This window comes from Myotis brandtii, unplaced genomic scaffold, assembly GCF_000412655.1.
Source record: "Myotis brandtii unplaced genomic scaffold, ASM41265v1 scaffold37, whole genome shotgun sequence".
Lineage (NCBI taxonomy): Eukaryota > Metazoa > Chordata > Mammalia > Chiroptera > Vespertilionidae > Myotis > Myotis brandtii.
Window position 1 is genome coordinate 3571076 of NW_005364225.1, and position 72089 is coordinate 3643164.

At 39.0% G+C, this 72089-nt stretch overlaps 2 protein-coding genes across 2 annotated transcripts in view; both read right to left on the bottom strand.

Annotated features, from left to right (window-relative positions):
• Nucleotides 1–10145: 10145 nt before the first annotated feature.
• On the bottom strand, nucleotides 10146–19426 carry MMP7 (matrix metallopeptidase 7). The gene is made up of 6 exons (XM_005872215.2): nucleotides 19257–19426; nucleotides 15633–15859; nucleotides 15402–15550; nucleotides 14128–14256; nucleotides 12234–12395; nucleotides 10146–10439 (listed from the first exon to the last, which is right to left on the bottom strand). The coding sequence occupies exons 1-6, from the start codon at nucleotides 19362–19364 to the stop codon at nucleotides 10423–10425; spliced, it is 792 nt and encodes a 263-aa protein (XP_005872277.1). The 5' UTR covers nucleotides 19365–19426; the 3' UTR covers nucleotides 10146–10422.
• Nucleotides 19427–53768: 34342 nt separating this feature from the next.
• Nucleotides 53769–72089, bottom strand: part of MMP20 (matrix metallopeptidase 20) — a 38406-nt gene continuing 20085 nt past the window's right edge. The window contains exons 7-10 of the mRNA XM_005872216.2: nucleotides 68231–68367; nucleotides 67463–67619; nucleotides 55705–55808; nucleotides 53769–54692 (exon numbers count right to left, since the gene is read on the bottom strand). Of these exons, the coding sequence (XP_005872278.1) occupies nucleotides 54592–54692; nucleotides 55705–55808; nucleotides 67463–67619; nucleotides 68231–68367 (499 nt within the window). The 3' untranslated portion in view covers nucleotides 53769–54591. The remainder of the gene's footprint in view (nucleotides 54693–55704; nucleotides 55809–67462; nucleotides 67620–68230; nucleotides 68368–72089) is intronic.

Genomic DNA, 72089 nt, shown 5'->3' on the forward strand with positions numbered 1-72089 from the left:
CTGAGATAGGGACTGAGTGGCAGGGTAAAGGGCAGGGGTGGCATGTACTAATGGGCTGGGCTCTATTTTTAGCATCTTTAACTTGAGTTCTATGTAGGGTACCCCAGGGCAGGTCCAGTGGTTGTCACACATACAAACTATTATTCTGTAGTGAGGACAAGGCTGGAGAGATTTGGGAGTCACCGCGGACAGAAGGCCAACTGAAGAAATTTGGAAAGTAAAATTGAAGAAGAGAAACTCCTTCCAGCCTACAAATGTCTTTTCCCTGAGATAAACCACGTCAAGATGAGGAGGAAGAGAAGATACTGAAGCCTCGCCCTGGACACCTGGCCCAGCTTCTGGGGCTGACCATAGATGGTGAGGCTGGTGAGCAGTGTGGGGTTAGAATGTGGCAAAAATGAGTCTGGAAGTCCCCAGATTACCCTCACTTTTTGTCAAACTGTGACCTCGGGATGGTCAACAGAGAGATCTTTCCTCCAGGGGATAGTCCTTCAGCTATTGGGTTTACGCCCCCCCCTCCCCCCCACCAAGTCGGGAATCTACTGCATCGTAACAGGTTTGAATTTAAGACCAGAAGCTCATGGATCCTTGTGATCCATGAATCAGCCTGATTTTGACTCCAGGCTGCTATTCCACTGGGCTGGTAGGAAGGTGACGGTGAATCATTCTAGCAGCCTGGTGTCCCCACCCAACCATGCTTCCTCACTGCGCCAGTTCCAGAGCCTTTCTGAGTCCTGAATCATCTCTCCACTCCAGTTACTGCTTATCTTCCCCTTGCCTGTGTCAGCACAATCCTGTCAGGTCTGGCCGCTTCTGGCAGTTTCCCTGACACATTGAAGACACTAGAATCTTCGACAAAGCTTTGAAACCCAGTGCCTAGGGCCCTGCTCCTCCAGATGAACCCGTATCTCCTGTCTGGAGTCTTGCTGCTTCTTAGGGTGCTGACTCGGAGCAAAGTCTGTTCCCCCCGGCTTCTAGACCTGCAGACCACCTCCAAGTCATCTCTGGTCTGGGTGGAAGTTCTTTCCTCTTGTCCTCTCACCATAGACTTATGTTTTTTAAATCCATCACCTGAAAAACATGTTTCTCTTTGCTTTGGGGAAGGGAGGGCTTACTTTGCCAAAGATGAGGAAAGATATTTGCATTTAACTTTCTAGTGTCTCAAAGGAAAGGAAGAAAAACAAAACCAGGTAAGACTATGCATTTAAATAGTGTGAACATTTACATCCTGCCACATGTTGGGGGAGAGAAGATTGGCAAGTTTGAGGAAGAATCCAGTCCTCTGAGTGACTGGATGAATGAGACAATTTGTGGGGCAGGTGATGCGGATGATGTCCAGAAAGGGTGACAGAGTAGGGGCGCTGGGCACTGGTGGTTGTGTAGGTAAAACACCTAATCTCCCTCCTGTGTTTCTGCTTTACTTTCACACTGACACCACACTCACAACACTTCTGGTGCCAGACGTGTGTGTGGGATTTTTCCACAACAAGCAAATCTCTGCAACACCTGCTGGGTATCCTACAATTTAACTCAATTATGACACTATCTACTTGGAAATAGTATCAGATCTCACATTAAGGGCTCAGTTCCAGGAGACTTTAGATGCCAATCACAAATAGGTTACCCACACTTTTTGTCAAACTTGACTACAAATCAGAAGTTCCCATGATCCTCCTCCTTGGATTAGGTCATTTGCTTGAGCAGCTCACAGAACTCAGGGAAACACATTCACCAGTTTATTAAAGGATATGATAAAGGATACAGATGAACAGCCAAATAAAGGGGTATGTAGGGTGAGGTCTGGGAGGATCTGAGTGCAGCAGCTTCTATCCCTGTGGAGTTGGGGTGCATTTCCACCTGCCACATAGATGCGTTCAATCTAGAACCTCTCCAAACCCTTACTTTAGGGATTTTTAGGGATGCTTTATCAAGTAGGCATGATTGACGGTTAACTTTATTTCTGGCCCCTCTCCCTTTTCTTTCTTTCTTTTTTTTCTTAAAGTATATTTTTATTGACTTTACAGAGAGGGAGAGGGATAGAGAGTTAGAAACATCTATGAGAGAGACATCGATCAGCTTCTTCCTGCACGCCCCCTACTGGGGATTGAGCCTGCAACCAAGGTACATGGCCTTGACGGGAATCGAACCTGGGACCCTCCAGTCTACAGGCTGACGCTCTATCCACTGAGCCAAACAGGCTAGGGCCCTTCTCCCGATCCCTGCAGGCCAGGCTGACATGCACCGGGCCTCTAGTATTCTACATAATATTGGAGATTCAGGCCAATGTAATAAGATAGGGAAGAACACTAAGAAATAGCAGAATTGGTTGTAAACAGATTACATTTTCATTTGTAAGTGTTATGACTTAAATAGATTAAAGAAAATCAACAGTCTTAGAATAAGAAAATTCAAGAGTTTGCTAATTATAAAATCAATATACAAATTCAAGAATTTGCTGATTATAAAATCAATATCCAAGAATTAGTAGCATTTCTCAATACCAGCAATAATAAAATCAAAAAGATAATAGGTAATAAGATACCTTCCAACAAAACCAACAAATCTATAGAATATCAAGGATTTAATAGGCAAAATTTCATAAGACCATTACAGAAGAACATTTTAAAACTGTGCCAAAAACAGAGAAAGCTGAATTAATAGTGAGATAAATCATCTTTGAACAAGAATGCAATATTTAAAGATAACAATTCCCCCTCAATTTAATGCAATTTTAAGCAAAGTCACAGCCACCTTTGGGGAAATCCTGCCTCCCTCATACTTTGTATGAACCCTCCATTGAGTGAGTCTTGGTAGAAGGCAGGGCCCTACCTCCATCTGTGGGAGTGGAAGAAGGGCCAGATGCTCCTTCTTGATCAAGTTAGCACATGAGTATATGATCTTAACTTGGACATAAAGTTCTCTTTCCCGTGACTCTGAATCTTGAATGAGTAGTCATACAGCGATGCCGGGAGAATTCAGAAGGCTTTTCACTGTGGCAGCATTCATGGTGGCATTCTACCAGGGGATACCTGCAATATAACCTTGCCTTTCATTCTGCTATTAGGACTTCCTTGGTTTTTGCCCATTTTTTGAGCCTGTTTCTTTAGGATCCTTCAAGAGAGCTCCTATGAGTGCTCTATCTTCTCCAATAAATTTACTTCTGCATTAAATTAGAAATAACTAGTTCCTGTTGCTTGCAATCCAGAACTTGGAATTGGGAACCTTGCCAAAATGATTCTCAAATTTATGTGGAAGAATACAAGTCTATGAGTAATAAAGACCAGGACTCAGCCAACTTTTTCTGTAAAAGGCCAGTTCCTAAGCATTTTAGGCTTTGGTGGCTGGCTACAACTACTCAACTCTGCTGTTATATTGCTCAAAAGCAGCCATAGATAGTATGTAAGCAAATGGGCATGGTTGTGTTCCAATAAAACTTTATTTACAAAAATAGTCAGAGGGCAGGGTTTGGCCTATGGGCTGTAGTTCCCTGGTCCCTGATTAAGACAATCATGAGTAAGAACATTAAAGAGGAGACAGACTTAATCTAGATATCCAGACATATCACTTAGGCATATTAGGTAAAACAATGTGGTACTGTTATAGGAATATACAATGGGCCATGGAACAGAATAGAACCCAGAAAGAGGCATATGAGCATTTGGGTTATTGAAACATTTTGTAGGAAAAATAGATTCATTACATGGAAAAAAATAAATTAGATTCCTACCTCAGGCAAAATTCAAAAACAAACCCCCAAATATAAAAATAAGTAAAGAGCTACTGGTAAATATTAAAGTTTAAATTTCTAGAAGAAAATATGGAATATCTGTAGGACTTTGGGGAGGGAAGAATTTTGGTTGTTAGGCTGATATTAAACTATTTTGCATTCTCAGAGGACACACCAGCAAAGTGATTGTGTTATAAAAAAAAAGCAAGTTAGCCTGGAGCTGAAATCTCTGTGCAGAGTATCATTCAAAGAACCAAGGACTGTCCATGTCCTGGTGGCTGAACAATTGTCAGGGCTGTGAAAAGAAAGGAAGGCCAAGCTGGGCAGGGAATGGGTGGTTTTTGTGTTGACAACAATGATGGGAACACTGAAGGGTCAGAATGTGGAGCCAAAAAGCAGTCTGAGGCTCTGCCTGGCGTTTCTGTAAACAATATCACTGTCAAGGACGAAACGAAGCAAGTGACCAAGTCTTGACACGGAGTTGTATATTCTGTGTTTTTATTTTGTAGATAACCTTGATGTTACCTTATTGTGGAGGCATTGTAAAAGACTGGAAACATGAGCATGACTTCAAATCCTACTGCCCTCACATACAAGCTGTGAGAATCTCCTCTTTAATGAAACAGACAAAATAATGCGCACGTTTCAGGACTGTGCTAATGATTAGAATGCAAGTATTTAGGGTGGGCTGACAATGGTTACTAATTTTTCTCATGTTATCCCATAAGACGAGGGGTTTATTTTCCTTCACTTTGAATCTGGCTGACTGGCACGGTGTCTACTTTAATCAACAGAGCTTGGAAGAAGTGATACTTCTGCTTCTTCCTTCTTGGAAACGGTAGGTCTGGGGATTCAGCCACAGTGTAAAGAAGAGAACATTTAAAGAGAGAGAGGGGGCGGGGGGGTCCCAGCTCTCCAGTCATCCACGCCAAGGCACCAGACATATGAGTCAAGTCAACCTGACATTCCAGCCCAGCCACCAGCTGACTGAAGGCTTATGAGAGACCCCAAACAAGACCAACAGAAGAAGAGGGACACATATGTAATACCCTTTGTAATACTTTAAGAATGAAAACAATAAAAAAAGGTATTACTTTAGCAGTTCAGTATTGACAAAATTCAATAACTTTTCTGTATTAATTGCCTCCATGTTTTCCCTTAAAAAAAGAAAACCTTTACTAAAGGCATGCATGACCACTCCAGGACCACCTGCTCTGTAAAGGCAGTCACTTAACTTTCATCTGTTCACCGCAATAATTCTCTGTAATGTGTTTTGTTCTTTTTATTATGTCTTTGCCAATTTTGACTTAGTACATTGGATTTTCTGTAGAGATGCTCATATCATTTATAAATAAAGACATTTTTTATTTGTAAAAAAAAAAAAAAAAAAAAAAGACCAACAGAAGAACCACCGAGCCAGCCCACAGAACTGAGTGATGAGAATGGTTGCAGTAGTTTTGTGTTTATTTGCTGTGTAGCCATAGGCAACCAAAGAGTGCATGAAGCAACCACCAGAGTGCTTGGAATATAGAGTATTCTAAGCAATTATTCCAAACATTTTATGTTAGCAATTATTATCCCAGTGAGCCCAGCATATGGAAAAATCACTCAGGAAAAAGTCAATCTCTAGTCAATGCTTTTCCAGGCTACTAATTTATACATCAGTTAGTTAATTCCTTTATTCTGCAAATATTAAATGGGTGCCTACTCTATGTTACATAATCTTCTAGGTACAAAACAGCTAAATGCCCTGTCTAGAAATAATTAAGATTATGCCTCCTAGTCTTTGTTATTGAGATAACCAGAATATTAGGGTTTAACTAAAAAGGCCTAATGGTTTGCTATGAACATAAAAGGAAATCTGTTCTAAGCAAGTTATAATTAACATCTTTCTAAGTATTAATCCTAAATAAGCTGAATAGAAACCACTTAGCTATTTGAAATTTAAATTAGCCTCTATCTTACCTATTATTCCTGATTTATACCATCATCTTCTAGAGTATATCTGAAACAAAAATTCTAATTGAGCAAGTGAACTCCAATATTTATTCATTCAATAATTCAACAAATGTTTATTAGGCATCTTTTATGTGCCAGTGACTGTGCTAATCATTGTGTCTAACTTTGAACAATTCAGACATAGACTTTGCATTTGCTGTTAAGAACTCTACTTTTTATAACAATATCACAGCAGAGGAGAAGCTTTTTTAAAAAAGTATTAGATCAATCATGTTTTCTATACCAGAATGATTCCTTCAATTAAGAGGTTGCAATCTACTTACTCTGAGGTAGATTCTTCCCTGAATATGATCTACTTATAGATGACTGAGAAAATATAATAGGTATTAAGTTTGAACAGAATTTCAATTCATTATTTAAGGTTCCCAAACTTTTCTAATATAGTTGTTTGTTTTTATTCAGGGCTAGGTGAATTTACTAATTTGAGAGGCAAGAAAAGAAGACTCTCAAATGCATTTGTATGATGTCAAGGTAGTTCACAAGTTTTCTTTTTAAGTAAATGTTTAGCCCATACATGCACACCCACAAGAACTTGACAATCACCAAGGAGATGAGTCCACCCTTACTTTGTAATCAAGGAGAATCACAGGTTCTTGGGCCTACAGTCTGTAACCCTAGGAAAATTCTCAGCAAAAGATAATAGATAAAAGAAAGTCTTGTTCCTTCAAGTTTAATGCACTACCCTTTGGTAATCATAAGGCTGAGTTTCTTCCTCACCAACGAAAGTTGCAACAGCCGATCACAGCTGTGCCTTAGCTGGAAGTCAGGCCAAAGTGCAATTTCCCATCCCCTTTATCCTCACTGGTAATCGAGTTACTCTTTCACACACTAGAATGATCAATGAATAAGATGGCAGGGCTCATGATGCATGACAGCTTTCTATTCTTGCAGAAATTATAAAATTTACTCCCAAAATAACAGCTGTGGTCACCAGGGTCACGGTCTGTAACTCCACCTGTCACCCGAACAGTAAAGCACTAACCCTGAATTCCCGTTTTGTTGGTTGGGGCGTTGACTTCTGGGCTTGTGATGGCAAAGAGGGTGCAAACTAGAACTTATTTTTGTTGAGCCAAACAACATTTTTATTATAGCGACTATATGTTCAGTTAGAATGAACGTATGTCCTCTAGTTTAAATGGAGATTCTTTTTTTAAGAGAAAGGGTGACCCCCCGTGGCAGTTTTAAAGCATGACTGGGAAATCTTGGGCACTTCTTGTATCCAGGTGATTGCATATCCCCTCATCTTTACTCTGGGTGGCTTGTGATTACTCTGACAGTAGGGTACAGCACAAGGGATGCTCTGTGACTTCTGAGGCCAGATGAAAAAGGCTATACTGCGTCTCCTTGCATGTGGTAACACTCGCTCTTGCAGCCCTGAGTCACCATGTGTGAAGTCTGATCACCGTAGTAAGATCTTCGTGCTGGAGGGGCCACATGCAGGCAGTACGGTTGACAGTTCCAGCTGAGCCTAGGTTGCCAGCCACCTACACCAGGTGGCAGACGGGAGTGAAGCCACCTTGGACCCTCCAAACCAGTTATCTGCCACATGAAACAAAAGCCTTGCCTGAATTCTGACCCACAAAATAATGATATTTAATAAAATGATGATTATTTTAAGCCACTATTTAGGGTAGTTTCTAATGCATTGATAGATAATTGGAACACACCTTGCATTAGCAGATGCCACGACGAGATTAGCCATAGGAGAAATTTAGTCCTAAGGACCCTTCACTATACCTAGAAGGCTATAGGGGAAGGAGTAGAGCAGGTGGGGAGAGCCTTGAGACCACGGTGCAGATCTGGAGACTGTGAAACCTTGGGATACATCACAGTTTTAAGAAAGTTTTGAACAGGCAGATAGGTGTCTCAAGCCTGTTAGAGAGTCCTTACTCCTCCAGAATACTTAACTATCAAACTGGAGTTTTGGACTCGTGTGTTATATGTGGTATTCTAGAATTTGTGGAATGTAGTCCAGAAACTCATGAAAATAACTTAGAATCCCAATATTAGAGCTTTCTCCCCCTCACATTGCATAATTTTTTATTATGGCAATTAAAATGTTGTATTATAATAATTTCTTGAGTATCTGCTTTATTTATCAGACTTTGAGGTTCTTGAAGGAGAATTCTATGTACTTTTCACCTTTGCATTCTTCACTCCCCAAGTTCCTGATTCAATGACTGTTTGTAGAATGGCTAACGGAGAAAAGTGGTTAGATTATGTTTTCTGTATAGTTCTCAGAATAAATTGTAATTATCTGATTTATTTACAAAGATTCATTGTTGATGACATATCTGAATGGTTATTAACTTTAAAAAATATGTTGCAAATCCACGTCTAGATAATCGTGGTAAAGAAAAACCCATGTAACCTCGGAATTTTTCTTTTTGTACTTTGCTATTCCTACCTTGTTAAGTTGGTCAATATTTTTTATAATCTTGTCAACTAGTACTGGCCTCCGGCCCTTTTCTGAAGGATTATGCATGGGAGAATTCATAAGACTGACATTTTAATTGACTTCCTAGAAAAAAAAAATCTCATCTTGAGTGTTCCTTACCCTTCCCCGTCTTTGTAGTCTATTGCAGTGGTTTCCAGACGTTGGGATTTCAGGGATTAGTGTCATCTACAACATTGGGGCACTGACATTTATCTGGCATATCTGAAGATGTCTCTGGTTGCCACAACTAAGGATGTTCTACTGGTATCTAGTGGGGAGATGCCAAGGATACTGCTTAGTACTCAAAGATGCACAGGACAGCCTCTAGTAAATAATTATCCAGTTGATCATGCCAACAGTGTTATGCAGAAGAACCTTTACTTATGCATAACAATGTGCACATACTTAACACTACTGTACTGTATGTTAAAATGGTTAAGATGGTAAATTTTATGATATGTGTATTTTAGCACATTTTTTAAAAAAAGAACATGGGTCATGATAGTCTAGGGAAAAGTTCTACTTACAAGTCAACTTTATACTATTTTGATATAAATAAAAATGTAACGTCTTTGCTTCAGTTAGAGCTCACCTTATTGTTAAGATTGGAGTTTGGGGTGAGATATATCACAGAGCTCATATCTCAGATACCATAGGAGAGCCAGTCCAGCTATTATGTTAGGGATTTGTGAACAATGGACATAAACGAATGCTGGCTAACTTAAAAAGAGAAAAAATGTATTAGAAGGTAATGCAGTCCATTGCAAAATCTGGAAGAGATACTTTATTGAAATAATTTAACCTCTCTTCAACTGTTTTGTCATCTATAAAATGAGGAACTTGAATTCAATAACTTTTAACTTCCTTTTCATTCTGCCGTTATAGACTTACTATCTTAGGTTGTCAAAGGGTCTTTGAATTCCTATTTATATATACTTTATATTTTGCCTAAATTATAGACTTGCCCTCTCATTGGATCTATCCCTAGAATAGTTTTCTAATGGCTTTGGTGGTAGTGTGTGTGTGTGTGTGTGTGTGTGTGTGTGTGTGTAATTTATATTAATAGAAAGTAAATTCCAATTCTTTATCCCTCTATTTATAGAGAAAACCATGCATGGATGTGGGGAATGTAGAAGAGGAAGAAAGGCTGAAATGGCAAAACCTTTGTCAGCTATGTGTCCTGCTAAAGAGTTTAGCCCTGCATAGAGAGAGATTCTTCCAGAGAAACACATTAGTGAGTCTCTGTGTATGGAAAAGGATGCTGGAGCTGAGTGGACCTTAGAAAAACGAGTTTGTGGAGGAAGTCAGAATGAATGGAGACTAGAGACTTGAGGACTGGGGAGAGATGTGGTAGGACTTTGGAGCCTGCAGAGGTAAGTGGCCAGTGAGAGATTTCCGATGCTGGGATAGAGAAGGGATTTGAAGGATGGGGATCATATCTGGTTTTATTTTCATTAAGTTAATTGTACTTGTGCAATATAAAGTATCACTGCTGATGCAAATCTTCAACAATGCCAGTAGTCTCACAAAGCCTGTGGGACTCATTTAGAGAAAGTTAAAGAGAAGAGGGTGAAACTGATATCTTGGTTGGTATGAGGCAGAGGAAAGGGAACACAGAGCAGCTGTGGCAGGAGAGAGGCCATGAAATCAGGAGGTCAGGGGTAGGAACATGGAGCCAGAAGTGACTGTGGGAATGTAAAACCTTGGAAATTCACATACATTTTGTGGGAAGAATTAGCTTTCCCAGAATACTCGGAGTGAGAGCTTGGGCCCAAGGATAAGGGGCTCTGTGTGTACCTTTGGGCTACACTAATGAACAATAAAGGGTTGGAGCTCTCTCCTTATCTACCTGGTGCAGCTGAAGGCCCAAAATAATGTGGTGGGATATTTTTTAAGTCTTATTCTTTGATTTCATTGCATAGCATGTCTTCTCTTGACATAAAAACAGTGCTCCCAAATATAAATCATTTTACTATGAAATGAAAATTGTATTTATTTGTTCCTTTAACATTCATTGACATCTTCTAAGTATAAGTTGCTTAGATAAGATACAATTGTGCTATAAAAGAGCTTATCTCCAGAGGGAGAGAGACATGCAAAAGTCAACCACAATACAAGGAAAGATGAAATAAGTGCTAAATGGAGTGCAGGAACAGTGGTCCTTGATTCTAGTGAAGGAACAATGATATAGAATCCAATGAATGAATGTGTGTTCTCCCTGAAGTTTCTAATTCTTTCTTCAGTCACTTCTCTGTCCTGTTAAGAGAGAAAATAAAAATATTTTTGACATGGTATAAAATACATAAAACCATCCTAAGACCATAAAAACTCAAGAAATGTCATAATTGTGTATAATTTATCATTCACCCAACCCAGTTTTCTGTGCCTGGGACAAAGGTTTTGAAGAACAACCCCCCAAGGCTAAAAAGGCAATTTTGTATAGGATATAGGCCTGAGGGTCAGGTATCTCTGCCATTTTGCCAGTTGTATAATTTTGGACAAATCACTATTTAGCCTCCTTTAATGCTAGATTACCAATCTGTAAAATGAGGATTATAACAACTCATTGAATTGTTGGATTAAATGAGTTCATGCACATGAGTGCTTGGTACACTGTAAATACTCAGTGCATTTTAGCTATTATTTTCACTATTCTCAGGAAAGCATTGGATAATTTCACATTTATGAGTTTAATCACATTCTTTTGAATTTATATTTTCTGTTTGTATCACTTTTTGGATTAATGAATTCCCCAAATTTAAAACCTATATAATTAAATATTACTTTCATTTGTCCAGAAGTTACATCTTTTCTTTTTTAAAATTTATCTTTATTATTGAAAGTATTACAGATGTCCCCCTTTTCCCCCATTGACCCCCTCTACCCTGCATCTGTCTCCCGCCAAGTTACCTCTTCTCGACTTTGCCTAGGGGCAGGCACCTCATTGTCTCTAATACTTAAGGATTTAATGCACTAGTCTGTTTTCTTCTAATTAGTCTGTCTCAGAATATTTTTTAAGTCCCTTTCTAATTTTCTTTGGGTTCTAAAACAGTTATACATGCCATAGAGTATTCCATGAGTTCCACAGTTTTATGTAAGGGGAGGTACTTTATTCTGTTTTGTTGACGATAACCTTACCAACAACTGTCAGTGTTTTGTGAACTTTTTAGAGAGCGGCAGCTCTTTGAGTCACAACGTTAAGGTACAGTTACATGGTATTTTTCAAAATATGTTCTCTGAAATGCTATTCTGTGAGAGCACAATGGGTATTCCATAAAAGAAGATTATAATTTAGGAAACATTGAATTAAGCAAGAGTTTGTTAGGTACTCTTTTAATATCCTATGCACCTTAAATACAGTAGGTAGTGTTTTTAAATTTGTTTCTCCATAGCATTTTTTTAAAAAAAATTGTCTTGTAGACTAGCATTCTAGGAAAAAAAAATTGGGAAATGCTGATTGGTAGTAAGTTCTAGTTTCAACGGACAGCTTACTCCATTATCTTATTGGAATAATTTTCCCCTAAGGACATTCCTATGTGGAAGCACATTCATGGCTCTTCTGATCATTCAGAGATACTTAGGTGAACTCTTTGCACTGTATTCTTATCATCTTGATATTTTTCTGGGAAGGTTTGATTATATCTGTGGACTTAAAAATAAAAATATCATTCTGTATTCTTTCCAAATTGCTTTTGGAAACATACTAAGTAGCTCTGGCCAGGTAAATCATTTGGTTGCTGGTTTCATCCCTGGTCAGGGCACATACAAGAAACCACCAATGAATGAATGCATAAATAAGTGGAAGAATAAATTGTTGTTTCTCTCTCTCAAAACAATATTACTGAAAACTTAAAAATCAATATCCTCAGAGTATAAATTAGCCTGGTTAAATTTTGAATATCTAAGGTCTCAAATTTCTTTCCTCAATGGGCTTTTAGTGTAAGTTCCAGTGTGTTTTACCAAGTAAATACCCATTTCCCAGTCTTTCTCACTCAAGCCTACTCTAAGGAGACAATGTGAAATCCTCCTTTTTGAAATCATAGATATTACCATATAATTTCTGAATTCCTTCGATATCATCCTGTGAAAGTTTGAAATCCTTGGCATCTCTAGCTTCATAGGTTGGATACATCACGGCGTCAGGATCAGACGAATGACCCAGGCCCAAAGAATGGCCAAGTTCATGAGTGACAGCAAACAGGAAGTTAATTCCTACAACCAAAGAGCAATAAACAGTAATTATGAAAATAACTAGGTATATAATGTAATATGTAATAATAAATAAGGCAGTTATAAAAATACCTACCTCCATAGTTTACTTATTTGTTTCAAGGCTTTCATAAGGAGGGGGAGGGTTTAGAAGGAGAATAGAGCAGTAGTGTTTTAATCTCATCGCTACTTCTGTTTTTTTTTTTTAGTAATGTTTTTCTGTCTATTTGCTTCTTATATCATTACTCAAATAGCAGTATTCTATAGAGCAGTGGTTCTCAACCTTCCTAATGCTGCGACCCTTTAATACAGTTCCTCATGTTGTGGTGACCCCCAACCATAAAATTATTTTCGTTGCTACTTCATAACTGTAATGTTGCTACTGTTATGAATCGTAATGTAAATATCTGATATGCAGGATGGTCTTAGGCGACCCCTGTGAAAGGGTCGTTCGACCTCCAAAGGGGTCGCGACCCACAGGTTGAGAACCGTTGCTATAGAGGAAAGCAAGGGCTTTAGAAGCATTAAGATTTGGATTTGAAATCCAGCTCTGCTACTTATTAGCAGGATGACCCTGGACACATTAATTGATATTACCGAATCTCACTTCCTCATTTTTTGACCAGAGATAATAATTCCTGCCTTGTAGATTTATCAAAATAATTAGAGTTTCCCAGTATCTAATAGCAGGAGAAAGAAAGTTGGCTTTGCAAAAGCGAGACTGGAAGTCAGGATCTCTAGGAAATGCTGGGTTTTGCTTTTTATTTATTAAATTGTGTTATAAATAGGCTTTTCTCTCTCTCAGACTCATAGAAAGGCTTTTCAAATAAGGGGGAGTGTATGAGCCTGAGAGTTTGAGTGGCCAGAGTTCCACCTGTGGTGCATTAGATTGAAGAAAGCTGCCTTTAGCTTACCTTGAGTGGAAAGAAAGGAGAATGAAAAAGATATGCAAGATGTGAGGTGAAGACAGTCATAATTTTACATAGGTTAGATTTTCACAGCAAAGCATCAGTGAAGTGGTGAATTCCCCCTGCCAAACACAAGTAGTGATTTCCCTTTCAGAGCCATTAGTAGCCTTTTTAAAAAATTGTTTCCAGTTAGAATTGTTTATGCCAGAGCTGCTCTCCATTAGTTTTCTGATATGTCTATGATGGCCTATTTTGTAAGATGATGAATATGATAGGCTGGGTTATGGTGTGGGTTCTCTAAACAATAGCAAATACTCAGAATTGTATATAATTCTTAAATATCATAGTCACTGCTCCTCTTTTTCCTTCAATTAAAAAACTTAAATTTGGAGGGAACATAAAGAAAGAGCTATAATTTATTGAATTGTTAACATTACCCAAGCACTGTATAAGCATGATCTCATTTAATTCAAATAACAATTCTGTGAGATGGGAATTATTTATTCTCATTTCATAGATGAGGACACAGGCTCAGAGAATGAATAACTTACCAAAAGACACGAGAGAGTCATTGGTAGAGGTACAGCCAAATGAACTCAATGTTGCTTGACTCATAGCCTGAGCTTCTATCTTCAGTATATGTAACATTAATAAAATGTAACGGGCTCAATAAATAAAATTACACATTTAAATCACATAGTACAGTGGCTGGCATTTATCAAGGGCTCAAGAATTATTACTAATCAAAGCAAATATTAAATTAAAGTTAGTATAAGATGTTCTGGATTTTAAAAAGGATGTAGTAGAAGAGAGATGAAATGCTGTACCTATACTGGTACCATCAGTCCAGCGTTCATCCTCATCAAAGTGGGCATCTCCTCCTAGGCCTGGTCCAGGTGCGAAGGCATGAGCCAGTGTGTTTCCTGGTCCATCAAATGGGAAGGAGTCCCCGTGAGCTGAAAGAAAATAGAGTGATTGCCCTTAGTGACTGAATATATCTCCACTCATTTTATTTATTTATTTATAATCCTCACCCAAGGATATTTTCCCACCGATTTTTTAGAGAGAGTGGAAGGGAGGGAGGAAAGAGGGAGGTAGAAGAGAGAGAGAGAGAGAGAGAGAGAGAAACATCAATGTGAGAGAAACACATTGGGTTGTTCCCTTCTCCCCAAAATATTTCTCTTTTCATTCTGTTCTAATATTGAAATGCCTGGCTTCTGTAAATTTAGCTGAAATTGAACATCAAACACAATATTGATAACACTGAAGAGAATGTGCAGAAAGCACTGATCATGGCATTCCATGTTTTTTAAGAATAGATAAACTGGATATTGCCTGATACCAATTTGAAAATAAATACATCTGCATCACATTCAAATCCAGTTAAGACACCTTGAGCATGGTTCTCCAGGAAATGGTCTACACAAAGATTAAGCTGGGTTTTAAAGAAAAGTTACACTAAAAGGTACACAAGTTGCTTGTTGAATATAGTTCTCACACTCATTTGTCATCCTGCTACTATCTGGCCAAACAAAGTGAAAAAACTTAGAAGCAACCATAAATTAGATGTGAATGTATTTAAATGCCCATTTCCAGTAAGCTTTCAATATGTTTTAAACTGTTCCATAAATGTGTGTGTGTGTGTGTGTGTGTGTGTGTGTGTGTGTGTGTGTGATGAATAATGCTACAAAATTGGGTTGGTAAACTTGTTCTGTGATGGTTAGACAATCAGTAATTTAGGATTTGTTGGATTGATGGTCTCTGTCACAATTACTAAACTTTGCCATGATAGCCCCAAAGCAGTCATAGACAATAGGTAAACGAAGGATTATGGCTGAGTTGTAATAAAAATTTATTTACAAAAATAGGTTGTGGGCTGGATTTGGCTCATGGCCCAGAATTTACCATCCTCTGCCATAACAAGTGGCTCTAAATGTACTAAAGAGCTGTACTAGCATCTCTCTCTCTCTCTCTCTCTCTCTCTCTCTCTCTCTCTTTATATATATATGTATATATATTCTTATTTATTTAAAGATTTTAAATTCTGAACAGAGGAGGGCACTGGTATAAGTAATAGATTTGCTACAGGAATCTTTCTTACCTCCTCTTGCAAAGCCAATCATGATATCAGCAATTCCCACTCTAATTCTCTTAAATTGCAGAGGGATCTCTTTGCTCCACATTGCAAAGGCCTTGTCCACTAACTGATTCACTTTGAAATGGGATAAGTCTCGAGTATATGATATGACCCTGGTAGCAAACAAGAAAACAATGTTTGACTTCTTAGGAAGGGCTTTACTGTTTTCATTTAAACGACCAAAGCAATACTAACTTGTAGGTGACTACTTTGGAAGTCCATTTTGGCCTATCTGGGAACAGTGAGTATTCTGCAACATCTGGCACTCCACATCTGGGCTTCTGAATGATTTTTATGATGTCAGAGCTTAACATTCCAGTTATAGGCAGGCGAAAGAATTGCTGCATCTCCTTGAGTTTGGCTCGTAAACTGTTGACATCCCTCGATTTTGAGTCGTATGGATAAAATTTCTTGAGATAGCGCTGTTGGAAAGAGAGTAATTGATTTGTAATTCTTGTTTATTGTCTTTTATCTTAGAAGTCTGCATGTCTTTGCCTTGATACCTATGGACTCAAACAGTGGTTTGAAAACACAATAGCTACAGAGTCACCAAGGAAAATAACTGCGCATTAATGAAAAGAAAAATTAATATCAATAACGAAGCATTGTCATTCTATTTCATGAGCAAAAGGAAAAAGTACCTCCATTTTTCTTTCATCCCATAAACTGCTCTGAAGGGAAGCCCTCTGTACACTTTATAGAACAGAGATTCATCTGTAATAGCCAATCAGGGAGAGTGACTATGTCCTCAAGGGGCACAACTGAGACCTTCCCTGGCATCAGAGACCAAGCCAACCACCCCCCTTCTAAGATTCTCTGGAGATCTGGTCCCAACTATGTTAAAGGGTGTTAAAGTTTTAGTCCTGGGAAAGGACATTGTAAAATATTTAGTTTAATGTACATATTCTCCAGGTGAAGAAAGCAAAGCTCATAGCAACTAAATGACTTGCTCAGGGTCACATATTGAATTAGTAGCAGAATAAAAACAACAACCACTAGTAGCAGAACTGGCACTGAGTTTCCTGACTGCTAGTCCTGTGTTCTTTCCACTGTTAAAACTCTGGTAAGACCCACGGTGAGGCTGCAGGATAGAGCAGGTCTCCCGGTGTATTCCACACACAGTTGGTCTCTGGGCTTTCTTAAGGAACCTTAGTGTCTGGATATGAGGACAGCTGCTGGACTAAATAGGAAGAAATAAAAAAGTGAATGAAATAACAGCAGCGGCAGCTGTGGCCTCACAAGAACGTCTATTAAGCACTTGCCGGTTGCAGGACTACCCTAGGAGCTTTACATACTTATCTCATTTAAGACCCTAGTGTCTGGATATGAGGACAGCTGCTGGACTAAGTAGGAAGAAATAAAAAAGTGAATGAAATAACAACAGCGGTAGCTGTGGCCTCACAAGAACATCTATTAAGCACTTGCCGGTTGCAGGGACTACCCTAGGAGCTTTACATACTTATCTCATTTAAACCTCATCACCACCCTGTGAAGTAGGCACCACATTGTTATTCCTAATTTACGTGAAGAATCATGGCTCAGAGAAGCAAGTTCACCCCTTGTGTAACTGAAGGAGCCAGTATTTGAACTTGTGTTCTGATACGAAGCCCACTTCCTTAGAAAAATGCATTGGGCTTTCTAATGCATCAACGTAACTGAAGGAGCCAGTATTTGAACTTGTGTTCCTTAGAAAAATGCATTGGGCTTTCTAATGCATCAAAGTATTGTTGAAACGATTTAAACATTGGCTCACTCATTGACAGTCTAATTTGGAGTAGGTGAAATGGTTACTTGTCTCAGAACCTCTCAGGAGTATCCACTTTATGTGAGTAACCTTAGTAATATTGTGTGCACTCTTTCTGTTACCCATGATTGCATTTCACTCAATATTGTATTCTCTCTTCCTGTTCCCAATGATTGCATTTCATTCAATATTGTGCTCTCTCTTCCTGTTACCAATGATTGCATGTTCACCCATGACAGTTAGGATTTAATCTCATTTAAAAACAAACAACTTATTTTATCCATTCCAGAACTACAGGCTTTGCCAAGACACCCTCTGAAGGAAATTTCTCTGCATCCTTGACGTGAATTTTTCTGCCTCCTGTTAAAGCTAGCCAACCCCACTCTGGTTTATTGGTAACCTACACACTAAATAAAGCCTAGGGATTCAATACACTTGCAAGTGTACACCTTCTGAATAGTCCACTGGGTGAAATCATATGAAATGGCTCTTTTGGAAGTAAAAAAACACAATAAAATATCAGTAATTTCTTATGGTTCAATCTACCATATTAGAGGGACTTCTAAAAGTCAAAGTTAATGTGAAATAAAACCTAACTTTTCTTATGCTTAAGGCTTAAATTTGTAAATAGTACTTAAGAGTAAACATCCCATTATTTTACCAAATAATAATTATTTACACTTATGAGGCTGCTTATGAAGTAGTAGTATATTGGAGAGAACATGATTTTGAACCAGAAAAACTTGTTCTTGACTCCTATCAAAACTAATCTTTGATTCTCCACCAGTATTCACCAAGTATGTGAATCAACTTAATGTTGGCTCCTTACTTTTCCCAGGATTGAGCTAAGGATTAAATGACATAACATATATGAAGTACTTTGTAATTGTTACATGATAGTTGGTACCGTTATTACTTCATTTATTCATTATAATAATCCTGTGAGCTGTAAAGCACATAGTATGATTATTCATAGTACGATTACTTCTATTAGACACATGAGAAAACAAAGTCAAAAGTTCATATCTTGCCCATCATCATGCTTGAATGTGTGAGGGCTCTCATTTCTACCCATGTTTTCTGATTTCAAGTCTTTCCATTACAAGTAGTCCTCATTGTAAGAGGCAGGTCTCTGGTCTTTATGAAAAGAATTTCAAGTTACAATAAAGAATTACTTCAATTTCTTGACTAGGGACTGTGCTAAGTGTGTCACGAAACCCCCATTTGGTTGATAGCACTATTAACATCCGATTAGTAAACTGAAGCTCAGAGGAATTTAATAACATTCCTATGCTAATAATATTCCTCTACAATGTACAGCGGCTCTCAACCTGTGGGTCGAGACCCCTTTGGGGGTCGAACGACCCTTTCACAGGGGTCGCCTAAATACATCCTGCATATCAGATATTTACATTACGATTCATAACAGTAGCAAAATTACAGTTATGAAGTAGCAACGAAAATAATTTTATGGTTGGGGGTCACCACAACATGAGGAACTGTATTAAAGGGCCGCGGCATTAGGAATGTTGAGAACCACTGTCTAACAGGCTCTCCAGGTGTTTCTGATGCGGCCAGAGTTTGAGAACAACAGCTTCGTGCCAGCAGTTCTCAGACGCTGGGCTCAGAGCCCCTACCTGGGCTCCAAAGAGCGTTTCTGTAAGTGGGTAATACTTACCTGTATTTACCGCATTGAAAGTTAAAACTAAGAGATTTAAAAAACATTTTATCAGTTTATTTAAAATAACAGTAATGAGTCCATAATTTTATGAAAAACAACTAGATTTTCAAAATTAGGGGAAAAAATAGTAAGTTATGAAGTAGCAACAAAAATAACTTTATGGTTGGGGGTCACCACAACATGAGGAACTGTATTAAAGGGTCGCGGCATTAGGAAGGTTGAGAACCACTGCTCTACATAGTGAGTGAAGGTGGAACTTGAACCCAGCTTGGGGAGGCACTAAAGCCTGCTCATATAGCTACTTGATTAAAACATATATTGCCTTTACAATAGAATCATTACTCAGATTGAAAAGCAAGACCGTGGAGCCCCAGGTGAGTGGCCAGTGACATACCTGCGCCTGTTCCCACTGTGGCTCGCTCATGCCTCCTGCCTCGGGGGGAAGCGGCAGAGCCAGGCCGCCGGGCAGCAGACACACAGCGCACAGCACGGCCAGCTGCATAGCTGGGTCCAGGGATAGTTTTCAGGCCTATGCTTGGTTTGGTGTTTTCTTTCAAAGGCTGGAGAGATTTATATAGCTTCTCAGCCCTGAATGTGAAAATAGGTGACTCATTTGAGTGTTTTTTTTTCTTTTTGGTGACTACAGAACTTTGAAGTGTGTGCTATTTTTCATTAATGACAACGAGGAAGTATTATATTTTTATTGGCAGGAAGCACACAATGGATTTGCCCTTGGATCCCCCCCCCCTTTCTGCTGTATAAATTTAATCCATGAGAAAACACATTTTATTTGCCAGAATCAATTGTGACTCAGGCATACCTTCTTTTTTTTTTCTTTATCCTCACTTGAGGATTTATTTATTTATTTATTCTTTATTGATTAAGGCAGTGATTCTCAACCTTCTGGCCCTTTAAAACAGTTCCTCATGTTGTTACCCCCAACCATAAAATTATTTTCGTTGCTACTTCATAACTGTAATTTTGCTACTGTTATGAATTGTAATGTAAATATCTGATATGCAGGATGGTCTTAGGCGACCCCTGTGAAAGGGTCGTTCGACCGCCAAAGGGGTTGCGACCCACAGGTTGAGAACTGCTGGATTAAGGTATTACACGGCATATCTTCTTAATTTAAAAATTTGGGGAATATCCTTCAGGATATTACCACATATCTTAAAAGAATTAAAAACATTGAAATGCACAGAACAGAATGTAAAACATGCAAATAATCAAGTAATTATTAAGTGAACATTCTGTAACAGTCACCGAAGTCAAGAAATATAACACACCCCAGGCCTTCATGGGGTGGGGAGCGGGGGGTGGGCTGGAGGAGGCCAATGGGGGAGAAAAGGGACATATATAATACTTGCAACAATAAAGATTAAAAAAATTATAAAAAAGGGAAAAGAATAAAAGAAAGAAATAGAATCCTGTGGTTCTGTACACAAGGAGCGGTGGCAGGCATGGCGGATGGAGATGTGTGCATGACTGGGCCAGTGGCCACCATGGAACCCGTGCTCCATTCCTGCACCTTCCAGGGACCCCAGTGAAGCACTGAGAATTCCCTTCTTTAAGTTTCCTTTTAATCATATTATTTCTTTTCTTAGTGCTCAACATTACCCAGAATTTCTCTTCAATTACATGAAAAAATATCAAATAAACAAATCTTTATTCAAGGGCTTGACTGTTTATATACTACTAGAGGCCCAGTGCACGAATTCATGCACAGGTGGGGTCCAGCCGGCCCCGCCCCTGACTGGGGTGGGGGTGGGGGGGCTTATTTGGGATGGGGCAGGCCAGGGGGAGGGGCCACAGGAAGTGGGCCGGCAGGCCTCGTTCCCTGGTAGAACTCCCAGTTGAACTCCCGGTGGAACTCCCGGTTGAGGGGACAATTTGCATATTAGCCTTTTATTATATAGGATACTTATTATGCTTTACATTCTATAGAAGCAAGTTTATCCTAAGCTAAACCTTCAACCTGGAAATCACTTTATACACTTTCTCTTCCAATCACCCTGACTCTAGCTCCTAACCAGCCACTGGGAGGGCTGGTTTGGTCTTTGATACATATAATGGCTATTAAGCAATTAAGGATCCATGACCTGGAGATTCTAGTCCAACTACTTCATTTTTTCCATAGATAAAATTGAAGCTAAGATGACAGATTAATTGATTCCCCCAAGGTCACACAGCTAGTTAATATTGGTCCTGACTCCCATCCAGTGCTTTTTCTATCGTATCACACTGCCTGTTCATTTTGTCATTATATTATACATTTTTGGGGTAAGAGCACCATGGCTCGTGGCTATAACGCATCATGGAAAACACAACCTATATGCTGGAGCTGCAAAACTTAATTACTCAGACATCTTTGAAACCATCTGGTGATGGGTGCTGTGTGTTAGCAAAGGTACATTTTCTAGATCAATTAATTAAATTTGCTTTCTTTACGTAGTTGCTTTAATTCTGCCTAGTCACAGTTCAACTATACTTGAAGACTTGTTACCTGTAGTCAGTGTCTGGTATGTAACAGATGCACAGTAAGTGTTTACAGAATAAATGAATATTTATGAACTTAGATCAGTTAATTTGGAAGTTATATGAGGTTTTCCATGATCTTTGCATTGAGTTAAAGTTAGAAGGAATTCTCAGATTTTATATTTTTTGTTTATTTTTAGTAGTTCAAAGAGCATTCAGCATTACAAATATTTTGAATACTTTTTTTTGTTAATCCTCACCTGAAGATATTCTTTCTTTTTCTTTTTAAAAATTCTTTATTGTTGAAAGTGAAGATATTTTTTCCATTGATTTTTTAGAAAAAGTAAAAGGGAGGGAGAGAGGTAGGGAGGGATGGAAGGAAGAAAAGAGAGAGAGAGAAAGAGAGGAGAGAGAGAGAGACCTCAATGTGAGAGAGGTGCATTAATTGGTTGCCTCTGGCACTGGCATCAAACCTGTAATCCAGGTATATGTCCTTGATTGGGAATTGAACCTGAGACCCTTCAGTGCATGGGCCGACACTCTAACCATTGACCTACACCTGCCAGAGCTTAAATAAATTAGTAACTCTCTTGAAGTTGTCTCTTGTTGATCTAAATTATAATAAGTCAAAAAAACAACAACAACCAATAAACAAACAAAGAAACAAACCCACAAAAACAAACCAGAGGGAGCAAGCCTCAGTCTCTGCCTTTAGAAATGGATGCTCTGGGGTGGGCATATAGGGACGTAAATGCTCTTAAAACAATGTGGCAAATGCTTATAATATGCAATGCTACCAAGCAGAAGGGAACAGCTAATCCTTCCAATGGGAACTGAGGAATGATGTATATAGGAGGTGGCATTTTAGCTGGATTTTGGAGGGTAACTAGGAATTCCCTTGGGATAAGCAATTATAGCAAGAGTGCATGGGAAGATAGGAGCATGGGTAGGGAAGAGTGAGCAGTCATTGTTGCTGCGGGTATGTGTGAATGTCTGGAAAAGCAGGTATGGTCAAGTTGTGAAAAGTCAGCTTTGTTTGTTAGGGAGTTTGGACTTTATCCTAAAGAGTTATCAAGGAGCCCTAACCGGTTTGGCTCAGCGGATAGAGCGTCGGCCTGGGGACTGGGGGGTCCCAGGCTTGATTCCGGTCAAGGGCATGTACCCGGGTTGCGGGCACATCCCCAGTGGGGGGCATGAAGGAGGCAGCTGAATCGATGTTTCTAACTCTCTATCTCTCTCCCTCTCCCTTCCTCTCTGTAAAAAATCAATAAAATATATTTTTTTAAAAAAGAGTTATCAAGGAATGTGTTAAAGGAAGACATAGCTTTATCAGATTTGAAATATTATAAGGACATTTTGGTGGCTATTTCAGAGATGGATTGTGGAAGTAGAGATGACTCTCTGTAGAGGGACATTAGAGAGGCAGCAGATCAAGAAAAAGTTATTACTATAACCCAGCTAAGGCTGACTGGAGGGATAGAAAAGAGGAAGGAAACTCAAGATCTATGTAGAAGTTACGATTGATAAAAACAAAACAAAAACTTAAGAGCTGATTGGTTGCAGGAGTGAGGAAGAGAGAATTAAAGAAGATCTAAATGTAATGGACTTAGTGCAGTTATTACAGAGACAAGGCTTATAGAAGAAGGAACAAGAAGTAAAATTTTGAGGGAAACAGGGACTTGGTTTTGGTTAAGCAATAACATCAATTTTGAATATTGCATTTGTACATTTTCAGCTGGAAAATCAGAGCTGGAGCTCAAAAGAGTGATTTGATTTGTAGATATAGGTTGTGAGGAACTTATTTCTAAAGAAGAAAAAACCATGCTTTTTTATTGTGGTAAAATATGTATAATATAAAACTCCCCATTTTAATCATTTTAAGTGTACAATTCAGTTGCATTAAGTACATTCACAATGTTGTGCAATCATCACTAATACCTATTTTCAGAACTATTTCATCATCCCAAACAGAAACTCTGTACTCATCTATTTATATAAAAGCCTAAGCGACCCTTACGACCAAATGACCAGAACGACCAGAACGACAGGAATGAGAGGTTCACCAGTCGCTATAACGTGCACTGACCACCAAGGGGCAGATGCTCAATGCAGGAGCTGCCCCCTGGTGGTCAGTGCGCTCCCACAGCCAACCTCCCTCGGCCCCTCTCCCCAGTCGGCTGGTCCCCAAGAGGGGCCTCAATCACCGAGCAGGCCGAGGGACCCCACCTGTGTACAAATTTGTGCACTGGGCCTCTAGTTAAAAAATAACTCTTTCCTTCCTCTCTCCTCTAACCCAGTGGTTCTCAACCTTCCTAATGCTGCGACCCTTTAATACAGTTCCTCATGTTGTGGTGACCCCCAACCATAAAATTATTTTCGTTGCTACTTCATAACTGTCATTTTGCTACCGTTATGAATCATAATGTAAAGATCTGATATGTAGGATGTATTTTCATTGTTACAAATTGAACATAATTAAAGCATAGTGATTAATCACAAAAACAATATGTAATTATATATGCAATATGTGTTTTCTGATGGTCTTAGGCAACCCCTGTGAAGGGGTCGTTCGACCCCCCCCCAAAGGGGTCGCGACCCACAGGTTGAGAACCACTGCTCTAACCCCTGGTAATCTCTATTCTACATCCTGTCTCCATGAATTTGACTATTCTAGGCACTTCACATAAGTGTATTCATAGAATAGTTGTTCTTTGGTATATGAAGTATTTCACTTAGCATAATGGTTTCAAAATTCATCCATATTGTAGCATGTATCAGAACATCATTCTTTTTTTATGGCTGAATAATATTCTATGAAATAAAATATACCATATTTGTTTATCTACTTATCAGTCAATGACACTTGGGTTGTTTTCACTTTTTGGCTATTGTGAATAATTGTGCAGCAATTATCAGTATACAAATATCTGTTGAATTCCCATTTTCAATTATTTTGGGTGTATGCCTATGAGTAGGTTTGCTGGGTCATATTAACTGTAGATTTAACTTCTTTGAAAACTACCAAACTTTCACAAAGCTTGTACCATTTTGCATTTCCACTAGCAATGTCTGAAGGTTTAAATTTCTCCACATCCCTCCACATCCTTGTCAACATTTGCTATTTTCTATGTTTAAAAAATGTTTTTATAACCATTCTAGTAGGTGTGAAGGGGTATTTTGTTATGGTTTTGATTTGTATTTCTAATGACTAATGTATGATGCTGAGCATTTGTAAGTCTTCTTTGGAGAAATGGCTATTCAAGTCTTTAGTTCATATTTTTAATTGGGTTGTTTGCTTTTTGTTGTTGAGTTGTAGGAGTTCCTTATATATTCTGAATGTTAAACCCTTATCAGATATATGATATATAAATATATTCTCCCTTTCTCTAGGTTGTCTTTTTCACTTTCTTGATAGTGTCCTTTGAAATACAGAAGTTTCTAAATTTGATGAAGTTCAATTTCTTTCTTTCTTTCTTTTTCTTTTTTTTGGTTGTTTATGCTTTTGGTGTCATACTAAGAATTCACTGCCAAATCAAAGTCTTCAAGATTTATGCCTGTTTTCTTTTAAGAATTTTATATTTTTAGCTCTTATATTTAAGAACTAAATATGCTTTATTTTTGATAGCTTTCCTTTTCTATTTTTGACTCTCCCCCCCCCTTAACTTGTTATCATGTTAAATTCAGCCCTGGTCAGTCACCTTCTGTGTCATAGAGAAAATACTTAACCTCTCTGTGCTTCAGATTCCTTACCTGAAAAAATGGAGATACTACCTTTCTCTTTGGGTTGAAGTGAGAATTAAATGAGAGGATTAAGTGTAACAAAGGTTTATCATTGTTTTTAGAGCATGGGAAGAGTTCTATTAATGCTAGTTTGTATCATTGTCATTATATGCTAGGAGTTTTCATGTATTATAATGCCTTTTTCTGTCACCTATATGAATCTAGCATGGTGATCAGATAATCCTATCTAATAATAGACAAAGCTGGTAATTGACTGTACCTTCGCTACGACTCCCATTGGCTAATCAGCACGATATGCAAATTAGCCGCCGACAAAGATGGCCGCTACTTTACGTACTGCAGGCATCTGGGCCCCGTGTGCAGCCCTGGGCGGCTATTACGCCGCCTAAGCCCCGCCTCCAGCCGGGACCCCTGTGTGCTGCCTAAGCCCTGTCCCTAGCCAGGACACCATGGCGATTAGAGAGCAGGTAAGTGCCGCCCACAGGGAGCACCCAGCAGGGCCTGATCCCGGGTGCCCTGGCGATCCAGCGATCGGTGAGCAGGAAAGTGCGGCCTGTAGGCAGCACGCAGCAAGGCCTGCTCCTGGGTCACCTTGGCGATCCGTGAGCAGGAAAGGGCGGCCTGCAGGCAGCACCCCACCCTGGCCACAGCTCAAGGGACAGTACAACACGCAGTGGAGACCAGGAGCCTGAGAGATAAACAGAGAGGGGCGCCTGCTCCAAGCCTCCATGGTGTGGCTGGGGGCAGGCCCCCAGCAGACACACACACACACACACACACACACACACACAGAGCCTACTCTGAGCCTCCAATGTGGCCGGGGGCAGACCCCCAGCGGGGACACACACACACACACACACACACACACACACACACACACACACACACACACAGTCTGAGCCTCTGCTGCCAGCCTGTGGCCATCAGTAGGACATCCACTGAGGGCTCCCGGACTGAGAGGCAGGCTGGGCTGAGGGAACCCCACCCCCCAGTGCACGAATTTCGTGCACCGGGCCTCTAGTTAAGTATAAAAGAAAATAGGAGGTTTAAGTGGTTTTGTTCCAATAATATTATTGTATCGATAATGCCAATGTTTTCTGAAAAACAAGGAAGTAACTCTCTTAAATATTACAATGTAGTGTGTTATAATAATCAACCAAGGAAATCTTATCATAGGCACCCTGACCTTTGAACAAAGAAAGCATTTGTAATACTTATCAATGCAATCTTTGGGTGGATAGTATGAGCAACAGAACAAATCCACAGAAGAAAAGGTCACCCAAAACTGAAGTCAAGTAAATCAGATGTTAGGACAACTTTAATTCTAAATGCATGGGAACATTTCACATTCAGGAGATGGGCTTGCACCGAGGAAAGAGAAGGCAGCGGGTGTAGCTGATGCTCTGAGCAGCCCTCCCTCTGCATCTGGGTGAGAGGCTGTTGGACAGGGTGACATCTCAGCCAGTGCAGCAGGGTTGCCTCTCAGTGCAGCCCACACTTTCCTGAAGCCCACGCGCCAGCTAATGGGAGGAGAGCTGTAGGCCTGGGAAAGTGGAGGAGGAAGGAGGACACAGAGGGAAGGTGAGTGAGAAGCAAGTGAGAGAGGATGAGCCGAGTGACTACAGCCTCTGCTCAGGTCCCGTGTTTCTTTAAGTGTTTTTCCTCCACCACCAAAGGGAGAAAGCAAAACCAGCACCATTTACTCTTCCTTTTTGTCTATCCCTTACTTCCCCTTCAATCCCTAACTGGTAAGGGCTGGACCTTGCTTAAGCAAGCCCGTCTGTTCCACTTACAAGAGGAAGGGCAGGGGTTGCTTAGACAGAGCTAGGTATTATTTCCACCAGTGCCAATTTTTGCAAGTCATACATCAGAAAGAAAGGGCAGTGGCTGTCCTCGTCCCCGTCTAAAACTGGAGCAGGAGAGAGCTTGGCATGGTTGACTCCCCTGGGTGGACTCATACGGGTAGCACTGTACAATAGATTTGACTGGAGAATAGAGGTAGTGGAGGAAGACTTACAGCCCAGCACTGTACTGCAGATAATTTAAAATTTAGTGCTAGTCTTCCCAGTTCTGAATAAAACTCTCTCAACAACTGGATCTTCTGCTTCCTGCCCTGCTGCTGGGCTTGTCCTACTTCTACTGGCTTCTAACCCCAAACTTTCATTTTATTATTATTTTTTTAATTAGGTGCCTCTTCATCATCTCAAGCTTGTCTCCTTACAATCCAAGCTCTCAGGGCCTCCCTCTCCATTATTAAGAGGCTCAAGGTATTTTTCTAAATAAAGACAGTAATTTCTCTAGAGGAACCAGGTAAAACAAGAACCTACCTCCTCAACTACATCATAAATAACATTAACTGCACTTAGAGTTTCTGTAGACATAATTGATATTTAGGATTATATTGATTTTTTTGTGATTAAAAAATAGAGAGAAGCCAAGAATTTACCTCAGATTGCTTTTATAACTGCAATGTCATAAATTACTCTAAATATAATTTTTGGTGGGAACATTTTTGGTTTTCAATCAATTACTCTGGGAATATTTTCCCTGCTCGAACCCTCTTCGCCATGTTAATTAATTAGATTGACGCTTAGGGCCTGAACAGTTATTGGGATATGCTACTAAACAACATGCATTGTTTTATATCCGTAGCTTCAAGCAGTTTGCAAACATAAATCAGCAATAATTTTTGAAGAAAGCCAAGCATCTTAGGGCTTAGAATGACCCCAGCAAGAGGAGGGATGGCGACACCCACCTCTCTGAGTCAGCTTGCCTTGGCTACTCTGTCCATTGGGCAGCACCTGGGTTCTGGCTGGACCACACCTTCTAATGATTTTGAGGTCCAATCGGTGGCTCTCCAAGGGTGGCGTCTTCCCTCAGTTTTCTCTTGTAGTTAGGGCTAAAGAAATTTGTTGTTTTAAATCTCCATTCAGATTAGAGCCGGTTCCATGATCACCTGGGGGTTTAGCTCTTCTTTCAGCCCCTTCCCTCCAGTTCATTGCTGCCACCCCCATTCTCTTCAACCTCAGAGCTCCCTACCACTTTTTCCTTCATCAACTTTTAGGATTTTATATATGTCATTAGTGTGACCTTTAACCTCCATCAGCAGCCCCAAGGTTACTGGCCTTTTAATCCCATGTCTATAACTGAGAACAGTCATTTCCCTTTTCAAGAAATTGCAGACATCTTAATCAGTGATTAAGTAAGTGCCATTTTTTGAGGGAAGGGAGCCTTTCCTGGCTGACCCTGCCTTCATCACACATTTCCTACTTTGTCAATGTCTGTTTCTGGGCCTTTATCACTGGAAAGAGTTTTGTCACTAGTTTCTGATGGCTTATAACTGTGCTTCTCAAACCTCTCTTTTCAGGTACTCTTCAGGATTCTAAAGGTGTGGTCCAAAGCAGCTCACCATGGGTGTGGAATTTTCTCTGGTCCCTTATGCTTTATTTTATGCCTGATTATTTGGTTACATACTTGCCAGGCTTCCACAGCTTTCTACCAGACTTAAAACCTTATCTGTAAGTATTTTCCAAGAACATAAAGATGCAAGACACGAAGGGATGTTATATTGGAAACACAATATGACAAAACAATTTTGGGGGAAAAATGTGTTCAGTTTTGTCTCTTGCAGGAAGTCTTAGCACTTTCAATATGCAAATATATATTCAGCTTCTGTGATTTCAGATTTTTTTCTTTTGTGTTTCCCAAACTTATTTGGCCAAGGACACCCTTTTAGTATTTAGGCATATCCAGAACACTACGGTCCGCTGAAGACAGTTTGGGGAAGTGTGAACACTTCCTGCTGACCAAGGCTATTTCTTTTTCTCAGTTTTCACAAGGTGAACCTCCACTGGGGGTAGAGTGTCACTCAGCCCGCTTTACTTTACTTGGTCAGCATGTTTCCTTAACTTTTTCTTTCTTCTTGCCATGTGCGGTCATCAAGACTTCTCGAAAATTTCCCCATTGTTTTGCCATTTGGGATTTCACTAGTTATTTTTTTTTTAACTAATGTCCTTTTCTGGCCCAGGGTCCAATCCTATATACCAAATTGTATTTAGTGTCCTTTTAAAAAATTTAAAAGAAATCAGCAAATAAGCAAAAGAGGAAAACTAACTATATGAGCCAATTTGATAATAATATCAAAGTTCTCAGGGACTATTTTTATAAGATATAATAGCCTAATTCTAAAAATTTAGAGTTTGTAACATCCAGATTCTCCTCTTTAGTTTTAAAAAAAATTTTTAAAACTTATTTCTATTGATTTTTAGAGAGAGGGAGGGAGAGAGAAAGAGAGATAGAAACATCAATGATGAGAGCGAATCATGGGTTGGCTGCCTCCTACACAACCCCTACTGGGGATTGAGATTGCAATCCAGGCATGTGCCTTGACTGGGAATCAATCTAGTGACCTCTTGCTTCATGGGTTGACACTCAACCACTGAGCAACACTGGCCGGGCTCTCCTCTAGTGTTTAGTGATACCAGTGTAATTTTCTGTTCTTTAAATTAGGGTAGTATTACACACAAAATCCAACATTTAAAAAGAAATAGTTGTTGTCTTTTTGTTAATCCTCACATGAGGATATTTTCCATTGATGTTTAGGGAGAATGGAAGAGAGGGGGAAAGACAGAGAGAAACATCAACTTATATATGTAATATTGATGTGACTTATACATGTAATATCGATGTGAGAGAAACACATCAATTGGTTGCCTCCTGCATGAGGCCTGACCGAGGCTAGGGCTGGGGAGGAGCCTGCAACCAAGGCACCTATCCTTGACCAGAATCAAACCTGGGACCCTTTGGTCCACAGGCTGATGCTCTATTCACTGAGCCAAACTGGCTGAGGCAGAAATAGTTGTTCTTTAATTTGAGTGAATAAAAATCTAATTGAATGTGCAATTCTTATAAGTACATTGAACTCCACCCCCCTTAAAAGCTGTGTTAGTAATAATAGCTACTATTTGTTGCATGCCTGTTACTGTTTAGTAAGTGCTTTATATGTGATTTTATAGTTATTCATCACATCAATGCTGAAAGGTAGTTACAGTGCAAGTCTCTTACTTTTTTGTTTGCTTGGCAATTTTTCCCTTTATGAACCATCCCTCTCCAACTTCAGTAATTCTTCATGTGCTTTCACTGGCCCCCACACACCTCACCAGGGTTTGGATACAGTGATTAGTCCAGGAGTGGGCGGGCGACTCCAGAAGTACCAGTCAGAAGCCTTTTCTGGGTTTGATGTAACCGTTGTTGAGAGAGGGTCTTGTTCATTTTTTGGAACATGAGTTATAAGAACCATGCGAGCTTGGAGCATCTAGTGGCCATCTTGCTACCACATGGAGAAAGGTTGTCTGAGAATAAAACTAAGCAGAGGTCTTCAGATTTCCAATCATATCATTTGCTTCTTGGATTCCACCAGAGCTGAAGGGATTCTAAGTACTTGGATTTTCCCATTAAGCAAGCCAACAGAATTCCCCAAATATTTGTTTGTTTGCTTGTTTTTTATTGTAATTGGGCTGATTTCCTCACCCTGTCAACTTAATAATTCACAAAGGTACTATTATCTCTATTTTAGCCTTCAAAGTTATCTAGGTAATAAGTGGTTGAGCTGGGATTTGAATCTAGGCCTGCCTGTCTGTTAAGCCCATAGTCCTTTCAATATTCCATGCTACCTCTCATTTATTAACTCAGACATTTAAAATGTTTATTGATGTTAGAGAGAGAGGACAGGAGAGGGATAGAGAGATAGAAACATGGATGAGAGAGAAACATCCATCAGCTGCCTCCTGCATGCCCTGTACTGGGGATTGAGCCCACAACCTGGGCATGTGCCCTGACCGGGAATCAAACCAGTGACCTCTTAGTTTATGCTCAACACTGAGCCACACCGACTGGACTAATTCAGACATTTAGTCATTCATTCTACAGACACATATGCTAGATGCCAGGGCTTTAGAGACATGTGACTGACTTATAATACTAGGTTTTTGTGTCATTGTGATAATCAAGGTTATTAATAATGAAAAGATAATAAAAAGGTTTCACCAACTGAATTACTGTCTAGTCTGATTCTTCCTTTACCCTGATCCCAGTATGGTTATAAAAGGCTACCTAATTGTGGTGTGGTGACTGTGAGAGGGGCATGCATTCGGAGACAAAGGACGGAGAGTCTCCAAACCCACTGCCACTGTCCTAGCTATGGCTCTTCATAGCCCTCAGTTGGTTGTTTGCATGAGTTCTTTACCTTCCATTTACTTACCAAATATTTAAGCATATGGTATGTGGTCTAGCCCTGTGGTAGGGCTAGGGAACTCATGAAGAATAACGCCTAGAATCTGCCCTCAAGAAGTTGGCAGCTTGATTGACATAGACATACCAAATTAGAGCGCAACATGGTCTGTGCAACGATAAAGGTGTTTGCTGAGAGATGGAGGACTATAGAGGAGGGCAGTTTAGCACAGCCTGGTGGTGCAGGCTGATGCACTGATGGCAGGGAAGACAGACTTATAGATGTAATATCTGATTTAATCAACTTTTCATAAGTGATTAGTTGATCCCTTTGAGGAATGGTACCATATTGAGAACTCAGAATCAATCCTTAATACTGACAAGTCAGACCTGCAGCAGCAGCAGCAGCAGCTAGATCAGCTGCAGTTGGGCTCATGAATAGCCGTCATGGCCATTACCATGCCATGTTGTTCATGGGCCCATTATGTTCACGAGGTAGGTGAGGACAGAGACTGGCTGACCACCATTGGATGTGCATCACCCCATCCACACAGGCGTTCAGTGCTGCCTCCTCAGCAGATGTTTTCTTTTGGGAATTGACCTGAGACACAAAAGTCCACACAGTTTGTGCTTACTTGCACAAGTTTATTCGGGTGCTACTTCCCCTGACCTCATAATCTTTCTATCTTGTTCCCTCCAGACCCAGATGAACCAGTCAAGTGACTTGTGATTACCCAGGGATTTATGCATATCCTTACTTAAGGTCACTTCCCCCTCTAGACTGAGCTGATGACTGCTTGCCATCATCCCCATCATCATGAAATGCACTATTCGATGTTTGATGTTCTCCTTACCGGAAGCATTACCTCTCTCTACTGTCTTCACTGGATGCATTACCCTCGGTGAGGCTACAGTTCAGAGGCAGTGAGCGAGGCATGCATGTTCCCTCTTTATCAGTGGGAAGGAGCGGAATATGCCACTTTTACGTAAAGAGTATTTTGAGCTGAAGGCAATTGAGGAGAAAGAGAGACAAGAAAAGCTCTCTGCCCTCTCCCTGTTTGCCTAAAAACAGGACATAAATTTGCAAAGGTGTTTTTCTTCCTCTCTCTACCAGGAAGGACAGAAGTTCATGATCAGAGACAACTCTAGACCTGTATTAGCCCAGAGATACCACCAGAGGAATTTATATACAAAGGTTTACTAACTAGTCTTTAACTTCCATTAGTTCCCCAATATATTTTCCTTCCTTAGAAATTTAAAGTCCTTTTCCTTTGTCTTGTCACCTGTCTAAAAAATTATTGTTCTTTTGTTCAGATCCTATATAAGCCCAACTTCTAACTATCTGTGTAGGATATTGAGATAGTAACAAGATGCATGGGGGTTAATGAAACTTTGTTTTTCTCTTGTTAATCTGTCTTTTGTCAGTCTAATTTATGAGTCCCAACTAGAAAACCTAAGAAGGTAGAGGAAAAATGTTTTCCTTTCCCCTCTACTTTAGTCATAGAGAATACCACAGGGCTGTAATTATGATCTGTGGGAGAGGCATCGGTGCAAAATATGTAGGTGACATAGAGGTTTTGGCCACCTATTCAAGTAACACGTACTCTCTGGACCAGCTCTCGTCTGAATGTACTGTTTCCATTGTGTGTTTTTCATGCAGTGAATAGTTCTGTGCTACAGAATCCTAGAATCCTGGGGGTCTGGATCTAGAATCTGTCTGCCTTGTAACTCTTTTTGGGACTTTCTTACTGTTTGAACCTGCAACAAAATTACCTCTCTGGATCAGGGCCCTGTTTAAATAAGGCAGCCTCGTAATTCATTCAGTAACTAGGCCAGAATGATATCTGCCATCACAAAAGTCTAGGCCAGTGGTCGGCAAACTGCAGCTCACAAACCACATGTGGCTCTTTGGCCCCTTGAGTGTGGCCACGAAGTTTCAATCGCACTGTACGTGCACGCCCGCACGTGATATTTTGTGGAAGAGCCACACTCAAGGGGCTGCAGTTTGCCGACCACTGGTCTAGGCTCCTTGTGCCTATTTCTTAGTGGTGGGAGGTAGAAGATGCAGTAGCCTGTCCTTCACCTGGGAGCGGATACTCTGTAGGCCCCAGACCATTGGAGCCAATATTCATCGGAAGAAAAGAAAACTGGTAATACTATACCATTAATTAACTAATTCATCCTCCCCACCTAATTTAACCATCATCTTCACCCTAAATTAAATGATCTTTAAGCACTGTCATGTAAATGTCTCCAACTATCCAAAGACACATGGACAAATTAAAAGCAAGTATCTGAATAATATGTTTAATGTTATTTTATTGACATGAATGTATATTTAAATGTACTGGTAATACTATACCACTAATTAACTAATTCATCCTCCCCACCTAATTTAACCATCATCTTCATCCTAAATTAAATGATGTTTATGCACTGTCATGTAAATGTCTCCAACTATCCAAAGACACATGGACAAATTAAAAGCAAGTATCTGAATAATATGTTTAATGTTATTTTATTGACATGAATGTATATTTAAATGTAAAATATATGGGTAATGGTGATATCTTTGGGGGAAAGGAGGGCAGTACAATACAGATAAAGGGAGATTTTCACTTTATAATAATTAATAAAAGCTAACATTTATTGCATGTTCCAGGCCCTGTTCTAAAGCTTTTCCTGTTTTATTTCACTTACTCATCACATCCCCATGAGGAAGACACTAGGGGTTAAGAGTGTGGGCTCTTTCTGCTTATAGATATTTCAGAGTTTAAACTATTTCCCTCATCTTAGAAACAGACTAGCTGAGTGGCTCTCACCTTAAAACAAATTCCTTAAATCCTCTGTGCCTTTAGTTTCCCCACCTGTAAAATGGAAATAAAAGTGATACCTAAATAATAGGGATGTTGTGAGGATTAAAAGAGATATAAATATAAAGTTTTTAGAACAGCCCTTAACACATGGTAATCACTCATGAAATTGCTTTATCATCATCATCATCATCTCCATTTTACAGTTGAGGAAAGTGAGGCACAAATATTTTAAGTAACTTGTTAGTGTGACACTAAAACTTATGCTCTTAATTATTTAGTCCAACTGCCTTCTCAATTTCCCTGCATTATTGAATTTTTTGTAAGCATGCTTATGAAGGCACATGTTAGGTATCTTGGAGAAATTAAAACTGTGATAAGAAATATGAATGAAAAATCAGTAATTTCCTACAAGATGAAAAAATAATTTTTAACTACCACCTATACAATTTTTAGGAGAGCCTTGTAGGTTGTTTTTTTAAACAGCATTAATGAGATATGATTTACACACCATAAAATTCACCTGTTAGTGGTAATTGCTTTTTTTTTTAAACAGAGAAGTCTTAGAGTTTTGTTTTAGCTCATGGTAGAATTTTCAAACTTACTCTGGCATTTAGTTGAATGTCCAATAATTTGGTTTAGTTCACCCCACTCACAATTAAGCACCTGCAGAGAAGTAGGCCTTGGGGCTCAACAATGCATGTGAAAAGTCCCCAATCTTCCCTTAAGTATAATAGCTGGTGTTTTTTGATAATTTGCATTCAATTATTTTTGGCCTTTTTTCCCTCTTGATGTAAATCATGATTAAATTAGAAATCATGCCACTACTATTTTTGGTACTAAATGCAAAGTGACATTTGGTAATAAATGCAATACTTTTGCTATCAGGATTTTCTTTTGCCGACTTCTTTGTTTTCATGAAGCTGCTTTCACTTATAGTGAAAAAAACCAAAGACTTCTCTAATTTTATTATATCCTTTGGAAGTAACTTTAACATCATGTCTTATCCTGGTCATTCTAGTCTGAGAATTTCCCAAGGCATTCCCCTTGGTTAGTATAAAACTCCACCAGTTCTCTTTTCATCACTCCGTTTCCCACAATCCATGTCCAGCCCTCATTACAGTCTGGCCTAAGCTGACATCATACCTCCATACATGTTATTTTGTGTAGGGGATAGTCTTTTTCCTTAGGGACCCGAGATAGGTCCAAATCACCTTAATAATTATTTATTTCCCAACAACTTAGAAGTTATTTGAAAAATGAATACACATACATGGGAAGAAAAAAATATTTTAATTTTATTCTTAAATAACCATGATTTCTTACTAGTGGAATGTGTGCACCTGTTGGAAACTGCGCAACTTCTCAGTTTTTGAAAATCAATCCATATTAATTTTCATATAGCGCTTGCCTTTTTCACAGCAATTGTGGAAAACCCAGTTTTGCCAAGTTTGATGACCTCTAAGGAAGGTAGCAAGGTAGCGCGCTCTCATGGTGGAACTGAAAATTAGCTAGAGCTGCTACTTCATGCAGTCTCCAAACAATGTCAAGGGTCACTGCATCTCCCTGGAAAATTTAAACTCTCCTGGGAGTTCACTTGTGTACCTTGAGGTCCGTTGGCATGGAGGTTGGGAACCCTGAGGTTGGGAGACTTTCAGGGCAGAAATGTTAGAGGGATGAAGGTAATAGTGAGTGCAGTGCCTGGAACATCAAGTTGCTCAGTACGTGCAGCTGCAGACATGTGCTTGATGAGGGAAGGAGAGAGGAAATAAGGCCCAGAACTTGATCCAGTAATTAGTCCTCCTAGAAATAAATTACCCTCTACAAACAGTCCTCTCTGGACCCCTTCTGCCCCTTGTATTGACATCTGCCATGCTGCATTCTTTCTCTTATGTGTGTGTGCACATGTGCCACTACTCCTGCCTGCTTTTCTCCAAACCTCAAGCAGCAAACTCCACTGTCTTGAAGATTTTCCTACTTCCTTGCATAAAAGGAGACCTCCCCATTACACACACACACACACACACACACACACATGCACACACACACACACACACACACACACACGCGCGTGCGCGCGCGCGCGGAAGGTAGCACACTGTAGAAAGTCTGGGAGTTCTAGTCAAGAGATCTGGCATGCTGGTTCCATTAATCTCTAGGGAAATTGCTTAGCCTCTTTAATCCTCAAGTTAAGAGGCAGCACATATTAAAAAATTATGTTGTATGAGGACACCTTCAACTTGTAGTGCATTGCCAACTAGTGCTAATTGCCAAACAAAACTCAGCCTCAGGGTTAGGATAGTGCTATGGGAACTGGTGACTACATGGACTGGAGAGCCCACAGGCAGCCGAGCAGTGGGACTGCTGCTCAGCTGCAGCTCATTGCCACCTGACTTTCTAATTTCTCCAGAGATGCCAGAACATCTGAAACCTACATGAAAATCCTGACTTTTTAAGTCTTAACTAATATAAATAAACTAGAGGCCCAGTGCATGAAATTCATGCACTCATGGAGGGGGGTGTCCCTCAGTCCGGCCTGCGCCCTCTCGCAGTCCGGGAGCCTTCTGGGGATGTCCAACTGATGGCTTAGGCCAGTGGTTCTCAACCTTCTGGCCCTTTAAATACAGTTCCTCATGTTGTTACCCCCAACCATAAAATTATTTTCATTGCTACTTCATAACTGTAATGTTGCTACTGTTATGAATCATAATGTAAATATCTGATATGCAGAATGGTCTTAGGCGACCCCTGTGAAAGGGTCATTTGACCGCCAAAGGGGTCGCGACCCACAGGTTGAGAACCGCTGGCTTAGGCCTTCTGGCTGTGGTGCTCCCCCTGTGGGATTGCACTGACCATCAGAGGGCAGCTCCTGCACTGAGCGTCTGCCCCCTGGTGGTCAGTGTGCATCATAGCAACTGGTTGTTCCACCATTTGGTCAATTTGCATATTAGCCTTTTATTATATAGGATAACAACACAATATGGACGGACACCATGCACTTTAACTAAAACATGCCTTTTAGTTAGATTTCACCTGTGGGTCACCGTTTCCAAGTGCCAAACCAGCCCAACTTCTTTACCTCTAGTTGACAGAGGCCAAAGCAAACCTAGTGTATATGGCCCATGAGTGAGTCATTTTTTCAGACCCTCTTTCTCCTTTCAATTATAATCAGGAAATGAAAGGAATGCAGAAAGAAAAATTGTCAGTTACTGAATATTTTATATATAACAATGCCAGGAAAACAAATAAAAAATAACACACATATTTGAATATGTGATATGACCATAGTCACTTGCAAGGAAATAGCAGAGCCAGAGGCAAATCTTGTTAGTCTATCCTCAAGCATGCATCATAACCGTTATGCTAATCTGCCTTTCTTCTTTCAAAGCAAAATAAGACAGCGTTCTCACTTTTAAGGAGTCTGTAGTCTAGTAGAGGAGCCAGCACACTTTTCTGGTAAAGGGGCAGAGAAAAAAATATTTTAGGCTTTGTGGCCATGTGGTGGTCTCTGTTGCAACTGTTCAGCTCTTCCATTGTTGCATGAAAGCATAAACAATAAGTATACAAATGGATGTAGCTGTGTTTCAATAAGACTATTTACTAAAACAGAAAAAAGGGAATATTGCATTAATGTTGAAAAGAGAAAAAACACCTTTATTCCCCCTAATAACCTATCATAATAGCGAATAACATTACAGTTTTTGTTTTTGAGCTAAAACTTTATAATTGATCTTTGTGTATTCACGTTAAAGTTTGTTAATTGAAGAACATTTTTGTTCATTTTAATTTTGAAAAGTTTCTTTCACATGGAGCAAAAAATATACAAATAGTCAGGAAAAGTCTTAGACTTAAGAATAAGGTTGTCAGAGTCATTAAAAAAATCTCATTTTATGTCAATTCCAGAAATAACAATGCTATACATGTTTGTTTCTTTTGGATTGAGTTTAACATCTTTCATATGTCTCTTCTAATGAAAAATTTAAAATACAAATGAAAACTCCACGTGGTCACAGGAAATTATAGAATTGATGAAATTTAAATTCTGTTTTCTCATTTTTATAACCCCATGCTTATTTTGAACCTACTGTTTAAGCCCTGGATTACAGAGATTGGAGAAACAAATGTGCCAGAGTGAGCATGAACCACTATCAACTAACTTTCAAGTGTCTGTGTGTAGCTGAGTCCTCGCTTGTCCAAGGTTCACTGTTTAGCTAAACGTTCTCTGAATTAAATTCTATGCGGGACACAATATCTATTAAAATAAAGAATAAAAATGTACTAATTTGAAGGACACATATGCATTGTTAAAATTCAATAGTAACTTGAGCATTTGTTTGGAACATAGGCTAATACAAGATTTTTAGAGGAGGAATAGTTCATCAATGGTATTTTTTAGAGTTGCTGGCACATGGTGATGGATAAAGAGCAGACTGAGATTTAATCAGTCTGGAAAGATGAAGCAAGTCATCTGAGAACATAGAGCTCATTAGCAGAAGACCAGGACTGGAACGCAGATTTCTTGTTACTGAGCACTGGCTACTGAGGGGGATCAGAATGAGCCACTCCCTAGATGTGCTTCTGTGGTATGTGGATTGTTTTGAGCTACAGGCAATTTTAGTGTCAGGCTCAAGAGAAACTTCTGCCCCTCCCTTGACTACCTGGGAGAACATGAATCAGGGGCCTTGCCGTAAGAAGGCCAGCAGACGTAACCTCATTGTTCCACTGCCCTTATGTCCCCTATTCTGACGTAGTTTTTGGAGGGACTTGGGATATGAGGCTAATGCAAAGAGGTTAGATACCACTTGGATGTTTGACTTACTGTCCCCTGTATTTTGGAGAAACATAATTCGCTAAGGACTTGGGATTTGAAGAGCAAGGTTTAATCATTCTTCCAGCATTTTTGTATTAAACGAGGCAAAAATCTCAACCTTTGTGGGCTTCAGGTACACTGCTTGCTAGGTGAGAGTAATGACCCCACCTCCTGGGACCTTCTGAGAATTAAACTCTTGGCAAAGAGGAGAGGAACAATAAGTTTTTTCAAAGAGACCGTGGAAATAATACCCAAATATCTCATAGGTAAATATCATGCATCTTGAAGTTAGAATAGTATTTTAGATTGCTGGGATATTCTTTTGAATGTGACGAGTGTTTGCTATTGTTTGACTCCATGTCTTTGCTGCTTCTCTGTGTTGACTCCATAATCCAGAGGTGCCTGATGTTCCCAGAGGGAAGAGTGGAGGGAAGAATTGTTGCACCCTTTGATATTGACAATCCTTAAATTAAGCTTTGCCTGGTGTTGGAGATATGAATCCTCTCTTGGAGACCATGTCCTTGAGAAGAATTTTACCCAAGAAAGAGGAGGAAAAAAGTCTCAGCTCTGACCTTTGACCAGTTAGGGAGGAGATGACATCGTTAGGTGCTCTCCGACCTAGACTCCTGGGACAGGAAGGCACAATGATTTCACCATGAAACTAATAAAACCTGAACTGAAAACTTTGAAGTCGTTAAAAATAAATGCAGAGATCTGGGCCACCGCTGAAGTTGGAAGCCTATCATGGACAGTTTTGAGAACATCATTTGTGGCCTTTTGATTATGAAAGTCCAGGCCCAGGAACTGGAAATGGAGGCAAAGGAAGCTAAATTGATCTGTGTGATAAAGCAATAGGTATTTCCTATGTTTCCTGGTGCTGCCAAGGAAGTGTTCAAGGGTGTCCGAATTTGGGGAAGTGGAGGAAGGGAGAATACAGGCAAGAGGAAAGGCAAGAGGCTACAGCAGCTGCAAGATTAGAGAAGAGAAACAGCCAGAAAGGATACTGATTGAGAATGGTCAGGAAATGTTACCAGAGAGCTTTGAGATTCAGCTGTAAGTTGTTTCCTCTTCTGTGTCTAAGCTTCCCCTTAAACCTGCATTAAATCCAATACTCACATCATCATTGTGCATGTGCTGGGCTGGGATCTGGGGAAAAGGGGCTCTGTCCATGCTGGAGAGGACAGCAGGCCCAGATGGCCTTGATGATGCTCGGAGAAGGAGCTTGGAGAAGCGATGATGGGGACAGATAAGAGATGATAGGGAGTGTAAGCACCCCTCCCCCAACCTGGAAATTCGCAGAGGATCTGAGTGGTGATGGCGTTTGGCAAGAGGCAGGGGCCATGGATGATGATGACTTGAGGCCCAGTGCAGAATTGGGGCTCTCATTACTGTATTTGGATGTTAGAGAAAAGTGTGACCTCAAAGGTGGAAATATGGAGACATTTGAGCTGGAATGCAGCAGTCTAAGCTGGCTCAGGGAAGTGTCTCCCCAGAGAGTAAGGCCAAACCGACTTGGATCTCAAAGAGGCAGACTGAGTTTCCCAGAGTGTCCCTCCCTCAGGGGAGTTCAAGAATTTGAAGAGGGAAAACCCAGTGATCCATGCACAGCCGCCTGTGGGCTCTGGAAAGGTGGTCAGGCAGCCAGCGGCTCAGAGCACCCGTCCCGGGGTTTACTTAGAAGTCTGCCAGGCTCAGTTCATCAAAGAGACCGGCATTTTCAGAGGAATTCCCACCAGAGTGGTGGGAATTAGACCTGCACCAGGGGAATGAGGAAGAGGGGAAGAAAATCCCACTCAGAAACAACAAACAGCCAAAGAACAAAGGGTGCAGTTCCAGGAAGAGAGAGTAATTTTCTCTCCTGGGAAAGGTGAAGTGTGGGTGAAAATCAGCTTTTTATTTAGAGTCCTGGAGTCTATTGTGTTAGAGACAGAAAAATCAGACCCTTCACCACCAAGAATGTGGCCTGTGCACAAGGCTACACATGCCGATGGCGGAGTGAGCCAAATGCCAGAGCTCGGACCTCACTTGTGTGTGGTCCCCCTCCCAGCCTTGCCTAAGCCCATCTTCCCCTCCTCCCAAATCTCTCAGTCCTCCTCCTGTCTGCTCCCGTCAGCTCTCAGAATATCCTCTGCAGAGCTGACAGCTGATTTATGCGCAGGACTAAATGCAGCTCTTCCTTTATGGTATCATGAGGAGTATTTTTCTTTTAAAAAAATTTACTTTTCAATTACAGTTGACATTCAATATTATCTTATATTAGTTTCAGGTGTACAACCAAGTGATTAGACATTATATAACTTACAAAGTGATCCCCCTGATAATTCTAGTACCCACCTGGCACCATATATAGTTATTACAATACTAGAGGCCCGATGCACGAAATTCGTGCAAGAGTAGGCCTTCGCAGCCCCAGCTTCGCCCAGATGGTTGTCCGGACCGTCGTTCCACTGTTTGTTCTGCTGTTCGGCCGTTTGGTCAATTTGCATATTACACTTTTATTATTATAGATTATTGACTATATTCCCTAATGAAGTGAATTTTTGGACTGGAACTCGGATTCTTTGTCCACCAGAGACAAAGAATAAATCCACGGACAGAGGGTAGTATAGCAAAGGTGGAGATTTATTGAAAAACAATTACAGACTCCCATGTGGGGAGGGGGAAAGGGTCCCACAGACTTCCTGTTTCCATGGTTTATAAAAGCTGCAGTTCCGGTGTCCTGATATCCCCTCTGATTGGTCAATATTCCCTTTCGAATTGGTTATTATAGTAATTCCTGAGGCCCTCCTCCATCATTGTCCTCCCATTCCTTTTGGGCTTTCTTCCTCCTTTATTTTGTAACTATAGACCTTTTTCTTTGGCTACTTCCAGTTCCCTTGTCTTATGGAAATGTAGCTGCACCTGGCTTCCTTGTGTTATGGAAATGTACCTTCTCCCAGTCTGTAGCCCTGTGTTTTTCCATGGACCCCAATTCTAAAAATTCCCTAAGCCTGCCTATATTCCCCTACAATTCCTGTTTCACAATGCTGTAATTTACATCCCCTTGACTGATTTGTAGCTACCAATTTGCATTTCTTAATCCCTTCACCTTCTTCCCCCATTCCCCCACCCCTTTCCCATCTGGCAACCCTATGGGGGTGATTTTTCCTATGTGTTTGCTCTGTGTGCACTGTGATTCTTCTCAGGGAAGGCTGAATGGCTAAGAGCACCAGACCTGACTGTGCCTCTTTTCAGCCATATGACTGGGGCAGGTTCACTTACCCTGAAAATGGAGATAACAGTAATACCCACCTCACTGAGTTGTGAAGATTAAATAAAACAACACATGGCCCTAACCGGTTTGGCTCAGTGAATAGAGCGTCGGCCTGCGGACTGAAGGGTCCCAGGTTTGATTCCGGCCAAGGGCACATGCCCAGGTTGTGGGCTCAATCCTCAGTAGGGGGCATGCAGGAGGCATCCAATCAATGATTCTCTCTCATCATTGATGTTTCTATTTCTCTTTCTCTCTCCCTCTCCCTTCCTCTCGGAAATATATATATATATATATAACACATGTAAAGCACTTGCACAGTGCCTAGCATATAACAAATGGTCAATAAAAATGATGCTTCACTTGAGCCCACACACTGCTGGGTGGAGTGTACATTAGGACAACCACTTTTGAAGACGATTTGGTGGTATATTAAAGCTGAGCATATTCGTAGATTATAAGCCAACAATTCTCCTGGTAGGTAATAGCCCTCCCCCATTGTCTTTTGTTAGCTTATAAGATCATTATTATAAGAGATATGTTCTGAGTTCTAAAGAATTAACTAGCAAAGTTTTCAAATATAACCCAATTAAAACCTGGGAACTGAATGTACTATATTTTGTTAATAGTGATGTGGTTTGGTGCTCTTTGATACTTAAATTCCTGAGCTTCACTGGTCTGAAGTTCTTGGCACACCATGGCCAGTCACGTGGTCATATTTGGGAATTTTGGGCTCTGTTACGAGAAGAATAATTAAGTCTTGGGCAGGAGTTGGCTGACTTCTCCAAATAGACAAGGGTAAGTCCCACAATGCCAGGCCCCTAGGCAGGGTTTCTTGGTATGACAGGTATTACATTGAAATGCTTAACCATTTTCACTACTGAGAACATTCTTACTTGCTTTAAGAATTACACTCTCATTTAATTTTTATTTGGTGAAATGTAACTCAATGTTCTGTTAGTCTTTCCTCAGTAGAATTTTTTTCTTTTATTTTTGAACTTCATTTTTTAAAAAATTCTTTATTGTTTAAAGTAGAATTTTTATACTTGATTACAATGTTTTATGATTAGGTCTTACTAAAATAATTTTTGGAGCAATTTGACATTGTCAGTCAATTCTACTTCTTCCTTCTTTATATCTCCTCCTCTGTAATTGGCTTTTAGATTATTTATAAATGTATATATATATTATAGGCGCACTTCACAGGTGACTCATAGTGATGGCATTCCCAGTTTGGAAACTTGTTGAAGGATATTGTTATGATAAAAAGTTTGAGTTTAAGGCTCACCATCTTGAATGCCTATGTGCTATGGACCAGGGCTATCTAAAATGTGGTCCACAGATTATCTGCAAACTGCTTCCTATCAGTCTGGGATGACATATCTAATAGAATGTAAGAGTAAACATTTATAAACTCTTAAAAGTACTTTCTCAGAGTAATTTTTGGGGACTATGTCTGTAATAATGTCACATGCTGTTGATTCTTTTCCTCCTCCTTACTTCTCTTCTTATCCTCCTCCTCTAGATATAAAAGTCACATAAGGTACATAAACAATTGCTCCTCTCAGTTAATGCAATGGTAACATAGTTGGAGAAGGTCATCTAGAGGATGTGACCGCTGGTTGACCTTGGGGCTGGACCCTGGCACTAGAGGTTCTTCCTCCCCTAGCCCCTCCCCGCCTTGGAATGTACTTCTTGTTCCTGCCCACCCTTCCTGAGCTAGGAGCCAGTTCAAAGATGCATTGAGAGCATAAGGAGTTTCTGAGACCATCTGGACTTAATAAGTAACTGAACTCAGATAAGGCCTCTATGTAAACTTTAAGATGCTGGCAGGCACCTGTAGAGAGCTACCCGTTTGTTGTTGGCTAGGATAAGCCGAAGTTACCTTGCCTATTAGACCTGCCACCCCTCTATCTGGAGTGGCCTGCCCCTTTCTTCAGTCTCTCCTTGCCCTCTGTGTATGGGGGCCAGTTTCAAATTTCACCCAGGGACCTCCTGAGGTTAGGAACCAACAACCATTATTTAAAATACCTCCTTTACTCTGTTAGCTCAGTTTTAAAAAAGAAAGTTTATTTTGTAAATTGCATTTTTTTGTTGAATAAAGCGAAGTTCTTCAACTTGATTTTTAAGGATCTTTCATAATGTAAGTCCAATATAACGGCCCAAACTCTTTACAATTCTCTTATACAGTTATGTTATTTTGTCCTTATTGTCTATTTAAACCATTTCTCTTTCCAGAACATTTTCTCTGCTTATTTGTTTATTGACTTATTTACTTATCAAGGGTAAAAATGTCAAATTTCAAGGGTATCTTATGTTCTTGATAAAACTTTGGTTGTACTCAAAAACATTTGATGAAAAAATTTTATTTTGGCATTGTACTGCTTCAGTAATAGACGTATTTCTGACTACTTGTCAGGTGTGGGCTTTTTATTTTTTTAATCCTCACCTGCAGATATGTTTTTCATTGATTTGAGAGAGAGAGGGAGAGGGAGAGAGAGAGAGAGAGAGAGAGAAACATTGGTGTTGAGAGAGAAACATCAAACTGTTGCCTCCCATACATGCTCCAACTGGGGATCAAACTCACAACCTACATATGTGCCCTGGCAGGGACTTGAACCTACAACCTCTGGTGTATGGGACTATGCTCCAACCAACTGAGCCACCCAGCCAGGGCTCAGGTGTGGGATTGAAGGCTGGTTTCTGGGTAAATACAGGCAAGGGAACAGCTGCTAGTCCCTGTCTGGAGGCTCTGGACCTGCCTGCATTTTCCCAGATATGAAGGAGCAATAGCTACCACATACCAAGCACTGTGTTCAGGGGCTCAGATGACTTTCCGGGGGCCAGATCAGCTATTCTGCTCCAGGAAGTGTCCCTTCTCTCAAATGTCCCATCTCTCAGTAGCTGTACCTAATAATAAACTTTCCGAGGAATAGTGTCTGGCCAAAATGGGAGGAGAAAGCAATGTTTTGACTTAGAGGACTGTCTTTTGTTTAATTTTAAATATGTTCATCTAAGTTGAAATTATTTTTATTTTGTAATTAAGTATAAAAGAAATAAAAAAGTAAACCCAAAGTTCCACCAGCATATTAGAAATTAATATTAGAACAAACTTTCAAATAATGGCGAACTCTAGTTGAATGCTGATGATTACCAGCACCAGTGCTGGTTTTCCTTAGCCCAGATGGATATATGTAGGCAGACTGCCGGCCCCTGCTCCAGCTGAACAAAGAATTCATTATATAGGACTGAAGACATTGATGTGGGCGATTTTATTTTTAAAATTTATTTTCAATTTCAGAAAAAATGATCAGACTTGGAAAGCATAAAAAAAGAGAGGATTGAGTGTTCTTTCCATGCGTTGTCCTGAGTGTTGTGTAATCCCCTCCAGGGATTATTTGATTCCATTTAATTCTTTGAGTGTCTCCAATGGACTAAGCTATTTTATAGCTCTGCAAGGATGGAAAGTAAGCTGTAGAACACTGATAACAATGCATTCTGTTTCCTCTCCACAGTAACACAAACAATCTTGTTCACGTAAATGCAGGGGCATATTGCCCCATAGAGATAAAATTTTAAATTGTGAAGTTTATATTTTATGGACCTGCAGGATATTAACCAGTTTTGAATTTATTAGCAAAATCATGTCAGCATCCCTAATTGCATATATACATTGTTCAAAATCTTTTATTAGTACCCTATTAATTCATTGAACAAACAAATTCTTTGACACATGTTCATTTTGTAGTTGTTTGAGAACAATGACTTTACCTTTTAGAAAATTATCAGTTAGCAGTTTTGGAAGTTCCACCGAGAAGCCGGAATGGGTTCTTCTGACAAAGTATCAAGAAAACTGTGTTTCAGAAGTTCACTGGTGGTTGCTTAACCCGGGCACGTCCTTTCTCGGCTTTTAGAGTAAATTCCGGAGAATTTGCTTATTCTCTGTTCTCTCTACTTTTTCCTCCATCTCTCTACTGCTTTTGTGTTTTGTTTTTCATTCTGGTTTGCCCATAGCAAAAAACCCCCAATCGGTTGCATCAATGATTGGGAAATTGGTTTTATGGAGTACTCATTTTGTGATCTCTGGATGATGGAGATGAATTCTCTATTGGGTGAGAAATAAACAAGAGAATCTGGTTGATTAGTGTTTTTGGTTTGTTTGTATGCCTGTTCATCTATTTGTGGCTTAAATCAATTCAGGCTTTTGTGCCCAGGAGGAAGAAAAATAATTATTTGAGATCCAGAACAGTTCATTTTTGTATTTCTGTATTTATTCTTGACTCGTGGCTGAAGAGTGAGCCTGAAACCATAAGCTCTCTCTGTGTATGTGTCTCTGTGTGTTAATGGCTGTAACTGAAAAAGGCTCTAGCCTTTAATTGTGAGAGTGAGAAATGCTCTCTAACTCCTGTAAGGTATTAATACTAGAGAGGATTGAAGAATTAGATTATATGTCTCTTAAATTGAAGAAGCTCTGTTCTGATATTTTTATAGAGGTAAATAACCACTCATGTAATTATGATATTCCCCAAATGAATACAAACCAAGAAAAGTGAAGCTTTATATGGCAAATATATTATTTTTTTCAAATCCTTTTTTAGAGACTTAACATTAACTCAGGAACATCATAATAATTTAAGTTCACATAATAACAGTAATTCTTTGGCAAATCAGTGGTTTAATAATTTTGGTTTTATGAAAGAAGCTTAGTCTTTTCTCTGGTTTATCAGTGTTAAGTATAATATAAGTACACATTTTATTTTATTTTAAAGTAAGAAGTGGGTTTGTTTTCTAATGAATATACTAGTTAATTTGTTACCTTCTCAGTGAGGCTCTCCCTGACCTACCATACTTAAAATTATAAACTATGTATACCTGACCCCTAATTCTCAATGCACTCACTACTCTATAATTTTTCCCCTTAGAACTTACTATCTTCTAACACACTGTATAATTTAATCACCTTTATGTTTAATGCTTATTGCCTGTCTTTCTCAGATATGTTGTAAACTCTTGAGGGCAAAGGTCAAGTAGTTGTTCAATAAATACTTTTTGCTAAATCAATGTGGATACCAGCAAAGATGGGAAGTCAGAGAGAGCCTTGGGCTGATGTGTTGAGGACATACAGAATAATGGAAAGATCCAGAAACAGGTTGTTGGAGTTTTTCATGTGATATACTTTTCAGAACAGCCTTGACTCTCTGTAGTAGTTTGAAGCTTGCTTCCAATGTAGTAAAACTTCCATTTACACACATGTAACCTATTTAGGTTTCAGGCTTTCAAACTAAATTTGAGCTGGCTGAACCTTATGAGGTTCTTGTGACTAACTTGTAATTAGCAAAAAGAGGAAGAGATAGAGGGAGGGAGAAAGAGAGAGAGAGAGAGAGAGAGAGAGATTTTCTAGTTGTGTTTATGGAAAGGTGGAAGTCCTGGGAGTTAAACTGAACCACTTAGAGAATTAATGTTCTGAAAATATCAGAATTCAACTTTACATTCATTTGTAGGAAGGAAAAATCCAAGCTTCCTTTCCTCTTTCCTCCTCTCTTGCCACATTTCCCCTTATTTGGGTTCCTGTAGCGTGTGTGGTCCATGCCATTCACATGGCAATTAATTAGCATTGATCTTCTTCTCTGTATGTGTTCATATAAATGTCTAGTTTTATCTGGGTAACTGTGGAAGCAATAATAATACATCTCAGCAGATTCAGTATGCAATGATGATTGACATGTTATGGCCCTGAATATAATTCTGGGATACCAGGCAAGTGATCTAGAGGTCATAGCAGGGTTAGAAATCTGTTGACTGGGAAAGGAAACCAAGGCAGGGGCCTGGTTGCACACACGGGGTCAGGCAGGAAAGGGTGGACATAACTGGAATTCATCCTTGCCTTGGTGTACTGGCCCACGGGAGAGCAAGATTGGCCCTTTTGATACAAGCTCCACTGAATGGCTGGACTGAAGTTCCAGGCATAACTGTTGTTTTAAAGATTGATTTGAGTGCTGGGAAAGGCCTTGACCTTCAGGTAAAGGCACAGAGAGTCTGGTGTTCAGATAAACACGAATGAATGTGGTAGAGACCTTGCTAGTCACAATCTCTGTAAGGCTTGGTGAGATTACACAGGTATTTTCACTGTAAGAATGAGATGGATTTAAAAAATCTTGAAAGTTCGTTTACCCTATTTAATAAATTCCTAGACTACCAACAACTATCTTCTAGAAGAGCAATCCTTAAGATTTTGTCTTTTCCTTTGTGATTTAAAAAAAATTTTGTTCTAAGAAATGAAAAACCGAGAAAAAAAATCCTTCAGAACCTCAAAAACTCTTGTTGAAAATGAAACCAGTTGCTCAAAGGAAAGGTGAGGGTGGGTGGGAGGAGATCAACCAAAGAACTTGTATGCATTTTTATGCATAACCCGTGGACACAGACAATGGTGTGGTGAAGGCCTGGGCTGGGGGGTGGGGGCAGGCTAGAAGGGGTCCATGGGAGAAAAAGGAGACATATGCAATACTTTCAACAATAAAGATTTTTTAAGAAAAAAAAAATTAAACCATGTTTTTGATGAGGAAAAGAAGCATGGATTAGTAGATTGAATGCTAAATAGTGATTAAAAACTTGAGATTATTTTTAGCTGCTTTCTTATTCTTTTATAACTGATTTTGGCTCCAATTTCTATGGATGTCTGTATGTGTGTAGGGGGGAGGGGTGCTCAAAAGGTTGCAAATAATAATATAAGGACTATGACTCCAGAATTTCTACCTCCAGCTCCAAATTCTTCCTTGAACTCAAGCTTTTATATTTACCTACCTAATTGGACACCTCCCCAGCTCTCACACATGGGCTCATCCTCTAGTCCCCCTCATTTTACCTCCACGCTGTCACTTGTTTAGGCCAAAAACTTTGGAGTCATTCTTGGCTCCCTTGTCTTTATTAAATTCCACATGCATTTTAGGAGCAAATCCTATTGGCGTTACCTGGAGAATTTTCCTCAATCTGACCATTCTTAGCAGCTTCCTTGATACTTCCTCGGTCAATGTCATCATCATCTCTACCCTGGAAAATGCCGCTGCCTGGTCTCTGCATTCACTCATGATGGGTTTACGAGCTGCATGCCACCCAGCAGTCAGGGTGACCCTTTGAAACATAAGGGAGATCATGTTATCCACCTGCTCAGAGACCCTTCTTATCTCATTTGCATGAAATCTCATCTCCTTAGGTGACCCACCAGGCTCTCTATAGTTTGGCTGGCTTCCTCCCTACCTCACCTCTTTCTACTTTTCTTTTCCCTCACTGCCTCCAGCCATAGTGGCTTTCTTGCCGTGCCTCAGCTATGCCAATCCCTTCCTACCTGAGATCTCACACTTACTGCTTTCTCAACATGAAACCTAGAGACACCTTCCTTCCCGTTACTCACCTCTCTATAGAAGTAACCCCCACTCAGTTTCTTCTTTCCCAAAATGTGCTTTTATAAAATTACACTCTGATGTCCTTTATCCTCTTCCCTGCCTTTTACCCCCCAAAGCATTTTCAATGTCTTTCATTGTACTTACATCTACTTATTCACAGTGAATGTCTCTTCCATTAGAATGTAAGCTCCTTGAGGTTCACGCTAGAGAACTAAGTTGGCGCCAACATAAAGTAAATGCTTAATAAGTATTTTTTAATAAATCAAAGATGAATACTGAGGGTGGATATGGTAGGGTACCTAGATTCCTCAAAAAAGATTGAATTGATTATTTGTGGAGATAAAACTATTTTAGGGAAGAGATAAAGTCTTTCAAAAGAAACAGCTGATAATGTCAACTTCCAGAAATTGCCAGTTTCTTTATGGATTTACATCTAAAATTTAGCAGTGACATTACAATCATTGGGCTGTCTGCAAGTCACGTGGAATGTGCTCCAATAGGACTTTTGATATCTCATCCTTTATCGAGGCAGCTATAAACATATTTACTACCCAGCATTAAAAGCTTACATTATTTATCATTGCATTAAGGGCCTGGGATTTTCCAAGCACAAACAAATTGCTATTTCTACAGACCTGGTGTGTCCCTGCTACCCGCCATTGCAGATGATCTAAAATGGATTTAAATGTTACATTTCTCAATTGGTCTTTTGCAACTATTTTCTTCTTGACTTCCTCCAGTCCTTTTCTGTTCTGATCACGCCTATTCTCAGAACAACACTCTGCATTGTGCAACAAAAGTTTAATTTCATCCCCAACCATTTAATATGATATATTGAATTAAAGGAAAGGATGTTAGATTAAGATTAATGGAGAAGAGATTAAAATAAGAGAGAATATGTGCATTAAAAGAGTTCTCTTTTGGATCTCAAAGTCATTCACTAAGTTCCTACTTTAATTATGTTTTTGCCAACAAGTTTTCCAATTCTATTTAAGTTTTGAGTCTAGGTGGTGGGAGCAAGGCAGGGATCAGGCATCGTGGCATTTTGAGTGTAATAGGATGCACTTTAGTCGGGGCATGTTGATAAGTCACTTGGGGATGGTAATGGGACCAAAGATAGACTCTGGAGATGAAAGATGATTGAAAGATGTGGTTTCTTCCTCTTACTGAGGCTTATATGGGGGAAATGCTGAAAATCTTTGGCCTAGACTTTCCAATGCTTCATTATGGAAGTAAAAAAATGACAACCCGTTGACCAGCATTACATATTTCTTCTCAAATGGCACTTCATTGGGTAATTTTAGCTATGAATATTCACAAAGAATCTTCAGTATCATTGCCTGTAGAAGGAAGTGACTAAAAACAGGAATAAAGAGAAAACACATGGAGAATATATAAATGAAAGCACTTGAAGACCGTGTGGTAACTTAAAAATATATCACACAGAATTCCAAATAAAAGACTGCATAGTTCATTTGGCATTCCAGCCTCAGAGAACTTAGTGTGGAGCTGTTAGGGAAGCTCCCCACTCGTCCTTAGTAACCTTTCTAGTGCTTGCCCAGGGCTTCTGGGCCACCCACAAATAGTCATCACTGAGGTTAACAGGACAATATATGGAGGTCATCAGAACACAAACCCTGATCCCCACAGGAGCAGTTCAACCACGCTGTCCTCAAAACTGTTATTTAACAAAACATTTTTGCACTCAGTTTCTCTGAGGCCAAGTGGGGAGTCTATGTTGTAAATTATTTCTGTACAAAATTTGTTGTTTCAAATGAGCGTGTAAATGTTCTGATTGAGTTTTGACACAAACACAATCACTGTTTCTTATGCATTAGGAAGACTCTATCTTTCCAAAATATGTATAATTATATCTGGGAACCAACAAAGAAATGATGATTTGTAAGAATTATTTTTTGGGAAATTAAATCAATAAAATTATTTGATTATTGATTTAATTTGGAATTTGGAAAAAAAAAGTTCAGGTCACTGGTTATTAGTTCTTGTGGTGCTACAGCTCATCATGTCTTCAACTATCTGAAAGGATATATACAAATCCTCCAAAATATCTCAAAGTTAATTCTAATTGCTTCAAAAACAACAATTATCCACTCATCTACTGATGGGCACTTGGGCTGTTTCGAGAACTTAGCTATTGTAAGTAACGCTGCTATGAACATATAGCACGTGATCTCATTTATATGTGGAAACTAATGAACAAAATAAACTGATGAAAAAATAGGTCCAGAGACATGGATACATGGAACACACTGACAGATCTCAGAGGGGAGGGGTAGGGGGGAAGGAAAGAGAGTAACCAAAGAACTTATATGCATAACTCATGGACACAGACAATAGTATGGTGAAGACCTGGGGTGGGGCAGGGACTTGGTGGAGGGGAGAAGAAGGAGGGAAATAGGGGACATCTGTAATAATATCAATAATAAAAATAAACTTAAAAAAACAAAACAAAAGTAAAACAAAACAACAACCATTATAATGCCCCCTGTTGGGTACTAGGGACTATCTAAGAGCTTTTCATGTTTTGGCTCCTATACAGGGTGGACAAAAGTAGGTTTACAGTTGTGAGTATGTGAAACACGGAGTTTATTTTTTTAATTATTTATTAATTATTGTATTAGAACAACTGTAAACCTACTTTGGCCCACCCGTGTATTTAAGCTTCTAACTATCCCTAGGAGGTAAGAACTATTCCTATTCTAATTTTACAAAAGGGGAAATTGAGACAGTTTCGGGAACTTGACCAACATCACACAGCTAAAGATAGACGATCTGGGGTTTGAATCCCGTCAGTCAGATTTCAGAGCACATGTTTTTTTTTTTTTTAACATTAATTTATTTAGTGAGGTGTCTAAAATGTGCATGTTCCTGGGTCAGTGCGCAACACAAGGAAGACAACAGGTTTATTGAGATATAATTCATATACCATACAATTCATCCATTTAAAGTGTACAGAGCTGTGCAACCATCACCATCACTTCTAGAACATTTTCACCACTTCACAAAGAGATCCCATAGCCATTGGTAGTCACCTCCCATTCCCTCTCCCCCAACTCCTGACAGGCACTAGTCAGCTTTCGGTCTCTATGGATGTTTCTCTTCTGAACATTTCATATGAATAGAATCATACACTATGTGGCCTCTTGTGTCTGGCTTCTTTCATTTAGTGTAATGTTTTCAGGATTCCTCTGTGTTGATGTATGTATTCATCCTTTTTTATTGCTGAATAATATTTAATTGTATGAATTTACCACATTAAAAATCCATTCATTATTTGATGGACATGTTTCCACTTTTTAGTTATTATGGATAATGCTGCTATGAACATTTGTGTACACATTTTGTATGGACATATGTTTTTGTTTCTCATAGGTATATACAGAGGAGTGGAATTGCTGAGTCATATATATACATATATATTAACTCCAGGCTAGCCTTTTGAGGATCTGCCAGGCTGGTTTTCCTCCTTGTTTATTAATATTAAGAAGTTATCCTCAGCTGATGGTTTTTGCAAAAGTGACTCTTCTAACTCTATAAAGGCAGTTGACACTAGAAAACAAGCACAGTAGACTTTTCTTCATCGTCAAAGATTCAACATGTGAGCTGTTAAATAGCCACTTTCAATTAAGGAAACCAGTGGAAAGCTTAGCGTAACCTCGAGTAACTGCCCCAAAGCTTTTATTTTTATTTATTTAATTTTTTAAATTTATCTTTATTGTTGAAAGTATTACAGATACCCGCTTTTCCTCTCCCATTGACCCCCTCAACCCTGTCCCTCGGCCTACCACACTATTGTCTGTGTAGCGTATGAAACAAATTTAATAAATGATGGTAACAATAATAGCTAACATCTGTTGAACACTTCAGATATTCCAGGCAGTCTAGGAAGCATGTTAAATGTATTTTGTCATCTAATTTCAGAACCACTAACTTGTTTTAGAATCCTTACATTCTAGAAGTAAAAAAAAAATCATAAGAATGACAGGCAGCTATGTTTTATCTGTATTAATGACTAGGTAGAAAAAAAAGAGTTTAGCTTGAAGTAACAAAAACAGAAACAAAAGATGAACTCCCTTAAATGAAAAAGTGTTCAGAAGAGACTCACTCATTGAGGGCATTTTATTGTCAGGAAGCAAGAAATAGAGTGAATTACTGTTATTTATTCTGGCTCTGTATACTCACATAGTATCTCAAGGTTTGAGGTTTTTTTTTTTTTTTTTTTTTTTTTTTTTTTTTTTTTTACAGGTACATGGAATTTGTTGCCAAGTAAAATGTGATAGAAGCTAGTAAATGTTAACTGAAAAGAGAAATGAAAAAATTGTTCTTATAAAACATTTTAATTGGCTTTTGTTAAAAGTTTTCCTGTTGCAAAATGCCTACCTCTTGACTCGTATGAAAATTCACTTGAATAGGTTTTCCTGCCATAACCTACTTCAAAGACCAATGAGTACACATAAACAAACAGAAATGAGAAACAAAACTTACGCAGTCTTTTGTTTGTGATATGTTTAAAGTACAGAAGGATAAATTCATATTCATCATAGCAAATGTTAAGGCCACAAAGGCCACAACTTGTAAAGAATAATTATAATTTGTATGGTAATGGCCATTTCCTACAAAAAAACTATAACATATGTCAGGGAATCCACAAGTAGGCTCTTCTTGGAAATAAAATCCAAAAGTTATCAATTTACTTCAGGATATTAGGTAAGAAAAGAAATAATGAGTGTCTAACTGAAAAGTACACTGTGTTGATTCTGATTTTGTGTGAAGTTGACCAATAGGAATTTCTCATTTGGATTAAAATTATGAATCCACAACTATGAAAAAAATGTAGAAGCATAATTCTTTTCAATGAACTCTAAGTTGCCCTTAGAACTGAAGGCCATGGGAAGAATCCCTACCCTAATTTCTGCTTTAGTCCTTAAATCCAGTTACCAGCTGCTTGCAGTCTTCCTCATTCCTTAGGAAAGACTAGACCTTTCTCTTTAGCAACCAATCCAGGAACTAGATTTCAGCACACTAACCACATCTTCCTTTTCTGTGTCATACTTGTATGCTTTTGGTCCTGAAAAGAAGTAAATGTAGCCTAAAAGAGACAAAGTTGAAATTGTGGTTACTGAAAATGACTTGCAAATGTGTAAATGGGAGGATGTGTAACTGTCATTTTCTTGAGGTGGCACCAAAGGGGAATTGGGAATGTGTCAGGTGGCAGTTAGCAAGCCCTCTGCACAGTTCTCACTGAGCCCTAGAACCGGACACCTCTAACTTCTCAATCATCTCTCGTCTTCTCTCTTCCAGCCAGGTCCAGCCTCCTCCTTGGGGTCATCTGATGTGTCAAGTTCAATGATGCTTGGTGCTTCTGCTCAGGCTGTTCCCTTCCAGGAAGTCTCCTCCCCTTTCCTTCCCTAGTCAAACCTCTAGCTGAGGTCCCACCATGAAATCTCCAACTATGATCTGTTCTTTCTCAGGTCATCTCTCGCTATTATTGTGAAGACTACCACATGATTCAACACCAAAATATAGATAGTCCTGTTTTCTAGCAATTTAATCTGTGTTGGATGGAGGGGTTTCCCAAAGATATTAACCATTCTGCGAGAGCAGAGGCCATATCTGGAACTGTCTTTACATTTCTGAAGTGCCCAGCTCTGTGCTATATTCTTAAAAAGAATGTGTTGACTGGTTCAAAAGATTCAATTAAGCATATTCAACCCAGTTCAATTCAAGTCACCTTCCCAAACTATGTGTTGAATTTCAGGAGTTGAGGGATGGAGTGGGGAAAGACACTGGGAAAGTTGAGAGTATGTGCATTTTAAAGATAAGCATGATGATTTTGACCAGGTAAACTTTATAATGTAGCTGACTAATGGACTGAAGCTATACTTTTAAACTTTCCTTTCTCAAAGAGAGAACCACAATGGCAGACCTTTTATAGTTATTCTTCCTAGGGGTTAATCTGGTTAGCTAAATTTATAAGGGGCTCGGGACCAAAGATAAGAATGAAGGACTCCCATTTGGAAACCCATTTTTTTCTGTTATGTTAAAACCCAGATTTCTTGTTACAATTCCACAAAGAAAGTTTTTTTGGTGAAAATACTCACCATTTAATTCCACAGCAGCATCTATTTGTCCATTTACTCCTGAAAATTCCTCTTCAGTATTCTTTGGATAGTCTTTTTCCATTTTCCTTTTTCGTTCATCATAGCTGGAGGAAGTATTATTTCGTAAAAGAGGTTTTTATTGATTGTAGTGACATTGTACTAGTCAGGCATATTTAGCCAGGGCTGTCTTATGATTTACTTTAAATCTCTCTCTCTCTCTCTCTCTCTCTCTCTGTCTCCCCCGCTCCCCCCAGGTTCTTGAGATTCTGGGACCACTAGCTTTTTCTAAAGCAGCGGTTCTCAAGCTATGGGTCGCGACCCCTTTGGCGGTCGACCGATCCTTTCACAGGGGTCGCCTAAGACCATCCTGCATATCAGATATTTACATTACAATTCATAAACAGTAGCAACATTACAGTTATGAAGTAGCAACGAAAATAATTTTATGGTTGGGTCATAACATGAGGAACTGTATTTAAAGGGCCAGAAGGTTGAGAAACATTGCAGAGTTTCTTTAAAAAATTGTCACATATATTGCTTAGAAGTAGTTATTCTACTAGTATATATTATAGCAAAATGTTCCCATAATTTAAAAAATGTTGCCTTTCGAAAGGAACTCTACATATATTTTCATGCTTTATTTACTGTTTTAATTATTCTCTCTCTCTCTCTCTCTCTCTCTCTCTCTCTCTCTCTCTCTCCCTCTCCTTCATCCCCACCCCATGTATGAATTTCTTGGCTCACCAAACAGGTGAAAGTCCTTCATAGAGGCTCTTATTCATGGGCTTCTTGTAATTCACCCATAGAGGTGGGGCTGAACAAATAATGCACAATGAATGAACAAATGTGTGAAAGATCAGTAGGTAAAGATAAGATACAAGAAAACCGGGAATAACTGAGCTCCGCTTTTTAAATCAATTCAATTGAATTACATTGCTTTTGTTTTCTGGGAAGATTATATGACTGACCTAATAGCTTAGGTAACTTTTTCTGGATCAGCAACCACCATTCAGCGATAACTCTCAAGATCGGTCAATGCATCTCTTTGTGATCAAAATTACTCAGCGTGTAAAAAAGACTGTGACTTGCATGAATCACCGTATGAATCATTGTATGAGTTCAGTATGTAGGCAGAGCAGACTCTCATCTCGTCAGGAAGACTTCATTAAAGTGTAAGGAAGTCCCTTCTTCATCAGCACAGAACTCCCAGTGATGACATTCCCGGGGTGGCCACCCAAGTCCTGTCCCACCAAAAGGTTAGACAATTTTTCCTGGTGTCTGAACCACTGGCCAGTTGCCTGTGGCAACAGATAATACCCACTTTCTCCTGAAATGTCCTTCTCCTGTGGCTAAGAATACACAGGCCAGTGACAGAGCTCTTAGGATACTGAGTAGAAGTTAAACATTGGGAAAAGAGTCAAGCTGAAACTAGCCCTGTGGATATGGGGCTCTGAGGATGGGAGTGACAGCTAACTTTCCCAAACTCCCTTTCCAGGAGAGCCATGAGAACCTGCACTGCAGCACAAATGAAAATAGGAACCATTTACTGTATTTCATCATCTTCGGACATGCCAGCTCAATGAAAGGGAAGGAATGACTGCAAGGTATCAGGTGTGAATTAGGGAAAAAATGGAGACAAAAAAGGAACAGTCTAGGCACGTTGGCTCCCTCAGGGCCTAGGTTTTTTTTGCTCACTTTGTTCCAGAATCTGAAATCTGGAGAGCACAGGTTGTTCACATGGTAATCTTTGTTCACCAGGTTGTTTTCCTTCTCCCACTTCCCTGAGGCAGTCCTACTGAGGAAGTGGAAGCTCTGATGGGTAGGAATAAGCAAGATCATTTTAAAGCTGAAAATATTTGGGGGATGGAATGCAAAAAAAAGCAAAGCTGCTACCAGGCATTTGGTATGTCTGTAGATACAGAGGGGATCACAGTGGGAGGGTAACAGATCACGTAACCTATTTTGAATTCTTTGCCTAATGTTGACCTATGCTCAGGAAAAATGGTGGAATGACCTTCATATCTTTATCCTCTTTTGTCTATTCTGATACAGGATTCGAAGCTGAACTGTTATAATTACAGCTCCTTACATTTGTGTATGTTTGACAGACATTTATGAGTGATTTTGAGAACTTAATCCCCATTTATATTGCTTTATGGTAAATTCTGTCTCAGTTCCGAACAAGTGACTGACTAAAGAATATTTACAGGGAAACCTAATACAAGTTGGGATCTGCTTGTATGATATTAAAATTGGATGGAGAAGTCTGGGAAGTAAGAAAGGACAGAGCAAAGATCTGTCTTGAGAATAGAGATAAAGCTTAAATAATACAGAAATACATTTTCAAGAAAAAAGATGACTATTAATTCAATAGAAAACCTGAAAAAGAAAAATTTCTATTTTTATCTGTCTGCTTAGTTCACTGAGGTGGGTGGTGGTAACATCTAAAATCTTATGTATGTATAGAGTGTCCCAAAAATGTATACACACACTTTGAATAACTATAAAGGCAGTGTTTATTAAAATACATTTCATTTTCAAAGTTATCAGCTATTAAAGTGTGTATACATTTTTTGGGGACACCCTGTATATTCAGAGGATAACAAAGGTAATAATATTATATGTCAATAAAATTTCAGAAGAAAAGTTAGCAAAGCAATGTCCAGTTGCAAATTTTAATTCTCAATCATATTTATAGAAACCTAGGCAAAGTCCTTGGCAAAATTGTGAAATTACTATTTATTTCCTCCAGCTCTTCTACCACTGATATATTCCTTTCTGCCCTCTTGCCTCCTGTCCTATAACTGCTTTCCAAAGAGTATTACTCCCAACAAACTCCATTTCAAAGTACCAGCCTGACACAAAAACCACCATTTTGAGATTATCTGATAACATATTAATATTTCATTTGAATCTTTTATGTAGACATATGTAGACAGGGCCTATGTAGCTAATACAGGGTCACCTACATTTCATTTTACCAAGTAAAAACATTACCATCCAATCATCAAAAAAATTACCACCTATTTTCATTACCATTTCACACAGAAAAGAAACTTTAACACCAAGAAGTCAGAAAGGACAAGCTCTCAGAATCAAAGATGGTTCTTGCCAATAATGTGTCTTTATCCTGACACAGGCCCCACTCCCCAACATGCATAATATTGTGATGCTGTTCTTATTTTGTTATGGGCTTATAAAAACGTTGTGATGAGCTAGCCCTTGATTTGTGGACAAACATTTGAGGTTTTCTGTTACAGAGCAAAGGACACAGCATGTATAGTCAGATGACTCTGTTGCAGGCTCTGTGATCAGGGGAAAGTGCTCAGAGCTGTGAGCTCTGGCTTCCTTATCTGGATCATAGTGGTCCTGAGGATGAGAGACAGTTTACACACACACACACACACACACACACACACACACACACACACACACTCACACTCACACACTCACACACACACACACACACTGTACAGTGTGTCCCTCCAAAAAGTGCATACACACTTTAATAGCTGATACCTTTGAAAATGAAATTTATTTTAATAAACACTACCTTTATAATTATTCAAAGTGTGTGTATACATTTTTGGGACACCTTATATATACATAAGATTTTAGATGTTACCACTACCACAAAATATGTAGACACACAAGCCATAAGATGTGGTTTATTTTGGCACCAGGAACCATTAACTCTGGCTAGTATGAGGTTAAGTGAACTTGTGATTCAACCTGGGATTCTAAATCATCAGTGAGTTTAATCTTTACCTAATCTTTAAACACACTTTATCAGGATAATAGTTTGCAATGGCAGGCACGGCTGCAGAGAGGTGGAGAAAGGAGGGCTGGAGAATGTTGGAGGTAGTCCAGAGAATTTAGCAAGAAAGGGATTAAGATTAAGAAGATCTGGGTAAAAAAAAAAAAAAGAAAAGAAGATCTGGGTGGGGGTAAAGGGGAGAGATCAACCAAAGGACTTGTATGCATGCATATAAGCCTAACCAATGGACACAGACAACGGGGGGGTGAGGGCATGAGTGGGGGGGGCGGGGTGAGGGCAATGGGGCGACAAGGACACATATGTAATACCTTAATCAATAAAGAAAAAAAATATTAAGAAGATCTACTGGTATCTTGAAGATTTTACTGAAGGTAAAAGGAAATTATATAATGAGGTAAGAATCATGGGTATGGGTATTTTAATCGACAGTAAATAAATAAATGGTTAAATGAATGAAGAATGACTGTATGTGGTGAATGGGGAAGACCTCTGAATTTGGATTCAGAAGACATGAAACATTGCCTCAGATAGACTGTATTTAGCAGTGTGACCTTGAGCTAATCACTTAATCTCTCTGATTCGATGTTTTCACCTGTTAAATGGAGATCGCAGTACCTGTGTCTCAAGATTGTTTAGAAAGCAGATGGGAACATAAGAGAAAATACTCAGCCTTGCTTATGTGTTAGGATTCTGTGTTAAATTCCCAACACATAATAAATAATCAATAAATATTAGATGAATTTAAATGTTAAAAAAGAACTGAATTTGTATTATGAATTTACTGTATACTAACTACCTGCTGAAATCAATTGCATGTGTTTTCTCATCACTGAGGTCTTGTCTGTGAAACAAGAAATACCAACTAAATTACCTAAATACCAAGTAAAATGAAGTGACCTAGAATTATTTCATCATTTAATATTGATTCATGTGTATAGATGTTAAATAAATCATTTCTGAGATTTAAACTTCACTAGCAATGTCATGATGCCACAGATGTTTCATGTGGTATTTTGAGACATATTACCCTGCTCTCCACCTTCGTAACACAAGGACTGGGGGACTATTTTGGTAAAGTGCGTGTGTTTAATTTTATGCTCAGAACTCAGATTTGTTAGAATTTTGATTGTGATGATGTTTGTAACATGTCAATGGCAACACTGCCTCCATCCTGCCCCCTTTAAAGAATCAAATGAGGAGCTGTGTCTGCTAATGGATGCTTTAAAAAAAATGTGAGGAAGGATTGCAAAAAAGGGATTTTTTTCATAAAGTATCTAAGATATATATTTTCATGAAGTTTCTTCAAGGAGATTTTTTCCTAGTGAAATGGAAAACTGGAATCTCCTTTGCAGTTAATAATCCACTTCTAGCCAAGAATCATATGGCTGTCATGGAGGAAGGGGCCTTTGTAATCTATAGCAGTGGAGGGTAGAGGGGAGAGTGGTCTGAAAGAAGAGAAGGGAGAAGAGTGAGAAGCTGCCATGTCCCATCCCAGACAAGAGTTCAGGAACCAGGACTTGGAACAAAGAATTTGTAACAACGTGGAAAAATATTGATGGTCTCAGTTACTGCCTGATTGTATGATGAATCCAAGCTTATCTCTCTAGCCTGAGTTCTCAGAGTTTAAGACCTGTATGTCCACTCTCCTGTGGACATTTTTATTCCTGGGTCCCACCAGCACATTCTTTCCCCCATTGAATGGCCATAGCATCCTAGTCAAAAATCAACTGACCACTGCCCGGCCAGTGTGGCTCAGTGGTTGAGCATGGACCCAAGAACCAAGAAGTCATGGTTTGATTCCCAGTCAGGGCCCATCCCTAGGTTGCAGGCTTGATCCCCAGTAGGGGGCGTGCAGGAGGCAGCTGATTGATGATTCTCCTCATTGAAGTTTTTATCTCTCTCCCTCTTCCTCTTTCTAAAATAAGTTAAAAATATATTAATGTATATGTAAATTAAAATAAAATCAACTGACCATAGATATGAGTTTATTTTTGGACTGTCAGTTTTATTCCATTGATCTACTATAAGTCTAGCCTTATGTTAGTATCACCTATTGCTTTGTAATAAGTTTTGAAATTGGGAAGTCTGATCTGAGTCCTTCAACTTTGTTCTTTTTCAAGATATTTTGGCTCTTCTGGGTCCTATGAGTTTCCCCATGAATTTTAAGGTCAGCTTGACAGCTTTTACAAAGAGGTCAGGTGGTATTTTGATAGGGATTGTGTTGAGTCTGTAAAACAATTTGAGGAGTATCACCATCTTAAAAATATTAAGGTTTCTAATCCATGAACATGATATATTTTTCCATTAAGACCTTGTTTATTTTCTTTAAACCATGTTTTGTAATTTTCAGATTATAAGTTTTCAACTTCTTTTGCTAAATATATATCTAAGTGCTTTTCTTTTTGATGTAATTGTAAGTGAAATTGTTTCTTCAATTTTATTTTTATTTATTTATTTATTTTTAAATATTTTATTGATTTTTTACAGAGAAGAAGGGAGAGGGATAGAGAGCCAGAAACATCGATGAGAGAGATCGATCAGCTGCCTCCTGCACGCCCCCCACTGGGGATGTGCCCGCAACCAAGGTACATGCCCTTGACTGGAATCGAACCTGGGACCTTTGAGTCCGAAGGCCGACGCTCTATCCACTGAGCCAAACCGGTTCGGCCAATTTTATTTTTATATTCTTCATTGAGGTGGCTAGAAATAGAATTGATTTTTGCATATTGAAATCATTCTCTGCAAATTTGCTGAATTCAATTATTAGTTCTAATAGGTTTTTTTAAAAAAAGAATTTCTTAGGTTTTTTCTATATAAAATTTATGTGACATGCAAATAAATATGGTTTTACTTTCTTTCCAATTTGGATGTCTTTTAGTTCATTAATTGTTGCTTAATTGTCCTAGCTGCAATCTCCAGTACAAGGTTGAATGGAAGTGGTGAGAGTGGAAAACTTTGTCTTTTTCTTGACTTTAGGGGGAAAGTATCCAGTTTTTCACTACTGAGTATGATATCAGCTAGAACTTTGCATCAGTTCTTTTTATCAGGTTGAAAACATTTCTTATTACTAGTTTGCTGAGTGTTGTTGTTTTTTAAATCACACAACAGTGTGAGACTTTGTCAAATGCTTTTTCTGCATCTATTGAGATACTTATGCTTTTTAAATTCTATGGGATATTAACTTTCAGATGTTAAACCTATCTGGCATTTTCCATAGGGAAAAATCCCACTTACACATGGTATGTAATTCTTTCTATATGTTGCTGGATTTGGTTTGATAGTATTTTTAGAGAATTTTTGCATCCATATTCATGATAGATTTTGGTCTGAAGTTTTATTTTCTTGTGATGTCTTTGTCTGGCTTTGGTATCAGGGTAATGCTGGCCTTATGCAATGAGTTGGGAGGTGTTCCATCCTCTTCTGTATTTTGGAGGAGTTTGTGAAAAATTGGTATTAATTTTTCTTTAAATGTTTTGGCAGAATTCACCAGTGAAGCCATCTGGGCCTAGACTTTTCTTTGTGGGTAGTTTTTTTTTATTATTATGAATTCAATCTCTTCACTTGTTATAGATCTATTCAGAATGTCTATTTCTTCTTGACTCAATTTCATCATTTTGTACCTTTCTGGGAATTTGTCCATTTCATGTTATCTAATTCGTTGGCATGCAATTGTTTATAGTATTCCTTTATAGGATTGGTTGGAATGTCCCCCTTTCGTTTCTGATTTTATTAAGTGGAGTTTTCTCTGTTTCAAAGGTTAATTTACTTAGAAGTTTGTCAATTTTCTTGGTCTTCTTAAACAGCCAACATTTTTGTTTTGTTAATTTTCTCAAATTACTTTTTTATTATCTATTTTAGCTATTTCCACTGCAATTTTTATTGTTTCCTTCTTTCTGCTTGCTTTAGGTTTAATTTGCCCTTTTCTCTTTTGGTGTCTCAACATGGAAGGTTAGGTTACTTATTTGAGATTCTTTTTCTTTTTTAATATAGGCATTTTATATCTATGAATTTCACTTTGAGCACTGCCTTCCCTGCATCTATAAATTTTTGTATGTTGTGTTTCCATGTTCACTCATTTGTAAGTATTTTCTGATTTCCCTTGTGATTTCTTCTTTGACCCATTGGTTGTTTTAAGAGTATTGTTATTTAATTTTCACATTTTTGTAAAATTTCCAGTTTTCTTTCTAACTTTATTTCTTTGTTATTAGAGAACATATTTTGTATGATTTCAATTGTTTTAAACTTATTGAGACTTGTACTCTGGCCTAACACATCATCTATCCTGGACAATGTTCCACATGCACTTGAGAAGAATATGTATTCTGCTGTTGTTGAGTGAAGTGTTGTTCTGTAGATATATGATAGTCTAGTTGGTTTATAGTGCTGTCCAAGTCTTTTCCTTATTGATATTGATGTTTAGTTGTTCTATCTATTATTGAATGTGAGGTATTAAAATCTTCAATTATTATTATTCAATTGTTGTTTCTCCCTTTATTTTAATCAGCTTTGAGGTTCTGTTATCAGGCTCATAATTCTTATATCTTCTTGGTAGAGTGACCCTTTGGTCACTATCAAATGTCCCTCTCTATCCCTAAGACATTTTTTATTTTAAAGTTTTCCCCCCCTGATATTAACATAGTCACTCTTCAGCTTTCTTATTGCGCATATATATATATATATACATATATATACATATATATATGTATACATATATATACACACACACATATATATACACATACATATATGTATATATGATATATTCTATCCTTTTACTTTCAAGCCATTTGTATCTTTAAATCTAAAGTGTGTCTCCTATAGATAGCACATAGTTTGATCTTGCATTTTTAATCTAGTGTGATAATCTCTGCCATTTGATTAGATTGTGTGATCCATTCACACTTAATATTATTAATGTAATTTAATATTATTAATATGATTGAATTTACATTTGCCATTTTACTTTTTGTTTTCTACATGCCTCATGTCTTTTTGGTTCCTCTATTGACCCTTAGATTTTTCTTTTGCATTAATGAAAACAATTTTAATGTACCATTTTAATTGCTTTCATAATTTTTTCACTTTTTTTTAGTTATTTCTTTAGAGCATACCATATATATCTAAATTTACCATAATCTTCTTCTACTAACTTAATTCCAGTGAGATATTAAAGCATAACTCTATATAACTCTATTCCCTACCCCTCTCTTTGTGGTATTACTGTTAAACATATTACATCTGTATATGTTACAAACCCCAAAATATATTGTTATAATTACTATTTTATATAACTCAATGTCTTCTAAAGAAGCTGGAAGAAAAAAGAGAAAATATATTTACAGTGTTTGTTATTGTAACCTCTTATTATCTTTTCTGGTTCTCTTGTTTGTGTGACACCAGTGTTACTATCTGGTGTCATTTCCTTAGCTTAATACAGTTTTTCTTCCACCCAACGCCTTTGTGCTATTATTGACAAATATATTTTTATGTCATAAAGGCCTAGCAATATAATTATATACATATTGTTTTATACAGTTTATTTTAAATCCATTAAGAGAAGAAACATACATTGATGCTATCTTTTATAATTACGTACTTACATTTACTGGTTCTCTTTAAAAAAAAAAAAAAAGTGGATTTAAATTACTGCCTGGTGACATTTATGTCCAGCCTGAAAAACTTCCTTTAGTATTTCTTGCAAGGCATGTGTACTAGCAATAAATTCTTTCAGTTTTTGTATATGTGGGAATGTCTTTATTTTGCCTGCATTTTTGAAAAATAGTTTTTCTTTGAACACTTTGAACACGTTTTCCTCTACTTTCTGGCCTAACTGGTTTAGCTGACTTTCAATCTTGCCCCCCCCCGCCTCAAATTTAGTCACACTGCTGCAGAATGATATTTTTTATAACATAAATCTTATTGGATTCTTCCTTTATTTAAGACATTTAATGATATCCCTCATCTCGAGAAAATAAGACCTATGATCTTCCTATGAAAACATAGGTCCTCCATGATCTACACCTGGCTCGCAGCCCATGTTTTAATCTTAGTGAACTTCTTCAGGGTTTTCCCACACACATAGGCTCATTCACACATCAGTGCCTTTGCTTCAACTGCTCTCTTTGCCTGGAAGCCACCCCTACCCGTCCCGCTTCCTGACCGGGAAACTCCTACTCAACTATCAAGATGAAGCTCAGCCATTGCTTCCTCTAAGAATTATTTCTTGGCTATTTCCTCTTCGTTTTGCCCCACTGATCCCTGTGCAGTCCTCTATTAGGGCACTTGAATTGTTGTTCATTATTTATCCATATATTTGCTCTCAACCGTGAGACTTGCTGAGGGCATTAATAGCACCTAACGTGAATGAAGAACTTATTATATGATATGCATTTCACATTTTTTTTCATTCATCCTCACAAGTCTATGAAGTAGATACTATTTCTATCTCCATTTTGAAGATGATGAAAGAGAGACAGAAAGGTGATCCAAGTTGCCAAAGGACTGATTGCTGTTAGAGTTGAGATTAACACTCTTTCACTCCTGCCCAAACTCTCCGACAGCAAACTGCCTCTCTTGGTGTCAGTTTCTAGTACAGAGCCTGATACATAATTATGTCCAATATATGTAGGTTGAATGTGGTCGTTTGGTAGTGTATTTTTTAAAATTTAAGATTAAAAGACAAGATTTGATCCCTACTCCTCCTTCTTGTTTTTGTTACTTATTTCTCTATGATGACTAACTATGTAATCCTTAAGTATACAGATCCATTTCCAGTATTCCTGGGCATTCAGGAAGGAGAGAATCTGGAAGACTGTGTCCTACATTGCATCAATCATGCCTTCAGTCTGTACAGAAAGAGTGATTTAGGGGTGAAAAGGGGCTGAGACCTGCAGATTTGCAAATCGCTTTACATAAAATTTAGAAAACACTGACCATCTCAAAGAATGATGGCATTGATTGATATACCCCCAGAAACTCCTTAGTGTGGCTTCTGCTCTGCTATTGGTAGGCAAGGGAGAACATTTACAGGAGAAATTAGCCATAGGTGATGGGAGCAATGTAAAGAAGAAGAAAAAAAACTGGCTGTATCACTGGGTTCTGCTAGAAAGAGGAAAGGAAGGAATAAAAGTAAATGGATGTGTGGGGAAGTAGCCTCATTGGTAAATAAAAACCCTTGGACCAAAGTGTGCCCTCCTGCTTCCAACCCAACCCTAAGTGCAGTCACTTGCTTAGAATATATTTTTGCTCCTCTCTTTGCAGTCAAGGGGAAAAAGCAATGCCAAAGTGAGAACTGGGAATAAAGGGGAGGTGTGCAGAGGCAGAGCTTGGCAGAGAGCTGTATTCATCCTTCAACATGAATCAATTAAGGATAGAAACTCAGTAGGTGAAATAAGATGTGACCCTATGTGCAGTGATTGGCTGACATATGACACCTTATTCAGATCTGCTATAATAACCTCCAGCAAGACAGGCAATGGAAATGATTAATAATTAATTTTGGATAAGAAGAATCTTCATGTTCTAGGTTGGATAAAAGGACTCAGGAATAAGGCCTTTTCCTTTCAGCAGAACTTTCCTATAGTCATAGGAAAGAGCCCATAGTCATAACCATGTCCTATTGCACAAAATCAGAGTATTCTGAAATGCACTGGTACTCACATAACAGGGAGCCAGGCATTCCCAGTGGGTAGTTATGTATTTGGGGGTGCTGCATCCACTCTTTTAGGTCACTGGGGGTCCAGTTAATGAGTGCATTAAAAGATCAGGATGTTTGGTGTCCTAGTGACCAAAGAATGGTATTATTGACTTAATGTTTCACTTATCATTTGGATGGCTCCATATCTTGAAGACAGTGTCAACCCTCAGTAAATGGCCAAGCGTCAACGTGCCTGTGGCAAACTCGCCTTGCATTTATGTCTGCAAATGTTTTTTTCCTTCCCATTGAATACATCGGGGCAATAAACAGGAGGAAATGCATACCTGTAGTATTCATCGCCCACAAAGAAGAGAGTCTTCTGAGCATCCTTGAGATAGACGGCGGCATCTATTCGCTGGACGTACCTTGGAAACCCAAAGTCGTAAATAGTCCGAGGAGGACCTTGTATGTGGAATCCTCTCGTTATCCAGTAGTGGGGGCCTAACAACAGAAGTTAAAGTTTACAAAAACTCTGTACCATTTACTGGTGCACTTCACTCATGAGGATTTCTATGCCGGTCATAAATGGGGCATTTCTGGGATATTTGCCATGGCTATAACCCAATAGGAGAGAGAAGCCTCTAACTATTCAATTCAGTGAAAGACTTAAAATTTGTCCTGGAGGCATCTCCCGACCACAAATAAGACAAAGGTAAATGAAATGCCCTGGCAAAGGTATAGCAGCAAAGGTATTGCTCTCCTCGCATTGGGTTCCATGATGGCTTTTGTTAATTAGAGGCTCTCAGGAGGGTATGCCATGCCACTCTGAGAAGAGGTCCTAGGGGGCAGAAACTAAGTTTCTAGCTCCCTAGGCACTGTCCCTTAGCACGAAGCCTCACTAGGGTAAAGGGTTGGCTCTGAGAACAGTTCGATAGTCATTGTCAATTCTGTCATTGCTACAATACGATGGGTGGCATTTCATACCCCACCTGAGGAGAAGGAGTGACCAAAACATGCTCCATGATCACTGGACAAACGCGGACAGTGCTACATGTTCCAAACACACCGGGCACTGCAGCCTGCCATCCTCTCTTCGAGGAATCGTAGGGTACCTTTAAAGAAGTAAGCGGTGCCCCTCTCAGCCACTTCGTAAGCTGCATCCACATTGGACATGAGCTGTGGGAAGGAGCTGGTAATGGTGCTGGGCCGGATCCCTGCCATCAAGTGAACCTGCCGCCGCCAGAAAATCCTATTGGGCAACCCCAAAGAAATAAAGGTCAAGGGTTGATTTAGATCCAAAATTGAACGGAAATGTACTGCAAGCCACACTTCAGCGGCCATTGCTACATGTCTCTTGCCCTTGTCTTATTTTTAAGGGGAATGTATATTTTTTTGACCTTGGTAAACAGTTTCTTCTCCCTTTCCATTCTGTTAGCATCTCTACAATCTCCTTTCCTTCATTGATTTAAGGATGGTTAAAATACTGAAGGATATAGCAAGGAAACCGCATCAATTATTCGCACACTTAAGCTATGCACCTTCCTATTTGCAATATCATTTGATACAAATTTCCTTTTCTTATTCTAATCTTTTAAAAATTAAAATCTCACAAAGATAAATGTGATCCAGGTGAGCATTATGAACATTATATAAATGAGCCCAAACTTTGTGGTTGGAAGGTGCTCATTATTCCCAATAAAAACACAAAAATGTTAAATTATCATGTTGCTTATATATTTATCTATTAAAAGTATTTGTGCTTTTGAACTGGATGGCTAATTAACAGAAAATCAGGCAACACACAAATTAACTGAGGGTTTACCAACTCATGAATCCACTTACCCAATATTATTTCCATAAAATATGGCAGGATACTTGAGGCTTGTGAGTTGAAACTTTCAATGTATATGTTGTCCATTTTGATCTTTCAGATAAAAATTATTTTTATAAAATATGAATAGTTGACTCCATAGAAGCTAGAGTCAATATAAAAAATTATCTGTGGATGGGAAAACTGTAATAAAGTTTTGACATTTAACTTTCCATGTAGTGACTTAAGGAACTTCTCAAATTTTATGGAACATCAAAGATGAAACATTGAACAAGACCCAGGCTCAGCCCTCAAGGAGCTTGGAATCTAGTGGTTGAGACAGATAAGCAATTAGAACATTCTAATTCAGGGTGATTAGTTCTACAAAGAGTTAAGTTCCGGATCCTCTGGGAACACACAGAAGGGATACTTAGGGGTTTGGTGAAGGCATCCCAGATGAGGCAATTTGCACTGATGATGAAATCTAAAAGAGAACTATACTAAGAAGGGAAAAACAATTCTTTGTGTTTCCTAAATGGCAGAAAGAAAAGCACATTGTGTTTCAGAAGGTGTAGGCTAGAGTTCTGACTAGTGTCTCCAAACCTTGGTTTCATCATCTCTTAAATGCAAATAATGCCTGGCCTAACCCATGAGATCACTGAGGATCAAAGGAGATAATGCATATGGAAGTGCATTATAAACATATTATCTTATAATAATAAAAGCGTAATATGCTAATTTGACCGGATGGCTGAACAACCTTCTGGACAAAGCTGAGGCAGCCACTGCGGCTGAGAGGGCCAAGCCCCTTGCACGAATTTTGTGCATCGGACCTCTAGTATTTTATAATTATAGAAATTACGATTTACTTAAGCCTTAACTGTCCACTTACTGGGCACCCACCATAGACCATACACAGGGGGCAGGAGTCCATTTTTAGGGTATCCTGCATCGCCTCAGGCCCTACACTTATCGAGAACACATAACCAGATGAAAAACTGAGACCCAGAATGGCTGAAGGGCCCAAAGTTCATCTGGTAGTTACGGGGAGACAGACCCGAATTAGACTTCAGCTGTCCTGATTTTCATCACATACCTTATCTCAGCTACTGCTCATTCTCAGGCTGTGATCCTTGGTTTTTCTTTGTTTATAATTTGAGCAATCAGGCCTAGCTTTTTCTGAAGGCAAGAGGGACTGCTTTCTCTTGTCCTTTTTCTCCACCAGCACAAAATGAGCACAGGTTTGGGTATCCAGACAATTTTGGTGTTACAACTGGGGCTGGGCAGTGCTATTGGAGTCTAATGGAGGCCAGGGATGCTGCTAAACATCCCACAATGCACAGGATAGCCCAACACAACAAAATATCAGTAGTACCAAAGTTGGGAAACCCTGACTTAAACACTATTATGACATATTATAATGTACACACTGTATGCATAAGATAGAAATAAACTCTAGTCATCACTTAAAGTATCACAAGTTCCAAAGGAATCCATAGTCATGAAAATTTTCAGTACACTAATGAAAAAAAAATTATGTCTGGTGGGTAATAAAACAACAGAGCACGTACTCAGAGGATTTACAACCTTAAAGTTATAGATTACAATAATAAATAAATTAAAATTGACAAAAAATAGTAGAGTAAATCACCTCCTAATACATCTGTAAATGGATTTAAAAAATGTAAGCTCCACACCCCCACATCCATGAGCTAGTTGGAAAAGAATAGCTGCAGGATGTATTGAAACTCTTAATGAAAACAGATAAATCATATCAATAGTCTGTAATCTGATCTTTGATAAAGAAGACAAAACAATGGAATTTATTGATTTTGTGGACCTGCAGATTAGATATTTAGCTTCACTGTTTATCTCTGTGGGCCCAGGAGCCAACACTGTACCTGGCACATAATGAGGGCTCAATAAATATCTGTGGGTGAAATATATTGGTGCCAGAATGTTGAGCAGAACTTATTTGATCATTAATTTTCATAGTCTCTGAAATTTTCATTCCCTTGTGTGAAAGAACAGCAACTACTTCATGATGTTTGAGATTAGGCCACTTGTAAGCTTCACCTGGTCCTTTGCAGCTCTACGCCAGTCCTGTGAGCTCCTTGGGGGCAGGGTCATGTATTAGTCATCTTTTAAACCAGCGGTTCTCAACCTGTGGGTCGCGACCCCTTTGGGGGTTGAATGACCCTTTCACAGGGGTCGCCTAAGACCATCGGAAAACACATATATAATTACATATTTTTTTGTGATTAATCACTATGCTTTCATTATGTTCAATTTGTAACAATGAAAATACATCCTGCATCTCAGATATTTACATTACGATTCATAACAGCAGCAAAATTACAGTTATGAAGTAGCAACAAAAATAATTTTATGGTTGGGGGTCACCACAACATGAGGAACTGTATTAAAGGGTCGCAGCATTAGGAAGGTTGAGAACCACTGTTTTAAACCTTGATTTAGCAGAATGCCTGGCACATCTAGGGACTTGATCCACGTTTGTCAAACCTTTGTTCCTTTTTGTGATACCCAACCATCTTCATTCCACCTCCCTAACCTGATCCCAACAGCCTTTCATTTTTAGGAGATGCCTTCATCTCCAATTTGCTGGACTGTCAAGGTAATTCAGCATGAGCTCAAATGGACACCTTGATTTTCCATCCTCTTCAACCTTTTACTCTCCTTGTCGCTGTTCTCTGTTATTCTGTTCCCCAGTTTCAGGGGGGAAGAGGTGTCTTTCTTCTTTCTTTCTTTTTGATGCTCACAATTGAACTGCGCTCCTCTGCCCTGAGGTTGGGTGATGTGGTGCAGTGACAGAAGCAAGGAATGCTTGAAACCTTGTTTCATCATCAGTCACTTAATTTTTCTGAAACTCAAGTACCTTCTGTTAAATAAGAGTGAGGGCAATGATAATATCTGTGCTAATACTTCAAAGGATCAATTGAGATAATGCATATGGAAGCGCTTTATAAACTCTGGACTATTCTTACAATTATTTGTAGATACTTTGGAAAGACAGGTTTTCACTCTATATATTTATTAATTGATGATGTATACTACATAAACTTAGAGCTTATCAATAGAGTCAAGTTTCTTTTTATATATATCTTCCTGATAGAAAATATTTCTGTCCCTGGAAACTTTGA

Bases quoted from the DNA above. Each gene is read 5' to 3' on its own strand.
- MMP7 (XM_005872215.2), bottom strand. From the start codon at position 19,364: ATGCAGCTGGCCGTGCTGTGCGCTGTGTGTCTGCTGCCCGGCGGCCTG. The intron at 14,257-15,401 runs GTAAGAAAGATT...ATTTTCTTTCAG, and splicing joins GATTGGCTTTGCAAGAGGAG to CTCACGGGGACTCCTTCCCA. The intron at 12,396-14,127 runs GTACAGCATTTC...CTTTGGTTGTAG, and splicing joins GACTGATGGTACCAGTATAG to GAATTAACTTCCTGTTTGCT.